Source organism: Miniopterus natalensis, chromosome 2, assembly GCF_054644295.1.
Source record: "Miniopterus natalensis isolate mMinNat1 chromosome 2, mMinNat1.hap1, whole genome shotgun sequence".
NCBI classification, from domain to species: domain Eukaryota; kingdom Metazoa; phylum Chordata; class Mammalia; order Chiroptera; family Miniopteridae; genus Miniopterus; species Miniopterus natalensis.
The window spans coordinates 19,764,742-19,831,925 of record NC_142082.1 but is presented as its reverse complement, the minus strand read 5'-3'; the positions used below and the strand labels follow the sequence as shown (position 1 = coordinate 19,831,925).

General features: G+C 48.1%; 1 long non-coding RNA gene across 1 annotated transcript; it reads left to right on the top strand.

Moving 5' to 3' along the window:
- Positions 1-16,743: 16,743 nt before the first annotated feature.
- Positions 16,744-51,341, top strand: LOC107535519 (uncharacterized). The gene is made up of 4 exons (XR_001603037.2): positions 16,744-16,805; positions 25,216-25,300; positions 25,549-25,603; positions 51,298-51,341. It is a non-coding gene; the product is annotated as an uncharacterized LOC107535519 (long non-coding RNA).
- The last annotated feature ends 15,843 nt before the right edge of the window (positions 51,342-67,184 follow it).

Here is a 67,184-nt window from a genome sequence, read left to right as displayed (position 1 = left end):
GGGGACCGGCTGCAGGGGAGGCCGGTCTGTGACAGTGGGGACGTGGAGAGTAAGGCGGCAGAGTAGGAGGCACCCTGTTCGTTACTCCCCCAGGGCCCAGGGAGGCGGCAGGGGCAGGGGGTGCCCGCTGGGCGGCTGAGCCAGGGCAACCATCAGCCTCCACCGCGAGGAAGCGAGGCTGCTGGAGCTTCCCCTGCGGCTTAGGCTGTGTGTGCGCCTTTGGTTGGTGTCCCTTGGTTCACCCATGAGTCACAGCCTTTCTCTTCTCCTTCCTCATCACCATCCTTCCCTCCGGCCACAGCTCTCCCTCCCAAGCACAGCTTGGTGGGGCAGCCCTAGGGGGCATGGGTGGAAGGGGTGGAGATGATTCATACCTGTGTGTGTGTGTGTGTGTGTGTGTGTGTGTGTGTGTGTGTGTGTGTGTGTATGAGCCTGCTTGCGGGGGTGGTGTGGGACCCCCAGGAGTTGCCCTGAGGCCCTGGAGAGGTTCGGAGGAAACTCTGTTTTTTTCTGTTGCAGTATCAAAGTGGGGAGGAGAATGGGACAGCAGTGACAGGGGCTGACCGGCCTGTTCCCACTGCCGTCGGAACCCACCCTGGGAGGCTGAGTGAAGGACCCGCTCCTGCCGAGCCTGGCCAGGCAGGGCTGCTGGGAGAGTGTGCCTAGCAGAATCGCCTGGGAGTGCTCGCCCCAAACAAGTCCTGAAGCCCTCTCTGCGCCGTCCGAGAACCCTTAGGAGAGATGCTGGTCTCCTGTAATTGAGCTGAAGGCTGCACTGCAGAGAAAGCAGCTGCAGGACAGAAGGTGCTAGAAGCTGGGAAGGCCTAGTATTGTGAAGCCCCCAGAGTGGCTGAGTGGTGAGGAGTGGGTTTACTGGTTTAGTCAGCAGTGTGCTTGCCATGTGCTGTGTGCTGGGTACCAGGGACCGAGGTCACCACCACACACTTCAGTGCCTACACACAGAGGGCGCAAGGTGCTACGCAGACATTAGGTAAGCGGATAAGTTACCAACTTTTGTGCCAAATGCTGTGCCACAGGCCCTGTAGGGTGCTTGAGCATGTGGAGGGAGAATCCTCATGGATTGGGATCCCGTGCAGAGGACTCTGTCCCTTCCCATTGTGGGTCCCTTGTCCGGAAACTGTCCCTTCCCTGTACATTTTATGACCTACTTTTAAAATCAACAATGTATCACAAACATTTTTCTATGTTCACCCAACTTCATCTCCATCACCATTTTTTAAGTTAAGACTATTCTAATGGGCAATTCTAGAGACCTCTAAAAGGGTGAGAAGGGGCAGGGTTCTCTGGGAACCCTGTGTGCATGCACTCAAACACATACACACACCCACACACAAAGGTACATACTTCTAAAATGTATGTACTTTATGGCTCGGTAGATACTGTTTAAAAACATTTACTTTGGACATTTTCAAACATGCACAAAATTAGAAAGAAGAGCGTAGTGAATTCTCATGTACTCATCTCCCAACATCTACAATTATCAATGTTTTGCTAATTTTGTTTCATCCATCTCGCCAGCGTATTACAAAAACCAGTCATGATCCCCTGTATTTCATCAGTGCTTCAGAATGCATAGCTCACTGCATCCTTACAGTAACCTGTGGAAGTAAGCAGAGTGGTTATTATTATCTTCATTTTATAAAGAAAACCAAGGCTCAGAGAGGTTAAGGAACATTTCCAAAGTCACACAGCTACTGAGTGGCAGAGCCAGACAACCCAGGCTTTCTGATGCCGAATCAGACTCTCTTTCACCAAACCATTCCAACTGCATTTTAGGGTGCAGGAAGGGGAGGGGGGGGGCACAGCTCAGTTGGGGGTCCCTGTGACTCCCAGCACACTAGGTTGCCCACTCTAAGGCCTTCCTTTTAACTCCTTTGCTTGTCCCACCCTGCCGCCCTGCTGGTTGGAGGGGCTGGGGCAGGAGAGGGCAAATTAAGCTCTCGTAGGTTTTTCATCAGTGGTTTCCTTGGATCGTGGCTGCAGGATGTTTATAAAACTCTGAATCAATTTGAGGCACAGAGATTTTCAATCAGGGAGGCAGATTGCGCTGATAGGGTCAAAAGGCCTGTCGCCAGCGAGGATCATAGCATCTGACATATTAATTTGAGCTGTCAGAACCAATATGTGTAACACAGGCTTGAAGGAACAGGCCCTGTTTCTGCAGAAGAGTGGGGAAAAGAAAAAAAGGGGGGGAAATACCACCCTACGAGGAACTAACATTTCACAGATTCCTGTAGAAGCAATCCCGCCAGCATGGTACCATGGTGCCCTCCATTCGTGGGGAGGCCGAAGGGGGCTGGAAGACTGGAGCCTTCTCCATGGGGATGCTGGATGCATCACAGCGCCTGGAAGCCACAAATCCAGCTCTCTGCCTCTTTTCCTGACTCTACACCATTTGAGTTCTAAGGCTCCCTTGCTGGCAAAGGTGGTGATCCGAAGCTCGGCAGGAAGTGCATTTGTTATTGAGAACCCTTCATATCTAGCATGGGAACCAGCTGCTCTGGAGCCAGGCTTCTGGCAGGAAATCACCATGACTCCTGCCTCCCCCAAGGCTCGCACATAATACCCTCCCCATCTCTTCTGTGCACTCTCTCTGCCATTTCTCCTTGTGTCCCTCCCAACCCCTGCTACCCTCCTCCTGTGCCTTCCAGACTGCTGTGGACAATCTTGCCATCCCCTCAAGACCCCCTTCCTTCCCTTGCTGAGATCTGGATGCCGATGTTCTTAAATTAGCCTGCACGAATACACACCGTATCTGGTCAATGCAGGGCAAGCAGGGTGCCCATCCTGTCCCCAGGGACTCTATCTTATTAGGTTCCACATGTAAGGCAGGGTGGACCCAGGAAAGCCCAGTAGTATCCATGCTTCTTATACCAAGTGATCATGAAAATATGGGAAATGTAACATCATGGCCCAGACATAGTAGAGGCTTCATTCCTGGGAGCCCCGGGGTGTCCCTGGGCCATGACTAGGTTGGTGATGATATCATGTAAAGGAAGAATTAAACCCATCCAGCAGAAACAACAACTTATAAAATTGGGTACAGTGCGAGCTTTCCTAGAGATACAGCAATCTTGAGAGGTGACAATATCCTCATAGTAACACTTGAGCAAATGAAGACACAGCAGTCCGAGTAACTGGCGCCACTGAAGTCCCCAGTCAGGGGCAGTTGTGGGGTTTAGACTTCTGTCTGTGGAGCTGCACAGCTCATAGCTGCCTGGGTCAGTCTCTGTACAGCCAGGCCCCTCAGTGTTGAAAAATGATGGGGGTTTTTCTGGGCAGTGGTGCTGAGGGGGGGTGGGGGGTGGGCAGGGGGCTCCCTTGGGAACAGAGAAGTTACCCTCTAGCTCTCTTCCCAGACTGGCAATCTGATTTCTTCATGACCACTTCCTTCCTCAAGACATTCTCTGCACCATCCTAAGGCCAGTGTAGAACCCGGTTTTCAATATTCAAGTGTTTTTCTTCTCAAAATTTTTTGTGCTGTACAAAGGATACAGTTCTTTGAAGAAAATAGCTTCTGAAACATACCTTGCTTGAGTTGCATGGAAGAACTCCGGATGCCCTTTCTTTGAGGGGAGACCTGAGGTTTCAAGAAAGTAAATGGGAGGCAGCAGTTACCAGGCGCCAGCTTCTCTCTGTCCGGTCTCGGGGGCCCGCATCTGTCTGTGTGTCTGGGAAAGGAAGGCCTGAATGGAGATGTGGCAACTGCTCCTTTGTCTTCTCATTTGACAAGCTCCCCCAGTCTGTTATAAAGGATGGCTTTTCAGCCAGTTTTTCTCTTGGGGTGGAAAAAGGTGGGTGAGACTTACAAGAAGAGCTGCATTTCTTCTCATCAGTATTTCCCTCCACCTGCAATGTACAAGTTGAACCAAATGAGAGAGAGAGAGAGAGAGAGAAAGAGATTTTTAAATTTTATCATCTCTTCTGCCCTTATTTATTGGAATTCTTCTAGAAAGAAGTGCCTTTTCTCATCAACTATTTGGCTAGCTTGATGTAGAGTTCATGCAGGAAAGGCAATGTAAACACTTGACCCCCCCCCCATTATTTATCAACTTTCGAAGTTTTTAAAAATTCTATTATACCAATCAAAATGCTAAAGTCCAAAGAATGGATAGGTCTGAGTGCTAGAAACATGATTTGTACCTAAGCTTTCCCATGGTCCAGCTTGTGGGCTTACCCACTACACCCGAGTGCCTCCCAGAAAGAAGGAAAGATGGTTGCCCGGCCAGGCGTGGCTCAGTGGTTGAGCGACCTAGGATCCAGGCGATCAGGGTTCGATTCCCGGTCAGGGCACATGCCCGGGTTGCGGGCTGCAGCCGATCAATGACTCTCTCATCACTGATGTTTCTATCTCTCTCTCTCCCTCTCCTTTCCTCTCTCTCTGAAATCAATAAAGGTATATTAAAAAAAAAAGAAAAAAAAAGGATGGTGGTGACAGAATGTTCAGTTAATCAGGCAGAATATAAAACATATCTCTAGGGATCTATGGGCATATTTGCAGATGCATAGGAAAGGATGGAGCAAAATACAGCATGATTTTTCCAGGGTTACCCATGAAAAGTTTAAGAACAAAAAGCATCCCGAACACATGGGTTCCTCTGTTTCTGGTCTTTCCTTAAAGGCTGCTGGGAATCTATGGAGGGTGTTGAGCTTCTCTCGTATTGAGTTTCTCTTGTGTGACCAAGCAGGGCCCGTTTCTGCCATCTTTGTCCTCGAATGCTGGCAAGTGTCAGGTGGCAGACTTGGAAGTGTTTTCCTCTAGGAGAGTGGGGTTGTGTCACCATCCCTTGCTTCAAGGCTTCCTATGTGTTTTTTTGTGGCTGCAGTGTGTGTGGTTTGGCAGGTCAGGCTGCTTGCCCTGGAGTCAGACTGTTTAGGTTTGTGTCTTTGCTTCGCTTCCTAGCTGTGTGACATTGGACAACTTACTCGACCTCTTTGTGCCTCAGTTTACTCACATTTAAAGTGAGGAGTGTCCTAGTACTGACCTCATAGGGTTTTGGAGGTCAGTTCACGCAAGGAAGATGCTGGGCTTAAAAAGTGCTCGGCGCATGTTACTTTTTCTCCTGCAGGAGAGCCTGACGGAAGCTTTGGCTCTGAGTAGTTCTGCAGTTACGAGAATGTGAGGGAGGACCTCTTCCCCAGGTGTGGGGAGGACTGCAGCCAAGCCCGGGCTCTGCCTCCCTGACACACATTTCTTTCCCCTCTCCAATTTACTTTGGCACAAAAGGATAATTCACTGGTATGTTCGCATCCTGGTCCTCAACATAAATCTTCCCTACTCGTGCATGTGGTGACAGCTTCCCAGGTCTCCTGGACTTTCTTCTCTGAGTTTCCCATTAATGTTGTCTGCACAAAGAAAGATCCTGACATGCCTGCCTTTCCCCGAAGCCATCCTTCCTCCAAGGAGAGCGGCCAGGGATCAGGGGTCGGGGGCCTGAAAGAGAGGGAGGTGGGAAAAAAGACCATCCCAGGCAGAATGTGACCTTGAGATCCAGAATTGGAGGCTTTAAGAGCAGCCTGGCCTAGAAATACACAGGTCAGCCACCTCGCAGTGAGGCTCGCCCTCCTCAGCGCTGCCCTCTCTAGTCATCAGGGGAAGGCGAGTCGAGAATGACACTGGCCCTGGCCCTGGGGAGGAGGTGCATGGTTATTTGTGAGCTAGTTCTTTGTTTGATTTTCTCCTAAAGTACCACATTTTATTTCTCCGTGAGCAAACAAGTGCACACTGCTTGGCAATTTCCAACAACTCGCAGCCCTAATAATTCATCAGATTGACTCACACAAATAATTCTCTCTTTTGGGTCCTGCCGGAGTCCAGATTCTCAGTTGAGATCCCCAGGAGTGAGGAAGATTATTCTATTTATTTCACAAATGTTTGGACTTTGGGTCAGAAGCCACCGTGGAAAGGGGAAAAAGAGAAAACAATTCTTAATAAAATATTCTTTATTTTTGGACGCCACTCAAGGTATATTAGGACTGTAAGTAAAGTTTTCCCATTCTCTCATTTCACTCACTTATTTATTCATTCCTTGGAGAAATATTCATTATTTCTTTTAAATAGTGCTTTTTAAACATTTTTGTAGTAGCAGAACCCCTGTCTATTTAATAAAGTCTTCATGAAACCCAATATACAAGGGTCTGAGCTGAAGTTCAGACTCAGTGACTTGCCCGAGGCATCTAAGCTGGTTAATGGGGGTGCTGGGTGGTATCCAGTTATTCTCATTTCTAACCCTTAGGTCAAATATGGCCTGGTGACTTGGAGCATTTATAGAGAAACACAGGCAGTCCTAAACTTACAAATGAGTTCTGTTCCAAAAGTTCATCTGAAAGTCAGTTGTCTGGAACTTGGAATATATTTTCTTATTGAAACAGAAGTATGGATGGTGGCTAGGTTCCCAGACCAGCCCACAAAAGCCCATTTAATCCACAATGTGTTGGAATAATGGAACTAACGGTTCTCTATTAGCTTTGTGCTACTAACAGGACTATGGAACTCGTGCTGATTGAACAATGAGACCTCACGTGTGGGGAGCTCGTCTGTCTATCAATCCCGCCCATGAGCAACGCAGTGAGGAACTGGCCAGTGAGCAAGAATGGCCTTTGGGTAGAATAGATGCCACCAATTTCCTTTGGTCCTAATAGGATGTCAACTCCACCAAGGAAGGAATTTTTGTTTATTTCATTTCCTTCTGTATCCCCAGCACATAGTGGCCCATTTTAAGTGCTTGACAAATCACTGTGGAATGAATAAAGTTTCAAGCCTGCTCTGTTTAGAAATAGCCAAGTAAAGGCTGATAAGAGATCACATTGACAGCAGGGAGAAGTGACCAACATCAAGGGTGGAGACAGAAAAACTGTAGAAAGCAGACACAGGGACTCCGAAAGCACAAAGCCTGGGATCATTTAACTCAGGAACCCTGTGAGTCATTATTGCAAAATAAACATTAATTAATACTCCAAAATTTATCACCGCTACTTAAGGATGTAGGAAAGTTTGTGTGGAAATTGTAGAAAGCTTAATAAAAAGTTATGATTTTTGAAAAAACTTTTACATTTTTTATAACAGTTGACATACAATATTATATTAGTTTCGGGTACAACATAGTGATTAGATGTTTATGTACCTTACAAAGTGACCATCCTAAAAAGTTATGATTCTTAAAGAAACAAATGCCTCTGTTATCTGGAAAACCATTCTAGACTACAGAGTGAGGACTCTTTAAGTTCTGAGTACTTGAGTGTTCTAGTCTGTAATATTAGAAAACTGTGGATATTATGCTTCAGTTACTATAGTGTCCATTTTGGGATTTTTCTGAGCCCTCAGCCTTTTCTTACTGAAAATATAATTGGAAAGCAAATGACAAATTTTGCCTTTCAAACAAAACAAAACAAAACAAACAACAAAAAACTAAAAGTAGCATCTTAGCTGCTGTGGACAGCAGTGCATTGCAGGTGGCCCAGGGTGGGCTTCCAGGAGCCCAGGTAGGGGGAGAAGGTGGAGAGTAGTTATCTCTGGAGAAGGTATATGGTTGGGGAAATTTTGTTTGGAGACATGGCATGGGCTTCAGAGTAAGTCAGACCTGTACTCAAATGTAGGCTCTTCCATTTATTGGCTGTTACCTTGGACAAGTCATTAACCACTCTGAGCTTTAGTTTTCTCTGCCTCCAAAAGGTAATGCCTTCTTTATAAAGTTGTTGTGAGGTTTAACTAAAATAGAGTATTTTAAGGGCTCAGTATGGTGTTGTTACATAAAAGATATTCAACAAATATAATTCCTCTTATTATTTGTGAGAGATAACCCTCATTTCTCTTGTTGAATTTAAATGTAGGGGTGTGTGTGTTTGTGTGCATCTGTGAGTATGGCTTACGCACTCAACAACTCTTCTCTCCAGCAATTCTCCTCATTTTCTGCCCTGCTCCATGTCTGGATAGGCTTTTGGGCAAGTTAGCATAGTCTAAGAAAGCACTGCAAATTTTTGGTAAATATTTGGCCACTCTGGTTTAGGTGGTGACTTGAGGTAATATAGCATCATTTCCATGGGCAAATGTGCTTGACATGGAAAGATGAAAGTGAAACATACCCCTCCCCTTTCCTATGACTATCATGTTCTTCGGTGACTGTCATATCCATGAGGGTGGTGGCCTACATGGATCAAGAGAGTCTGTGAACAAATCTCTCCTTGTTCCAGTGTCATAGGTTGCTTGGGAGTGCAGGCCAAAAGGTTTTTAAATGTTCATAATTTTGTGAGTTTGGGGGTTGTGGTGAAATGTTATTGTGAACTGTCTAAACCCTCCTTGGGGACAAAAGCTTTCATTTCCCCAGTTGATGGCACTTCACTATGTCCCGAGATGTCCCTCAACTGAATGGAGCTGCCTCACCCAAGGTTGTGTCCTCTCTCCAGGGGCTGCCCACATCCAGTGACTGGGCAATGTGGTGTATAAAGACCAACTCCTCTTTTCTCAATGTGGGACATATCTGAAGACCATCTCAGCTCCAGAGCTCTCTGTGGCTTTGGCTAAGACCTCTTGCAGCAGCATCACAAGTGAACTTCAACTTCTGCCCAATCCTGCTTCCTTCACTCCCTCTCAAGGACACCTCTCAATACATCACCTGCAGGCAAATCCCCATCTCAAAGTCTGTTTCTGGGGGAGATGGACCTAGAACATGCTAGGAAACACATGTTAAAATGCGATCTGGGAGCTGGCTTATCTGCCAGCCCACTGGTAGTGAGGACACTGTCTCTGGTGGTAGCAGAGGTACTAATTGAACCTGGCATGCTGTAGCAGTTTAGTTGTTACACCTATCACTGGTGGTGAGCTCAGATGGGGTATTGATGGAAGGTATGACATCTCAGGTGTTTTAGAGGTTAGGTGGCAGTGGTAATTATAAAGACTAAGGAAACATAGCTGTATTGATGCATTGGAGAAGACAGTGAAAGGCTGAGGGTAATTAATCATCAACTTAACACTAAGGACCCCCTTGGAGGCTTAAAAAAAGAATTGTATTGCCTGAAGCCAGAAGGGAGAAAAAGGTAAGGATTGACCTAGGACTTACAATGCTAGCAGAGCCTGGGAGAAGACTGAATTCTCAACCCCAGGTAGTCTACCATGCCAAAATCTGGTACCTAAGACTCGGGGTGGGAAAATCTGGGTGGATAGACTAAAAAAATATTGAATCTCCAGATTCTCCTGACCCTTCTGGACCTGCAGATGCAGCCCACTCCTTCCTGTTAAAGCCTAACTCCTCCTCCCCTCTTGACAACAGTGCAGAGGCCTCTGCCTTGCAAGACCACACGCGCCCCCTAGATTCAGCCTTTCCTCCTCTCCTGGCCACCAGCTTAATAACTAGGGAAAAGTCCTGACATAATCTGGTCAGAAAAGGGCTGGGCTTGCTAAGGAAGTCAGGGCCTATACCCCAAAGGAGCCGTAGTCATAGCCAACTGTAGACTTAGCTTAGACTTCCAGGAGCTGGGAGAGTTGCTTTGGAGCTGCCTTCTGAAGGTGTTGGGTCAAGAGTGGCAAAATGTAAGGGAATGAGAAAGGTTTCTTGGTTTTTGTTTTCTTTTCATGGGAGCATTTTCCTCTTATTCAGGATTTAACCACATGACAAGGGCCCTGGAATACAGTGCCAGCATGTTGCTGGGGCAACTCTTGGAAGCTTGCAACAAGTGAAGGCCCACACTCAGAGGAGTAGACATCCCAGAACTGCCATGGTAGACAGGGGAAGAGTGGACCGAGTGCCTTAAAAAAGTGGGCATGCTAGAGCAGAGCCACTGTGTGAGGCTGGAAAACCCACCACTGACTATTCTCTGAGAGGGCCAAAGGATGACCCCCAGCCCACCCCCCATTTATGAACATGGTAAGGATGGTATCATTATCACCAGTGCTGCTGAGAAGCTCATCAGTGGCTGTCCTCTGTAGGCTAGGGCTGATCATAGGAGATTCTGTTAATAATTTCCCTCCCTTATAGTAAATGTGGGTGATAGGGTCCCCAAGTGAGACAGGCAAGCTGGTGTCAATCATCAGAAGCAAGGTAGGCACAGTTATTATGAGGATTGCTTCTAGGTATTGGCCTGACTGTTCTTTGAAGACTTGCTCTCAGAGGTTAAACTACTACCTGTCATGATCTGATAACTGGATAATAGTTTTAACACCCAGGCCTTCCAGGTTAAATTCTCTCCCTTCCCACTTCTGCAGGACCTTTTACAACTCTATGCCTTTGCCAGGTCAGGGACCCCCACCTGCAGCACTGTTAACTCCTGGCTGTGAACGGATGGCTCTTCTTGAAGATCCAGCTTAGAAATCACCTTCTAGTGTTCCTGAGCCCTTACACACCCTTGGATCACAGCATTTATTATACTACACTGTGATGCAAAGAACTGCTTGCCTGTGTGTCTTCTTCTTTGGGGGTCAACATGGTGTTTATTCACGAGGATATAAATGCCATAAGAAAAGAAGGTCTGTGGGGTCAGGGATTCTTTTTCACTGCTCTGTCCCTGGGGCCTAGGACAGTGCTTGGACCACAGTGGATGCTTGGTTAGCATTTGTTGAATGAACATCCTTTGTAACCTTTCTCTCCTGGCGCAGTGCCTGGCATGGGGCAGGCACTCAGCTGTTGAAGGACGATATTTGCAAGGTCAGGAGTGTTTGTGATCTTAAGTAATCCTTGCTAGTGTGGAGTTTCAGTTGCTGTATGTGAGGAATAGTTTTGATTCTGGGAAGTCCTTCTAAGGTCTTGCTGAATTATCCTACCTAGACACACATGCACATGCACGCACATTCCTTTATTCCCAGGCCCTTCCTGCAAATCCTTTTTGAAGATGGAGACCCAAGGAAACTAGTTCTTGTAAAACTAGTTCTTGTAAAGCCGTTTCCTTACTTTTCTACCCTAAGAGGATAAACCCTGTTGGGATGAGCCCTTGGAGTCTGTGCCTTCCATCTCACCCACACCCATCCCTGGGCCCCCACCTCCAGGGCTGGCTCATCATCAGACAGGATTGCTCCCACAAAGGCACAGAACTTGAGACTTAAATTGGATTTGCCCGTGGCTTTGTGCTTTTTGCATCCCCCTGCCTTTGTTTTGGATTTATCGTTTTATTCCGTTGTAGTCAATCATTCCCTCTCTGTCTTGCTCACCATAAACACAACCCCTTGCCAACAAAATTATGACTGTATTAAATGATTTTATTAAAGTAAACTGCAGATTGTACAGTGTAAACACAGGTGCTGTTCAAACTCCACACCCTCCAGCTCTGCCCAGACCAGCGCAGTGGCCGGTGGCCGCGGAGAGGGGGAGGCTTCTGGGCCATGAGAAAGGGAGCTGCCTCTGGGAGTCTGAGGAGAGGAGGTCATTTGGTTCAAATCTTCACCACAGAGATAAAGAAACAGAGGTCTGGGAGGTGGAGCCACTGGTCTCAGGTCACACACAGATGCCTAACGACAGAGCCAGAATCAGATCTGGGGTCATTTGATATCTGAGATCCCTTCCATGAGGCCTCTCCTCTCTCCTTTCCATTCTCAGGGTCATTTTAGGCACATTTCACTGTAGTACAAACATTAGTGGAGCAAATGGGAGAATCTGAATAGTGTAATTTGTCCGAGGCTATAGATACACCATGGGTCTTAATCTTTTTGTCTCATGGGTGGGGTAATTGTGGAAAGCAGAACGAAGGGCAGGTAGGCCTTCCTGCCTCCCATCCTGGCATGGGAGAGGTGGAGAGTTCCTATTGTCTAGGCTTTAGGTGTTGTTCTGGAAACAGGAATGGGGGAGTTCCTGGGAGGCAGACACAACAAAAGGAGACCTTTGCTGGAATGAGGCCTCGGGGAAGCTGCCCAGCTCAGTGCCTGCCACTCAGGGAGGAGAACTTGCTCCTGCCATGGCCTGGCCATTCTGGAAGGCTTGGGACCCTGTGTTTCCAAAGTGACTTGTACAAGAGCCGACAGAGCCATGCAGTTAGGTTTCTTTTGGTGTAGGTACAGGGTTAAAAAGAGTAAGACACACTTTGGGGGTAATTTCACCAGGACAACTACCCCAAATATTTTTTTATCACTAACTATGAGAAGGCATTTTTCAAAAGGGTGATTTATCAGGTGGAGAGGGACTCTTAGAAGAATGGATTCTAGTGATAGGACTATTTGGGACCACAATCCATTGATGTCACTTCCCCACTGGGACAGTTCTTTTTCTCTCAATAGTGCTAGCTTTTATAATTGTCCATGTATTCACTTTAATAGAGATATTTATTTCTCCATAAGGCTTTGAGTTACTGTCCAGTATCCTTTCTTTCCAAACTGAAGAACTCCCTTCATGGAGGGCAGGTCTACTGGTAAAGAACTCTCTTGGCTTTGGTTTATCTCAGAATGTCTTAATTTTTCCCTCATTTTTGAAGGACAGTTTTGCCAGATATAAGATTCTTGGTTGACAGCTTTTCTCCTTCAATGCTTTGAATATACCAACCCATTGCCTTCTGCTGTCCAAGGTTTCTGATGAGAAATCTGCTCATAATCTCACTGGCAAAAATATAAGGAATGCTATCTTCCTCTTGGCTTTATAGATGTTAATAATGAACCTTCCCATGTCTTACATGACAGACCATTTTCTTATAGTATCATGATATCAGTTAAGTTTTAGCATCATTTTAAAATCAATCAGAGTTCAAGGAAAAGGAATTAAATGTTTCAATGGTAGACACTATAAGGTTTTTAAAAGACAAAAATTATTACAGATTTTCAAATTATAAATGAAAAGGCTACTGAAGCATGCTACAGATATTAATTTCTAATAAAGTAAATATCAATTTTTAATATCCCACATGAACAAAAAGCTCTTTAAGATCCTTTTTTTTTTTTTTTTTTCCCAGAGTAAAGGAGTCTTGAGACTAAAAAATGAGAAAAACACTGTGGTTTATCCCCAGCTGTGATTGGTCCATTTCTTGCTCTGACCTCATAAAGCACCACTGTAATGGAATTACAAACAACTTCTATACAAGGCCCTGGCTGGGCTGTTCTTACAGTGCAGGAAGCTGATTTGTAGTGACCTGTTGGGCTTGGACCTCTTAGCTTGTTTTCCCCTTTATTTTATTTTTTCTCTTTTCTTTACTCTTATTTTCTTCTTCTCATTTTTAAAATTAAATTTATTGGGGTGACATTGGTTTGCAAAACCATACAGGTTTCAAGTGTACAACTCAATAAAACATCATCTGCACACTGCATCATGTGCCCATCACCCCAAGCAAAGTCTCTATCCATCCCCAGTCCCCATTCCCCTGCCCCCTTTGCCCACCTTCACCCCCTTTCCCTCTGGCTGTCAGCACACTGTGTCTGTGTCTATGTGTTATGCATATATATATTTTTTGTTAATCCCTTCACCTTTCTTTTTTTTAATTTTATTTTTGTTAATCCTCACCTGAAGATATTTTTCCTATTGATTTTTTTAAAAAGAAATATCTTTATTGATTTCAGAGAGAGGAAGGGAGAGGGAGAGACAGAGATAGAAACATCAGTGATGAGAGAGTCACTGATCAGCTGCAGCCCTCAACCTGGGCATGTGCCCTGACCGGGAATCGATCCCCGATCTCCTGGATCCTAGGTCGATGCTCAAGTGCTGAGCCACACCCGGCCGGGCCCCATTGATTTTTAGAGAGTGTAGAACATCGACTGGTTGCCTCCCATACTTGCCTTGACCAGGGATCGAACCTGCAACCTAGGTATGTGCCCTGACCCAGGAATCAAACCTGCAACCTTTTGGTGTGTGGGACCACACTCCAGCCGACTGAGCCACCCAGCCAGGCCTTTCGTCTTCTCTCACCCAGCCCTAGCCCCCGCCCCTCTGAGATCTGTCCGTCTGCTTCAGGTACCCCTGCCTCTGCTGCTCTCTTTTCCTCATTATTTTTTTCAGTTCTTTTTCTTTTTCTTATTTTTCCTTGCTCTGTTTCCCATTTCTATTTATTCTTTTTGTCCTTTTGTTTTAAATGTCTCAATTTTTTGTTTTCTCATTTTTTTCTTTATTTTTTATTATTTTCTTTGTTTTCCCCCCATTTTTTTTCTTTAACATTTTTAGTTAGTATTTTTAGTTAGCATTATTAATAGTTAGTATATAGTTAGTATCATTGTATAGTTAGTAGAGTTAGCATAGTTAATATAGTTATTGTCTATTAGCATAATTAGTAAACATTAATATTAGTTAGCATAGTTAAGAGATGATGAATCTGGGGTTTGAGTGGGATCGGATCCAGGACTCATTAAGAAGCAAGAGGTTCAGCAGTGTGATGGCCATGCACCTCATCCTAAGCACCAAGAAACCCAAAGTGGAGTGCCAGGCCATTGTGGTAAGGCCCTTCTGTCCCCCTGACCCCAATAGCTGTAGTCCCTCCCCAACTTAGGAGGTTCAGCCAGAGTTCTCCAGGTTCATCCAGGCAGATCAGCAGCCTGAGGACCAGGAGGCAGGGCAGAAGACCAAAGAGACTGCCAGATCCCAGCCAGCCTGGAGTCCAGGACTGCCACCCCTAGCCCAGCCCTCATTGTGGCCCTGGGCACTCCACCTCACCCACAGCACCGGCAGTGGAACCCCAGAGGGAACCAGCCAGGGCTGGCAGGGGCTGGCTAGGAGGTTCTTGGACTTTATTTTGAAAAGGCTCTGCCTTAGGCCATCCAAGAAGGGGCATTGTAAATGGAAAAAGGTAGAGCTTATTTACTTATTTATTAAATATATCTTTATTGATTTCAGAGAGAGGAAGGGAGAGGGAGGGAGAGAGATAGAAACATCAATGATGAGAGAGTCATTGATGGCTGCAACCCGCAACCTGGGCATGTGCCCTGACAGGGAATCGAACCCCGATCTCCTGGATCCTAGGTCAATGCTCAGCCGCTGAGCCATGCCTAGCTGGGCAAGTAGAGCTGATTTAAATTGTGGACAACCAGTGCAGGGCTACAACCAAAGACTCCAGGGAAGTCAAACCAGGCTCCTTGCATTTTTAATGCTGAACTCGAAGATTTTGAGCTCCAGGAAGCCCGGCCATGTGGCACAGGGAGATAGGTCAGAGGCGGGAGATAGGCCAGGTGGCAGTGCAAGAAGTACACACTGTGTATGCAAGGACCCCTTGCACACGAGTGAGAGAACTTGGTCCAGCAGACGATGGAGGCGTGCAAATTGCTATGGCATTCTCTGCACAGGATTCACATCAGGAGGGTACCTGGCATCTCTGTGGCCTTCAGAAGCATTGTACCCAAAACACATAGTGATCTGGAGTATGGCCTGGAGCCCCGAGGGGGCAAGAGGAGAGACAGCCCTACTGCAGGCCCATCACTTGGCCCCCACCTGGGTGAAACTTCAGAGACTAGACTGCTTTCCCTGGGGCCCTTCTCCCCTCCCCTGCTCTTCTTTGATTACATGCTTGTGGAAGAGGGATGGTTTTTATTCAAGTACTTGGTTCTTCCACATCTTGTAGTAAACTGGATGCTTCAGAAAGATGTTTCCTGCGTACTCTTGCTTTACATCTTCCCCGCACAGAATTGGGGCTGTGCATCCCCCAGTCTGAGAAGAGTGTAGAGATGTAGTACTTGGACTTAATCAGACCAACTGGGTGCCCAGTGACGTCAGCTGGTATCATCTCTCTTGATCTCTTGGCTTTGCTCACTTCCCTCCGTGCTGGTGTCATTCTCAGGTGAGCCTTCCCTTCATGAAAGGCCACTGGGACATTTCTTAGCCTCAGCTTTCCAGCTCTTAGGGAATCAGCACATGCATGCACTTGCCATGTGCTCACACACACACGCACACTGTGTGTGTAAGTATAATATATATTCATATATCGTTTAGTCTTAACATTAGCTCCTTCCTGTTTGCTTCTTGGCGCATCTGGGCCTCTGTTGTAAACAGATCCAATATTTACCAGGTGGCTCCAAAGGTGACATTTGCTTCCAAAAGTTTTGATTCCTCCTTCGTTTGGGTAAGTTTCAGTTCACAAGAGAAGCTGTTTTTGCTGAGCTGGGGCTGCACGAGAGAGGCAGGAACACAGGCCCATCTGTTGGAGATTGGAACATAAATAGCCCCCTTTAAAAATAAATCTCTGCTTTTAACTCTGCAGATAAAAATATCTGAATAAAGGACAATTCTTAATCTCCACATTCTTCCTGCTCGACTCGAGCGTTTCTAAGTGGAGTTTTTTCCCTGCTCCTTTTACAGGTTTCATTTTGGCTTTGATTCTAGCGAGTTTACTGACAGATTACTTCATTTTAACTATATGGCTTTTCTGTCTAGTGGGAGGCATATTTCTAAGTATCATATTTATCAAAAGAGCTCTGCAAAACAAGGGCCAGAATTACTCTTTTGATGGTTCCCTCTCTAACTACAACCACAATAAATTTTGTGAGAAAGAATGCTCAACTGGGGACCTTTTATGTTAAAGCCGAGAACCGGGGTTCAGACATTGTCACTTGCAAACCTCCACCAGTTGGGCTGTTTTTCCCCCCTCCTTCCCCTTCCCTGGGCAGAAAGCTCACATCTGGTCTCACTTGCAAGGCTGGTCCTGGGCTCCCAGGGGCTCCATATTTCCCCCCCTATAACTTTAAATCAGAGGAGCATTTCAGTAAATCACAGGGAACACTTATTTATTGGACATAGTTTTGGGTCTCTTAAAGCATGGAAAATAAATTTAATGGAGCATTCAGAGCATTTCTCCAATCTTTTGAGGGATTACTTGGGGAATTTGTCAACTGCGCCAAGCCCAGCAGCCTGATCCAGAGAGATGGGAAGGAAATGATGGGAGAATCCTCACAGAGCGCCCAGGTGGGTCCTAAATCACCCCAGGAAAGATTAATACAAGGGACCCAGTTGCCAGCCAGGTTGATTGGCAGCTACACCGTTTATTTAATAAACTATCATTTCAGCTGGAGGGTGACTTTAATCTGAATTACATTTTGTTTTTGTCATCCACTCTTGCCAAGTAATTTATGGAATACCGTAGATGCTTCTTAACCTCAAACGGCAAGGCAGGGAGGTAGAGATGGGGGCTGGGGAAAGGAACAAAGAAAAACCTCAAGAGAGCCGAGGGAAGGGAGCAGCTCGGGGGGATATTTATATATTGTTTAGTCTAACATTAGCTCCTTAATATTAGCTCCTGTCCCATTGGTGACAACTTTGAGGTGAATGGGAGCAGGTCAGAGCAGGACAGGTGGAGAGAGGTAAGGATCCTTGGCACTCCACCTCAGACTGGGCAAGGTACATACCTATTGGGGTGCCACCTTCCCAGGGCATGGTGTGGTTTAGGGCTGTTGGGCATCACGCTGGTAATGGCCTCATCTGGGGAAACCTAAAGGAGTTGATTGTTCATAATCAAGGGAGAGGCCTGGATTATGAAGTTTGAATTTCCTGGAGTGGATTGGACTGATGAATGCGTGGAGAAAGGTCTCCACGGGAAAGGCAGTCTTCCCTGTTGGGTGGACAAGCTTCATTTTTGGTGCTCTTGAGTGTGAAATGAGGGGGGGGTGGGCTGGTCCCTCTTCCCTGAGGGAAGTCAGTGGGGAGGAGGATCTGGGGCCTTAGGAACCTGGGGCCTTGATGTTCCAAGTAGGAGAGTGTTTCTTTAGGCGAGGAAGACGGTAGGCTGGCTGCTGATGGCACCTTCAGGAGGATGTGTGTCCCCTTCAGATGGGAGCTGCTGGAAGAACAAAGGGCTGTTCATGAGGGCAGATAGGTTCTGTTTCTGGAGGCAGGGTAACAATGACATTATTGTGGCAGTTATTAGTTTTAGCTGCAACAGCAACCACACCCTTCCCCTGAGGCCTTGTGGGCCTTTACCTTCTGACTTGCCCTCATCTCAGTCTCTCATAAGAAGGAAGAGGTCAGGCATTCTTGTTTTGAGGTTAAGATGGGTGAAGTGAGGCGCGATTGGACTGGAAAAAGGAGCAAAGGTGGATGGAGATGCTTAGGCCCCAGGGGTGCAGCAGGAAGGCAGGGACGCAGCAGGGGGAGGGTCCCCTTTCCAGCTTTCATGCCCTTAGGATGCCCAAGGGCTAGAGAAAATTCTGCTCCAGATGCCAGTTTTCTTGGAGTTTCTGTGATGTCTTGGGGAGAGAAGTTTTCTATTTCCCATCTTCAGATATGAGCTCTTACTACTTTGAGACAGCCTCCCCCCCTCACTTCTTCATTCTTTGCCTTTTCAGCCTGTGCATACCAGTCCTTGCCTGGGACCTACTGGTAGTCATGGATGAAGGGCTGAGAGTGGGGGAACTCTCAGGGATAGCTGAGGGGGTGGCTGCAGGGACAGGGAGGGTTGATGGGGAGGCAGGGTGACCTGAATAGCAGGTGAATGCTGCACCCATTACCACTCTCTCCAGTCTCAAAGTATAGCCCAGTTGGGATCTCTGTCTGCCCCCGACTATCAGTGGGGTAAATTCAGATGGGTTGTTAGGTGTGGCTATGGAGTTTAGAAAATTACAGGGATAGGGCTTCACTGGTCAGCGAGGGCCTAAACCTTGACCTTCATATGACTTCTCACTGCCTTAGCGTGCACTTCTCCTGACAGCTTAAGACCCTCCATGATCTGGCTCCAGCCAAGTTTCAGCCTTCACTCTTGATCCCCATGTCTAAACCCTGGCGCCTCACGGTGTGTCCTGGAAACACACCGGGCTCAGGTTGGCCTTCTCCCTTTTGCTCTTAGTGGACCTTCGATTCCTGTCCATCCTTCCAGTTCTGCACATGATTCAAGGTTGAGATCAAGTTTTATTTTCTCCTAGAGCATGTCCCTGACCACTCTGCTTTCTCTGACCAGCTTCCAGTCCTTGTTACTGTGTAATTAAATACTGCCTCATATTCCCCCTGTTGATTTGCCGTTTCTCTGGACTGTCCCATCTCCTCACTGGTAAGTGAGGGGTGTAGATGGATGACTTCTAAGGTCCTCTGCAGATATAACAACAGTCTAGGACTTTGTGTCTGTTTGTCTTACCTCCCCATTTGGGCTGTCAACTCCTCAAAAGCAGGGACGATATCTTTCCCTCCAGTGACTCCCTCGATATTCCAGCCCAGCGCTTGACCTTGAGTGGGAGTTTCATAAGTACTTTTGTTTCTTCACCTTTTTTGTCTTTTTTCCTACTGTAAATGGGAGAAGTAAGGAGTGCCTTCAGTGCCTTGGAAGGCTCATCCTGTAGTCTGGCCTCAAGAGAAATTGTTTTGCAATTTGTGGATATGGTAAAAACTACCATGATGTCCCAACTCTCCATGTTTCCTGTTGCAGGGGTTTACACTGGGGAGCTCTGCCCAGCGTAGGGAAATGGCTTGTTAAAGGGGGCTGGGGAGGCCCCCCCCCCCACAGCATATACATTTTGTGGCAAAGTAGGAAAAAGTGCTCAGCTTGGTTCACACCTTGGTTTGGCCACTCACTCCCCACAAGACTCAGGCAAGTCACGTGGCCTGCGTGAGTCTGGTTTGCACAACTCTAATATGGCAGTTGCAATACCCGCCCTGCTTATCTCAAAGGGTTGTTGTGGGAATAAAAACATGCGACATGTGAAAATGCTGGGGAGGTGTGAAATGCGGTTACTTAACATCTCCACATAAAAAAAAAAAAATCAAAAAAATAAAACATAAAAACAAAACATAAAAAGGGAGTTTCAAAGGATTTCTCTCCCCCTCTTATTACTGGACAAAGAACCACTTCTTGTTTCTGATGATATTCTGTAGAGACCCCCCCCACCCCATCCCCACCAAAAAAAAAAAAAAAAAAAAGTTAAAAGAAAGTTCAAGAGTAAGAGGGAACATCCTGGTATATTCTGAAAGTTGACTCTGGGAAGAGAGGAAAACATGAGCAAACAAAAGCTGTCTCTCACTGGCAAGCGACTTCCTCTGGGGAATAATCTCTGTGAAGGAAAACTAAAGATCTGAATGTTGCCTGGAGCAGGCGCAGAGGCATGGCTGTGGCTGGTAAAACAGGGCCTCTGGGATGAAGCCTTCCTGCCCATCGATGGGGATTTAGCAGCTCTGAGGGGCCATGCTCCTGCTGCCCCTTGAGTGGGCACCGTCTCCCCGTTCCTCAGAGTCCCAGCAGCTCTTGTGAACAGGCATGAATGGACCTGTAAGGTTCTGCCAGGCCCCGTGCCCCAGTCCCACTCTAACCTCTCTCATACACTCATGCCTTGCTTCCCCTTATCCTGTCCCAACTTCCCTTCGCTTCCCTTGTCCATGCCTGTCAATTTTCACGCCATGAATCAGAAGTCAGAGGCCTCCTCCGCCCCCAAAACTGGCAACTGGGCCTCCAGCCTTCTAGAAACTTATTTGTGTGCAAACAGACAAAAGACTCCCCCCAACCCCTCCCTGCACACCATCACAACTTTCCAAGATGATTGAGTTTTTCCCCTGTTCTGCTTGATATTTCTGCCAAAGCAAGAAAAATCCTCGTTGAAGTCTAGCAGGAAATCCAATAAAAATTCTTCAAAAGATGGGCTTGACATTGAAAAACAGCAAAATTATAAAATAGGCCTTAGAAAAGAGAGAGGAGAGTTATTATATCTGGCACCAAGCAAAAGCCCCGAGACCCCGTCCAAATGAGCCATCACAGATTGAAAGTGTTTAGCTTCCCGTTGATTAAATATGGAGAAGGACCCAGGGCCTGCCAAGCCTCGGGGATCCAAAGTTTGTTTTCAGTCAGAATGTGTTTTCAGTCAATGGAAAAAATGGTCGGCCTGCACTGGGCTATGTAACCGAGAAGCCCCAGGTTTGGGGTGAGTAATGGCTGTGAAGCAGAAAACCATGAGGGCTGTTAATCACCCCTCCCAGGCCCCTGTAATTTAACTCAGAGACTCGGTCGACTTGGAAAGCTCCCCCATCTCCTTTCTTCTCCCTCAGTTCACTTCGCTCCAGGGGAACAGATGAGTCCTTCTGACGCTTGTCTTTATATTTCAGTTGTTAAAACTCTTCACCCCAGGACACCCCTCTCCCAGTCACGCCCCCATTGCCCGCTGCTCTGAACACCCCCGGATACAAGAACAGAGGGAGGAACCGTGTTCACACCGGCGGGATTCTTCCAGGGAAATCTGTCCCGTGAGCTCCCTGGGATGGGGGCCTGGGCAGGATCTCTCTCCTTCGCCAGTGCCTTTCCAGGCAGCCTGGTTTTCAGAGGTATTCACCGCCATTCTCTGAACTGGTTACCTTGGTCCAGCCTTACTGTTTGCTTTGTCCTGGGCTCTCATCTGCCCCACCACATGCCTTTACAATGAGGAGCATAGGAAGTCTCCTTCTGGATGTCATTAAAGTGCCCAGGAGTGAGGTTGGGGGGGTTGGGGAGAGAGAGGAGAATGTATGGCTGGTGGAGCTGGAGCTCTGAGGTAAGCAGAACCTCCTTTCCTGTCACATGCAAACACCTCCAAGTTTCACACCCTGTGATAGCTCAGGGGAGCAGGAGCAGGTGCTGGTGTACTTGGGATGCCTTCCTTGCGCTCCCCCTGGCTGCCCCTGGTTCCCCGGTATGGGCACCGAGCCTTCATTGGCACTGTGGGTCTCATCAGCTCAGCCTCGACACGGTCACCTTTCTGGATAACTGCTCTTCATGGTCCCACTGTGCGGAACTCTGTGGGAAAGTGCAGAGGAGAGGCGGGCGGGGCCTCCTCTGGGTCTCCCTGGGGTCCAGGATGGCGGTGGGCCTGAGCCGCAGCGTAGCTCAGCGTCCAGGCGGCTTCACCCAAATTTGGTTACAGAAAGTCACTCCGACAAAAGTTGTTTTGAGCACTAGGCTAAAGACAATGAGTACATAAATGCTTTAAAATGATGACATGTAAGTTGCTCAGTGGTTTAGTGGAAACAGATTCTTCTGTATGCACGGCGAGTCTTGGCAGTTCAGTTGTGGAAGACACGAGCCCAGTCAGACACCCACGTGACCGATGGTGAGGGAGCAAGAGGGAGACGCTTCAGGGGCTTAGGTTGTCCTAAACAGCAGCTAAGGGAGTCTGGGCGGGGGGGAAATGGAACAAAAAGCTGTGGATAAGATGTAGCTCGTGCGTGCGCACGTGTGTGTGTGTGTGTGTGTGTGTGTGTGTGCATAAGGAAACAGAGATACCTAGGATGTCACCGTTCTTGGGAGGGAGATCAAGGAGGCTATTATAAGGGGAAGGAGGGCAGAACAGAGTCAAAGCTGGTCCTCAGGTACCTCCAGAGGTGCAACCCTCTGCCTTCACATTCTTATAATCCTCCACCTCCTCACCGGCTACCATTTGTTGAGTGACTACCATGTGCCAGCGTTGTGCCCAAAGCTTTCTGTGCTCTCTAATGTAGGCCTTCCAGCAACTCCCTGGGACATGCCGCATCTTCCGCCTTCACAGTAAGGGAGCCGAGATTCAGGATTCAAAAGAGCACAGAGCTCGAAAGTGGCAGAGATAGGATTTGAACCCAGGTCTTTCTTGCTTCCTGCTCTGAACCCAAAAAGGCAATCTGGTGGGCAGTGTGTTGTGGACAGTTTTTCCAGGGCCCAGACATTTGGAGAGAACCCAGTAAGGTCCACATCAAAGATTCCACTTCACAAAGAGAAGAAAACCAGCAGCCCCATCAGGTGGGGAGTCTGCATTTCAAACAGCCATAGGGGCTGCTGAGTGCCTCATGGGCAGCAGCAGGCCCAGGTTGAAAGGGTCAGTGGCAGGTCACTGTCACCATCAATCACCCACAAGCCTTTTGTCTGTAGGGGTGAGCAGGATGGGGCTGGGCTGGGCACCAAGCAGAGAGGGTGAACCAACAGAATGTAAGGAATTCTGTTGGTGGCAGGAGGTGGGAAGGGGCCTTTGGAACTTTAAGGGGTATTATCATGGTTTGGGGAGTACCCTGGTTTGGAGAAAATGTGCTGGCCCTGGGTCCTGGGGCTGGGCTGGTGAACAGCATTCTGGTGATAAGCTGGTTCATCCTGATGCTGAGTTCCCCCAAGACTAGACTTATTATATATCCACCCATCCAGTTTTGAGTGCCACATCACCACAGTTCCAGAAGTTACCAAGATACCTGTTATTATATTTATTTTCAGAGAAACTTACAGTTGGGAGAAATATATACATGAAACATAATATATACTAGTAGGGGCAGTGCCATGTGGGCAGGAAGCTCTGGGGAGAGGGTAGATTGGGTGTGATGAGGGGCGAGGGCTTTCGTGAGCAGAGGTCGGGGGTGAGACTGATCCTGGGCTGGGCTGGGGAGAGAGAATGAGTCTGACTATGGGGCGAGGTGGTCATCAGGGAGCAGTAAGAATGCAGCCTGTGGGCAGGTGGGCCTTGAATTTGGCCCATTCCGTCTTAGGAGGTGTGGTCCCTGGGTGGGGATTTGGAGCTTAGACCTTGTATGGCATAAAGAACAAAGTACAAGGGACCCAATTCCAGGCCCAGCTCTGCTTTTGGGCATCTTACTCAAGGTCGCTCAGCTAATCCATCAGCCTGGATTCCAGCTATCTCATTTTTTAAGTACAAGGATTAGGCTAGATGAACCCCTCTGGCTATAAAGTCTGTGGTTAAACCCACAGGGTTTTTGAGGAGGATTGGGTAGAAGAAACTGGAGGCAGTGAAAACTCAGCGGGAGAGAATGCAGAGCTAGAAAGGATCTTAGAGACCTCCTCCCTGCTCTGTTTTACAAGTGGGGAAGTAGAGGCACAGAAAGGGTAAGTGTTTTTCTCAAGCCGCACAGCTCATTACTGGCTTTGACACCTTGGTCTGCCAGCACCTGCCCCCCTTCAGGCTGGAGCTGTGAGGAGCTCAGCTGGAGCAGGGACGGAAAGGTAGGGCAGGGAGGCTCAGCCTGAGTGCTATGGGCCTTTCTTCCTGCCCATTCTGTCAGCACTGGCTAGGCAACTGTCCCCAAAGGAGCACAGAGCAAACAGAGCTCCCCGCCCTGGGTTCCAGGCCTCTCTCTGCCATGGCAAGACCCCGGCAGTTTGGGGATAGTCTTACACACTCATCTGTAAGATGGCAGGGCAGTGCCGGCTCTCGGCTCTGAGCTGAGGCCGTAATGTGCAAGAGCCACCGGCAAGGGAGACTGAAGCCTGAGGTGGGACCCAAGCCAGCGCCCGGTGGAGGCAACCCCCCAGGGCCTGGGCTCAGAGCCCTGTTTCTCTCACCTCCTATGGTGGGGTGAAGGGGTGGTGTTCTGGCCTGAGCTGCAGGGCAGGGTACAGGAGGTGAGGCTGTGGAGAGCTGTGCTGAGCCCCTGACACTTGAATGAACCTCCCTCCCAGGTTCTTATTAACACTCCATGTCAAAGGAGTCTGGTAAAAGTTAACAGGCCTCCCTGCCTCGAGGAGATCAGAGGGACAACTGGAGCTTACTGGGGTCAGGGAGAGGTCATTGAAACCTGCTTCATTGGGCAGTCACTGGGGCTGACCCTGGTCTAGGGGCCTGTCCTGCCCCCTCCCCTATATCCAGAACCCAGGGTTCCTGCCAGCATGGCTGACCGGAGCCCTCCTTTTTCTGAAAGCCCCTTGGAAAGTGTCCTAGGCCTTCCTGAGGGGGCCCCCTCTCTGCTGGCCCTACACCTTCCCTAGCTCTGGGCACAAGTGAGTGTATGGAGGGAAGGAGATGCAGTGGCCATGAGCAGGGTGGCTCTGTGGAAGAGATGCTGGCTGGTCTGGGCCTGGGCTGGGTCTGGCCAGGTGTGACCCTGGTCTCTGACCCCTGATGGCCCAGAGGGGGAGAAGATGCGGGTTGGGGTTGGAAGGAGGCTGTTGGCTAACATTTACCAGGACCTTTGAAGATGTAAATGTTTCCCCAGGCCCTGCTGGGATTGATGGGGTCAGAGTTCACAGGCATGGTTGCCTGCTTCTCCAAGTGGGTTGGAAATCTTACAGACAGATGGGTTAGGGTACCCTGTGATGGGACTTTCCCCAGAGGCAGAGGGCTCATGGGAAATGCTATTTTTTGTGTTCTCCTGGATCAAGTCCAGTGACTTGGAGTGTCTGACAGAGCTGCCTTTTTCAAATGCTCACATTGCTCTTGGGTATGGTTTCCAGGGTATATTTGGTCCCACTATCACTGGAAGGTCTGGGAGATAACCTCCATGTCCTGCCTCATTCTGATTTGTACTTTTTATTCTACAAATGCTAGATTGCTTGAGGTTTCCTGTTCATACCATGATCATCATGGCTGGTGTCCTTCCTGTGGTAGTTGTTCTGCAGGCGTGCCCTTCTGCACCTTCTCAGCATGGCTAACTCCTGTTCACCCCTCTGCATCATCTCTTCCAGGAAGCCTTCTGGGAATGGAATTTGCCTCTCTACCTGGTTCTCCTGTAGCATTCAGGGACTCATTCAATCAACTAATATTTATGTGGTATGTACCAAACCAAAATCCTTCCCTCAGGGAATTTAAATTCTAGAGGGCATCGATAGTGACCAATTACATACACGATTTTAAATGCTGTACATGTGTTAAATTTAATCCTCAGAGCATTCCTATGAGTTAGATCAATTATTACCTACATTTCACATGAGATTACACAGCTGATAAGGGACATATTTAATTTTATTTAATCCTTACAACAACCCTATGAGATAGATGTTATTTTCCTCATTTTACAGATGAGAAGACCAAGACTTAGAAGGGTTCAGAGACTAGTCCAAGGTGATTCATCCAGTAAGTAGTAGTACCAAGCATTATAATGTTTAGTGTGTCTCCTTAAAACACTACTCTGTGTTTCTGTATTGAAGCAGTTTCTCTCTCTGTTAAAATGATCTGCTCACCTTCTCCATCATCCCAAGAGCTCCCCCAAAGCAGTGACCTTGGCTTCTTTATGTGTATCCTTTGAACTCCCATTGTGATGGGCACTTAATTGGCTTCCAACAAATACTTGTTGATTGATTGATTGACAGCTGTATGTGGGAGGCGATGAGAATAAGGCAGCTAATATTTGTGGCACACACTCTATGCCGAGCAGTGCATTGGTCTTTGCTCAGCATGATCTCTTCTAGTCCTTACAACAGTCAAATGAATTAGCTGTCACTATTCGGAGGCTGGCAGCTAGTATGTGCTAAAGATGGGACTTGAATCACAGGTTTCTCTGACTCCAAAGCTCCATGTCCTGTCTTCTATGCCACAGGAGGCTGATCAAAGGGAAGGTGACCACTCTGAAGACATTTGAACCCCAGCCTCTGGGTTCTTGCTGTTCCGGCCCCCACAGGGCTAGGAGGCCTTGGGGAATGCAGAAGGGCAGGCCTGCAGTGCAAGGGGCTGTGGCCACGGCAGGCTGAAAGACATCTGGAGAAGTGGAGGCTTTGGTGCCAGGATTATTCCCACCCATTAAGAAGTTTGAAGTAGTTAAAGGGAGTGCTCGGGCCTAAGGAAGGTGTCCAGTGAGTTTTTACAGACTGTTGTGGAACAGTTCTCTGTCCCAGGGAAACAGCCGGATTCAGACGAACCCTGCAGATAGCACTGGCATTTGCCATGGAAGGAGGAGGGTTATGGCAGAACAGACTTCAGCCTTCAGGCCTGGAGCAGAAATGGGAGAGTTCCTGCTCTGTGTATTTTGGTTCCTTTGTTCTGACATCTGTTTTTTTTTTTTTTTTCTTCCCCCTTTCTCAGTTAGGAGGGGAGAGCAGAATTGAGTCTTCTGAGTCATCTGCCCATAGGGCTTAGCAGACTGGCCAGCTGGGTATATGTAAAAGGAGAGGGGCGTGCAAGAGACGGACTCAGGGTCACACAGCTGAGCAGGGGACCAGAGCCTGCCTCTTGGGCCTCCCAGGTTCTTACTCTTGCCATCAGGTGTCATTCGCGTCTGGAGCCTTGGCTCTTACAGCAGACAGCCATGTCAGATTTCTCCCACCCCCTTTGGTTAATCCCCTATTTTGCTTGACTAAGAGTCAAAATGCAGGACTGCACCCACATGAACTAGCTCACTTAAACCACTGGCAGGTAATTTGATAGACGAGTTGGCCAGCACTCACTGCGGGGATTTAGCAAAGCCTGAACTGTGGAGACAGTGGGAAACAACCTTGAGTGACTGGTCAGCAGGTGGCCTTGTTTCACCCAGGGAAAGCCCCAGCCTGAGCTCTACAACTCAAATTGGAAGGCTGGAGTGTGCCAGGGGGATGGTTGACATTTGTCTCTCAGCCTCTTGCTCCAAAAAGCAGGACCAGCAGACCCTTGCTCCTTGCTCTCACTCACTTGGGGTTAGAGTGTCTAACTGTTGAGGAGGGAATGAGCAACTGTGTCCCACCAGCTAGGTCTTCTTTCCTCCAGCCCACCCAGGTAAGAACTCCAGCAAATGACCTCGTCAGTTGAGCTCACTTGTTTGTTGAGCTAACTCAGAGGGAACAAGGGTCTTTCAACAGATGGGAGTGGTGTTGTACAAATGGGTGTTTTATGGGCCATGTGCAGCAACTGACCGCTTGTGGAAGGCTGCACCAATTTGCAAAGGGGTCTGTCGCAGAGGAGAAACTTCTATGTCCTTTCATCATGATGGGGATTGTAGCTCTGACTTCAGATAAGCAGAACAAACAAGCCTCTGCCCAAGTGGGAACTGGTTCTACCCCCTTTCTTTGCTTTTCTAAGTCATCAAAGCCAAGTTCCTAAAGCCTGACTGTCTCACGGTGCTTTCTGATGGTTTCATTGTTTTGTTTATTGTGCTTACGACAAGTGCTAACAGACCGCTTTCAAAGTGTGTTGATATTTCGGTTGTTTTTGAATGGCCCTTCTGTTTTCCTGCATCTGGACAGCATTAGAATCTGGCCTCAGGGAACCACTGGGTTCCTATAAAAGTGTACCAGGTCCCTTTTTGCCTAAAACATTGGTCATGGCAAGATCAGACACCCCATCTGGGCAGGAACAAACACCAAAAACTAGAGCAGAATCATGAGACAGTATTCAGCAGCCAGGGCAGACAGGCTTGTGCTGGGCAGGGGCCAGTGAGCCTTGCCAGCTGGACCGTGGGTGTTCTTTCTGTCCATGGACATATTGTGATCTTCCCGTGGGAGGACTCTACCTAGCAGTGTCTGGCACAGGATGATGACACTAAAAGCTGGTCATTGACAGGTTCCCTCTGTCTTTGTCTTCTCCCAGGTTGCCTGGTCAACCACTGGCATGGTGTCCAAATAGAGGGCTCCCAGGGACTAGCCAAGGAACAAGAGCTGGAGGAGGGAGAACAGTATGGAGGCCAGGGGAGGACCAGAAGAAGCAGGGCAGCCCCAGGGAAGTCTGTTACAGCTCCTGACCTGCTTCCCTTCACAGCTCTCTTGGGAGGTCTTTTGCTACATTTCACAAAGTGTTAAAGTGGAAAAAGGTGGGGTGAAGTGTCCTCCTAAGATTCATCTTTGGTTTCCAAGGCCTCTTCCTGCTCTGTCCCAGCCCCATGCCTTGCCACATCCTGTAGTAGAACTGGCTTCTTCTAGTGTGAGAGAATCTCAGGGTAGAGACTGGGCTCAGATGGAGTGAGTTACACACACAATCTCCCTTTATAGGTTTGGCACAAACTCTAATTCATTTCTTCAAGACCTTCTCTATTTTTCTCCTTTCAAGCTGGATGAGCTGTTCTGTAGCCCATGTACTTTACCAGCTTGTAAATGGTTTTCTCTTGTTTGGTTTCAGGAATAGCAGAGCCCTTTTTTGACTGGCCTCCAGATAACACTGTGGCTCAATTTGAGCAAGCCCTTGCCTTCACCCCCAGATTTAGCGGGCCTCCTGAACTTGCTCTGAATCAAATGAGATTGAGATTGAGATTGAGGGGGCTGACAGTGAGTTTTGGTGCCTCCATATTGCAGTAGAGGGGATCTAGATAGTCCAGAGGACAGAAAGAGTTAGCTCTGTCAGTTGGTTCTCAAACAGAACCATGGGAGGCCTGTAGATCTACAGTTAGTGTGTTCTTGCATATAAACATGTTGAGGGATACATGGTCTAATTGACTAGCGATGAATCGTCTCTACTCATTAGGCCTCAAAATTTTTGACTCCTTTATGGTGACACTCCCTAGCATTTCTTTCTAGGAACACACTAACTTGTTAAAAATTCCCATTTAGAAACTTGTCCTGCTCTAGATCTTTTTCCTTAAAGTTTTAGCATCCTTAGAATTGTATAGTTACTGCACTTACTTTAGGTCACCTGGGACACCCAATAAAGCACTCAGTAGCGCATTTTGTTTTTCAGGAGGTGCATTGGCTCTTGGTTCTGGCAAGGAGACAAAGAGAGACTCTGAGGCCAGGGCCAGGTATATCCCACTGGGCTGGGCTCACCGCCCTCAGAGAAGTGGAACATGCCCTCCACAAAGGCATGAGTATTCTGTAAGGACACTTCCTGTTTCCAATGCACTTCTCTAGGTAGGCAAGATAGGGAACTGTGGTTTTCTGTCTGCCACCAAGTGTGTGCGTGTGCGTGTGTGTGTGTGTGTGTGTGAATGCTTGTCATTTTGAAAAATTTTAAACTTTACATAGCAGTTTCTTTCTCACCAGGGTCTCTGCTTGTGTGAAACTTTAATTTTATAGCTTTGGCTGTTAATTCATCATGGGCACTACCATCAATAAATATTTATTGAGCTTTCACTGAGCGCAGCATGTTGAAATAAGACCTATATATTTGACTCAAGAGGAGTCAATAGCAGATGAGGGTAGATTTGGGGAGGGGTGGGAGGAACAATCACTGAGGTCTCTTGCAACCCTGAGATTTTTATGACTCTATAACTAAAGTGATAGGGTCCACTTGATACTCATGAGGGGGTCAGCTATGAGAGATGCCATGCAGGAAGTCACACTCAGAAACCCCACTCAGTGCTGCCAGCATGCATCTTCAAGCCCTTATGTCCATTTTGGGATTCAGGGCTGCAAAGGGGTGAGTGAATCTTCTTGACCTTTCCCATGGTGCCTATAAAAGTAAATATTTGATTTTGGAATTTAAAAGGAGCATAGACCTTGGGGAAGTTTGGAGCCTGCTCATGCTTTGGCAGGAGAGGACCAAGTCCCCCTTTTTTGCAAGCATAGCAGTCCCAGCCTGGGAGGGCCCACTTGGTGGGAACCCCAAAGTGAGTGGGCTGGAAGGATGACTGCTGGAGGGGGAGCTGTGTGCCTCTCATGATCCCTAGTTAATCAGAGCACAACAGTGTGCCTGCCACAGCAGTGACTCAGGCCTCCTGGGGGGTTTTCTTCAACATTATGAAGATGAACACTGCTCTAGGAATTCCCTTCAGACCTGGGCTTCGTGCTAATTGCCACCGTATTTATGGGAAGGTGGAAAGACTATGTGGGAGCCTCTGCAGTCTGTGGGTGTGCTCCAGAGAGCCACCCAGGCTCTAGCTGGAGTTGTGAAAAGGTAGATCTGAGCTTTAAGGGGTCAAGACACTACTCTTGTCAGGCAGGCAAGCTATTATTATTAATTATTATTGCTATTACTATGATTCCCTTTGTACAAAGAGAAGCTGGAACAGAAACCAGGAGTGGTTACATGCCCAAGGTATCACCATCAGACAGGGGAATTCATGGAGTCAAGGTAGACAGGAGATGTGGAGTACAGACCAGCTGCCTCCTACTTCACAGTTTTTTCCTGCCATGGGAGGGTAGGGTGCGGTGGGGTGGGTCAGGCAACCAGATAGACCTGAGCCTCTCTCTTCCTGTAAAAGATGATGTTCAGTGTCTCATGAGCTGCTTTTCCCTTGAGATTAAAGCATTAACCTTTAATTAGTAGGTATTAAGGGCTCAAGAAGGCTGATAGAGAAGCAAGCGACTGGGAGCACTGCCTGGTTCCACATACACTGTGATTTTGGGCTATTTCCATTCTCTCTCCAAGCCTCAGTTTTCCTATCTGTAAAGTGAAGATAATAGTGGTGACTGTCTCATAGGACTGTAGTGGGCAGTGAATGAAATAATACATATATTTCATTCAGGAGATCTGCATCATGACTGGAATACAAGTGAGTGATTAATAACTGTTAGGTGCCATGATAGGGAGGTGGTTTAGTGGTTAAAGATGCAGGCTCAGAGCTGACTGCCTGATCCCAGAGAGGTTAAGTGACTTGCCAGGTCACACAGCTGGTGAGGAGCACAGTTCAGTACTATTTCCAGACTCCTCCACACTGGATCCTTTGATCCAGGGACAGAGATGGGGCTCCCCAGGTACCAGTGCTGGTCATAGGAGGTGCCTATCTTGGGGTTGGGGTGATGGGACTTCCTAGTCTCCCTGAACAACCACCTGGTGAGGGGCAACGCACTGGAAGCCCCCCAGGAGACTGCCCCTCACCTCCCTCCAGGGCCAGTTCTGGGGTAAGCCTGAGCAGCTGCCCCATCTACCCACAATCCAGTGGGGACAGTTGCCTCCAGGCAGAGCGGAAGCTGCAAGGCCCAGGCAGGGTGGGGGTGCCCCGGCGCCCTGTGGATCTCTGCGTGGCTTTCTGTCAAGCCTCTGTTGGTGCCTGGTTCCCTCACAAGGCCATTATGTACTGGGAGAATTAATCATGCCGTTAGGTAAGCATTATGGCACTTTTATGGCAGCTTTGAAGCTAATCTGTCACTAATGCCTGCTGGATTATCATGATTTCTTGCAGTTGTGATTCATTAACTCGAGGCCTAATAGTAATTCTATTAAACATCTTCCACCACCATTTGCCCCAACATGTCCGCACCCTCCGTTCTATTGTGGCACGACTGGCAGCCTGTGTGGTCTGCAAAGAGGGGCCCCAACAAGAGGGACAGGTCCCCTGGCCAGCTAAAAATGCCCAATGATATGTCCATCCTCTGCCCCAACCCAGAGCGCGTCTCCTCCTGATTCCAGCTGGGCTTTTTCGTTGACTTTCACTTTTCTCCCAGAGGCCACGGTGCCTGTCCAGGGAAGCCCATCACTGTCTTTGAGAGGCCAGACAGCACAGGCGAAGATGGACGCGGCTCAGAGGGAGACAAGCACCCCGCAGCTCCTTGGGCGACTGTCAGACCCGCGGGGCCTACCTGCGGCAGAAGTGGGCCTGGGGCAGAGAGAAACAGGAGCCCTGCTAAAGAAATCTGGTCACACACGGCCCATTCCCTTTCCCTTCTTGCTCCAAGCTAACAAAACTCCCGGCTGAGGAGGCAGGCGGAGGGGACAGGAAGCCGTGGTGGCACACCATTGACTGCTGGGCCTGCCAGCATTAATAACATTCCTTGGTGAGGTTTTTCAGAAAGAAATGGTTCTCTGAGGCTGGCTGTTCTCTGCAAAAGGTCAGCTTCGGGGCACAGCTTGACGGATGGGCTGTGAGAAGGCAAGAAAAAGGAGCTGGGGGAAAGGGGCCGCTGGGGGTGGGCTGGGAGGAAGCGGGTGGCGGGCCGGAGCACAGGCTCCGTCCTGGTGCCAGCATCTTGCCCTCCTTCTGCACCATCCATCAAGCCCAGCCCTGATATCTCAACAATTTGTAATGCCCCCCACCCCCTCCAACCTGCCCAAGTGCGCACCAGCGCTGACCCTTCTCGCCTCATTCAGGCCTCTGCTGCCACCCGTGATGGATGGCCTCTCCTCCCCCCACCCCCAGGCTTGCCTCACCACAGCTGGGGAAACATGGGCAGGTAGAGGGGGTCAAACCCGGGGCAGTCAGAGTGACCTCGTCACAGAGGCCAAGGGACCCTGTGTTCCCAGCGGCAGCAGGTGATGCTAGGGATAGAGAAATAGAACTGAGACAGGAAGCGTGGAGATAATTCCAACTATATAAGGAGGAAAGGGGGGAAAAAAGCCAAACCCAAAAAACCTCTCTGCATCCCGAGGTCTTCCAAGATGTCTAAAAACCTCCAATGTGGCGCGATGTCTCCCGAGCACAGCTACAACACTGCCTGCTCCGCTCCATCTGTGTTTTCTCACGCCTGTGCGCTTTAAGATCCACTGACATGGAAAACAAGTTAAAAAATACATAGATGTATATATAGTGAGACGGAGAAAGAGGACAGGACTCTGCAGCCTGTATTCACTTCTTTTTTTCTTTTTGCCAGTGTTTGCTGTAGAAAAAAGTGTATGAAAACAAACTTTAGGCAACTGGAGTAAATATTCTCAGCACATCAGCCGAAGGGGAAGTCAGGATCCAATGCTTCCATCCTTCCTCATTCTGGGTGGAGCTGGTAGGGAAAGAAAGGCGCTCTGCCCACTTTCCCACTTTTTGGGGGTGCCTCCTATTCCTTGTCATGGGTGAAATGGGTTCTTGCGGTGGGGGCTTGCAAACTGCAGTCAGGAGTGGACTGGCGAGCTGGCCCAGCGATGCCTGGCTGTATTGAGAAGCCCACTCTGAGAGCCTGGAGGCCTTTTCCAAACAGGAAATGAAGAGTAGCCCAGACACGGGGGTGTGTGTGTGTGTGTGTGTGTGTGTGTGTGTGTGTGTGTGTGTGTGTGTGTGTGTGTGTGTGTGTGGTGCTGGAGAGGCCTGTGTCTTATGCAAAGACGGCCAGGTGAGAATTCAGTTCAGCATTGGTGAGCTCATCCTTGGCTTCCAGAGCTGGGGAAACCCACTCTTTGACACCCCTGCAGCCTGGCCCAGACGCTCCAGACAACTTCCTCTTGGAATATTCAGACACTGAATAGGGGGGTTCAGGAGAGAGTGTCCAGGACAGGGTGTTGGGGGTCCATGGATTTTTGAATGAGTCGCACAGAGAACAGTGTAGGAGGGATGTCATGGAGGTAAAGGGGTGGGGGTTGGCGAGGCAAGAGAAAGACAGGTCAAAGCAAGGAAATGGAGGAAACAGAAATTGATAGGCAGGTGGAAGGGGAGGCAGGGAAAGAGGATTGCTGAGAGAAAGATCCAAGAGATAGATGGTCACGGGACAGGAGTCAGCAGGGAAAGAGAGAGGGAGAGGGAATTTAATGAGGGCAACTTGAAGGCCAGCTTTAAGCAACAGCTGGCAGGGGGCCGGGCTTGATCTCCTTGTGAGGCAGGCGTTTGATTAATGGAGGCCTGTGCAAGAGGATGGACACCTGGCCCTGCTGCTGAGCTCTTTGATCTCCCGATTTCTCAGGGCCCTGGGAGGGGAGCTGTGGGAGTGTGGGCACCCAGGGCCCTGGAAGGCCTTGCCAGGCTCCCTGAGAAGGGAGCCAGGCCGTCCTCAGAGAGGCTGGGAGAATCTGGAAGGCAAGGGGGAAATGCAAAGGGCAGGCAGGCCCCGGGGCTGTGCGGCCTTGAGCACCAAGCCCCTGGGAGGAAGGTCAGCTGAGGGGAAGTGGAATAGAGGAGGCCTTTGAAGGGGAAGGTTCACCTAGAATCTCGGGGGCGATTCCGTGGTGAGGGTTCCCCCACCCTCTCTCTCTATAAGGGAGTAGCTGAACTGTATGGGAGAACCAGGCCGAGGAGAGAACCATTTGCACAAAATTGTGTTGTTGTTTGTGGCTGTAGGTCTCGCTAGTTTAGTCAAGGAGCAAACTCTTCTGTGGGTGTGAGGAGAGGGAGGTGTCAGGCTCCCTGGAACTGGCTGTATTTTATGCATGTTGGATGGAAATGGATTTGAGAAAAGAAAGCGACATATTGCCAAAAAAGAAAAAAAAATAAACCTCAAGAAGAAGGAAAAAAGGAATTAAAACCCTAATGCCCTTAAAAAAAGAAAACTAGAAAAAAAAAAAGTCATATATTATGTCTTTGGACCAATTCCATTGGTGTTCTGCCAATTTCAAATAATAGTGTAACTTGATTAAGAAACTTTACAGGATTTAAAGTTGTTGGCTTTTCTGACTCCTCTCTGAGACTTCTCTGTAAGTCACTGTCTACACCAGGCTAATTTGTTCCCAGATTCCTTAATCTTCTGCGAGCTGGGGATGACGTTTATAACTTGGTAGCCATATTTGAAGTGTTCCTGATTTCTTTGACTCACAGCTCCACCCAGAATTTTGGAGTGATTTAAAATATTGCCCTGAACATATCCTGCTATTGAAATACTCTGGGTGTGTGTCTGTATGTGTGTGCCTGTGAGTGTGTGCTTGTGTGTAAACTCATCGAGTTTTACCCGCCCCTGCTCTCCTTTTGGGCTGGCAAACTCCTGCTCACGGCTGCCTTAAGTCTCAGAGAGGGACATACCTGGGGACAAGAATTCAGCTAGCACACAGGACACAGATAGTTAGGCTCTAAAGGCTCTGGTGCCCAGCAGCAAAGGCAATTCTGGAAGTGTAGCAGGGACACGTTCTCCTGGTGGGATCAGAGTTTTGCCTGAGTGACATTAGCATGATTTGGAAGGCAGCTGTGGGTCAATGTACTGCTCACCAGCCTTGCATCCCAAGGCCCAGCTCTGTGACTCAGTCACTAGCTGTGTGACCTTGGGCCTGCCACTTCATATGCCTGGAACTTCAGTTTCCTCATCTAGAAAATGGGTTAAGGAAAAATATACTTGCCTCAGAAGCTTGTTGTGAGGATTAAGTGCATTAGTAGATGCGAAAGCACCCTGCAAACGATGAAGCCTTCAATTAACAGCAGGTATTAGAGCTACTGCTCAGATTACAGAAACCCGGGTCTCCTTAAACACTCTTGTTGACAGCAGGGATGTTTTAATTTCAAACAGGGTTTGCTCATGGAGGGCACGAGAGAATGGGATGCCGTGTTCCCTGCTCCCCCCTGGGGCATCTGCTCTCCTATAATTATTATTTACTAATCAGTATGTTGTGTTCATAAATGTCCCATTAAATCCAGCTGAAATCCTTCACCCGGCTGGCCTGGCTTCTCTGGATGCGACTAGGCAGGAGCTGCTGGGAGCTCCCTCTGAGTGGCAGGGCTCTCGGCCTGGGGGCTGCCCCACCTGGCCTTCTCTGGAGGACATGGCCAGTCTGATCTGCAGTTCTCTTCTGTGTGGTGGCCGCACTCTCAAATCTGTGCTCTTCCGTCTTCAGCCTATTTTGCTTGTTAGTGAGAGGAACATTGCATTTCTTGAGCCCAGGCTTCCTGGAGCTCGTGGCTGTTTTTCCCTGCTTGTCAGTGGTCCTCAGATGTGGGGATATTGTTGCCATTGACAGGCCGAATGTGTGGTTCCTGAAGCTCAGGCTCTGACATGAGACCTATGGGGTGTGGGACAAGCCATCTCTAAGGTAGGGAGGGCAGTGCTTACCCTTTGAGGGTTGTGGTGAGGAAAAGGAAGGAGTCTGTAAAACTACTAATCAATGGCTGGTACATAGGAGGTGCTCAGTAAGTGGTTATTCTTATGGACCAGTGTTCTCAACCCTGGCTGTACATTGAAATTACTAGGGATAGTTAAAATTCTAAAGCCTGGGCCCCAACTCTACAAATTCTGATTTCATTGGCCTAGCATTAAAACTTATTGTCAATACCCAGATGATTTTAACAGGTAGCCAGGGTTAAGAAGTACTAGTGTTTCTCAAATTTAATGTTCATGCAAATCACTTGGGGAATCTCATTTAAATACAGATTCAGAGTCAGTAAGTGTGGGTCAGTGGAACTTCTGCATGGCAGTGCCTGTGCATGGACCACACTTTGGGTAGCCAGGCTCCTTCCTTTCCTAATCCTTATAGCTCAGTGTGCCTGGCCATAGCCATGGATGGGAGACCTGGGAGGCAGGTGGAGGGGTACATAGTAGAAACCTGGAAGACAACTCTAGGGGCTTGCTTAAGGGTGTTTCTGCCAGATGCCAGTCTGAAATCTGCAGTTCTCTTCAGCACACACACACCCCTTCTCCTGAATCCAATCTTGAATACCGATATAAATAGTGACCAGAAGATGTTTTCCAATATTTCACTATCTTTTCCAGTTTCCTAATTTATCCTGTGAAGACAACCAAATGAATGAATACATTTGCCACAGAACATTTAGGGTCCAGGCCAAGAGTTTAAATACCTATTTGTAACACTCCACTGGAAAAGTAATCCCTAATCTTGACTTGTAAGTAGTCAGCCCCAAGATCCTCACATGGCCAAATGAAATCCCCATAGGTGAGTATGAAAATACAGCAAATCCCAGGGAGGCTGCAAATAAACAGCTGCTAATACTGGTTCATGAACCAGGAAATGCATCTGTGAAACAGAGATGGAGCTGATCATGGAATAAGGGGCTTCTGAGTAATGGGAAAGGGTCTTCCAGAAAGCTTTCAGCCTGGAAATTTCCCCCCACTAGTGACAGGCATGTATATAAACTGCTACCTTCTCCCAACACGGCTGCAGGTGTTTGAGGAGGTAGGCACTTTTGCAGAGGACATTGACAGAGTGGGTTTTCTGTGGGGTTATATCATCTTACGCCATATTTCATGAGTTTATGGAATAATAAAGAGAAACAGGAATAACCAGAGTATTCAGCTGATGAAGACTCTTCATGAAAGAGTGGGCTTTGGACAATTGCGAGTTCTCTGCAGGTAGACTATTGGCTGAGACCCTGGAAGGGATGAGCAGAGATGGCACCTGTGTGGCATGCAAGGTTTAATCAGCAGAGGGTGAATGGTTAGGACTGCAGTGGAAGAAGAAAGCCCTGACCTGACTTGTGTTGGAGGATTTCACGAGTCCAAGGACAAGAATTTTGCCATTTGGAACAGTAGTTAAGGACAGAACTACACGGTAGCCACGCCTGCGTTTTCTGTTAGACTGTTCAACTGGGCTTAAGTTAACTGTTCAGCAAACGGTTGAGTGTATCTCTAGTTTAGGTTAGGGTCTTTTCTCAGTCCCTTTTTATTGTTTTTGTAAAGCCAGGTGTTGCTGAAGACAGCTGTCACAACAAGATGGACCTTGCTGCCAATCACTGTTGAGATCCTGATGTATTGGGCAGTCAGGTAAATAGCCCATTTACTGAAATTCCTGCGCACAGCTTATTCTTGCCTTGAGGTGTCACCATTGCTAGAAAAACCAAGGATGAGCCCCATGCAAGCTTCAGTGGGCTTGCCTGAGCACATCTGCCTCCAAGAAGTCTGGGGCCTGTTTGCATGCAGAAATTGACATGTGCCATTCCGGAAATCTTATTTTATTGCTCCTTTCCCCTCCAACTACTCTCTCCTCTGCCACCTCCTCTTTCGCTCCTCTGGAATCCTAGTCCCAGATGTGACTTTCTCTGTTTCCTTTGGCTGGGAATTTGACGTTTTCCCATAACCCAGTTGGGCTGCCTGTTAGAGAAACCAAAAAACTCCAACTTTCTGGGAAGACATCTAATTAAATTCCCAAGGAGGGAAGAGGAAAGCCCCACTGTAACAGACAGATAGAACCTCATAATACACAGTCATCCCGGCAGAGAAAGTGCTCGGGATCAGCCTAGTGAACCGGTAACGTGGTGTTCTGTTTCTTAATGTCCTCTGCAAAGAAGCTGGCCCTGGGTTTAAAATAGCCCTCTGGTAAAAGCAACTATTTAAAGAGTACTGGGGTCTGAGAAATGCAAAACAAAGTGTTGTTGATTAAAAACACATGGTTTGTTCTCGAGACTCGAGTAGCCAGCAAAATGAAATGTGACAGTGTTTTGGCTTTTTCTATCCCCCAAGACATGATGGTGATTTATTAGAGTGATGTCAGCTGTGGTTAAAAAAAGTTTGCTGTGTTGTCTTAATAAAAAGAGGCTTTACCTTGGAGCTGTCAAACTCCCTCTCTCCTCTGGCTGGAGGCAGTGCTGCTGGGCCCTTGGCCCTCCTGTGGGGCTTCTCCCTAAGGGGCAGATCTCTGCCTTGGGGAAGTTCATGAGGTCACAGGGCACAGAGGGCTTCTTGATGGCCTGGGGTGGGGGCTGCAGCCTGCTCTTGGTTTGCTCAGCGTGCGGAGAGAGCAGATGCTGTACCCAGCTTGGAGTCGGAGCATGTCCTGACCTGGATGGGTGGGTGCGGGGGGGAGGCTTTGTTTGGAGGCTGTTAGCTAAACACAAGAATTTCTTAGTTGAAGCTCTTTGGTTATAAGGAATAGAAACCCCTCAGACAAATTTAAATAAACGGGATTTATTGAAAGGACACGACAGTGCATCTCACAGGCATCTTAGAAGAGATGGGGAATGAGGTGGGCAGCCAGGACCCAAGCGGCTTCCTCTACCTTCCACCGACCCCTGCAGCCACGGACCCGCCTCTCTCTGTTTCTGTTCCTCCTGTCGGGTTTTCTGGGGGAGATTCTTTGTTCTCACTTCTTCAGGGCGTTGGCTTGCATCCGCTGGGCCCCCATGCTACAAGACCACATTTTTGTTCAAGCACCATCAGCTCCACTTTGTCTCATTGTCTCAATTCCAAGTTCCTGCGAGAGAAAATCCAGGAGGTGTCACTTGAGTCACGTCTGTCTCTGGTCCAGGGGGCAGCAGCTTGGGTGCCGGGGGAGGTGGTGTGGTTCGAGGGGAGCCACTCTGGGAGGGCGCGGCAGGGAAGCGATGTCAGGGGCTGGCTAAAGGAAGGACCTGTGCTTGTTACTAGGGCAGTTGAAGAAAGCAGTGACAGGTGTGTGTTTCTGTCATAAAGATCAGGGACCTTCTGAGAGTGGGAATGGGTACCGCTATTTCTGAATGCCCCTCTTTATTCCACAGGAAGTGTAACCATCACAGTGGGGAGATGAAATCCAAGCAGACACCTTTAAATCTCTCCTGGAGACACACCCAGGAAGTAAGAAGATGACGTTATTTTTTTAAATTAATATACGGATTTTTTTCCCTAACTATAGAAGAAACATATAAACGACTATAGAAAAGAGACAACAGAAACACACAAAGATGGAAGGAAAAAGCACCCTAATCCAAGATAACTGCTGTTAACATATTGGTGTATTTCCTTCGATTCCTTTTTCTTTAAGTGGTAGCCTGAGGCTGTGTGAGCGATCTGGGCTTCAGATCTATCTTTCGGCTCTAATTATATGTCTTCAGACGCTCTAAGACTTTCGGATCGCTTTAAATTCATTCTCATAATTTTCCTGGAGCACGTAGGGTTGGTTCCTCTTTACTCCTTTGCCTTTTCCTGTGGGTGGCAGCTAAAACAGAATCAATACTTGCTAGGACCTCTGTATTGCCACCCCACTTCTGTGTAAGCCACCACTGCAGCCCCCTCCCAAACTCCCAACCACCCAATAGCTTTTTAACCACTTTCTCTCCTGAGTCCTTCACTCCCTCTTTGGGGGGGGGGGGGTGTCTTTTTAAAGTCACAGTAAAGGTTGAAGGTCCTTTAATGGTTATGGTTTGCATTTAGGAGAGGAGAGACAAAATCTGTAACAGACCACCATTTCCAGCCACACACCACTTCTTTCTGCTCGTGGATTGTCTCAATCACATGCCTGCCCCAGGCCGTCACAAACGCTGTCCCTTGCTGTTCCTGTGTTCTGAAGAACTTCACTCTAGTACTCTGCTGCTGGCTTACACAGACTCAGCCTCCAGGTTTCCATCGATTCCTCAGAAAAGACTTTTCTGTCTGTGGCCCCATAATAGTCCCTCAACATCCCCTTTACTTTTTCTTTATTGCAGTAATCAGTTTGCAATTATACCTCTATTTGTTTGGTTATTAAATAACGTCTGTCTCCTGGATAGATATGAATGGTTCCAAGGCAGAACACATCTGTTTGGATGCATGCTGTAGTCTCACTCCTGCTGTCATCCCCAACTTGGCCACCACCCCCACCTCCCCACCCTGTGACAGTGCCTGCCATCGATTAGGTGCTCAATCAGTGCTTGTTGAACGAATGAGTGAATCCAGGGCTTGTCTGGTACACATGCATAAGTGAAGGGTCACCACACTGTAGCATATTGGATTTGGAGGTCTAAGGAGAGAACGTGGTTTTCAATAAACCCTTGGTGAGAGCAGCTCATTTGTAAGTGCCCGAGAGGTGCCCGACACGGACACACAGTGATTTGTGATCATGGTGAGAGGCCTGAGCTTGAATTGTGCCTGCTGAGATGCTGATGTGTTAGCTATCTTTCTGGCCTGGTGAGGGAGGTTGCTTTTCAGTGAAGTATCTATGTCCCACATTCTGTGGGAGGAGTGCATTCTAGAGCCTCTGACAGCCGTCAAGCCTCCGGGGATTGAACTCCTCCATGGTGCAGTGCTCTCTGCCTCTGAATCAGCCTGTAGACTGCTCTGTTACAGAGATCCTGCCTCAGTTAAAGACAGATTTGGCCTGGCCGGTGGGGCTTAGTGGTTGAGCACTGACCCATGAACCTGGAGGTCATGGTTCGATTCCTGGTCAGGGCACATGCCCAGGTTGCCAACTTGATCCTACTAGGGGGCATGCAGGAGGCAGCCGATTGATGATTCTCTCTCATCTTTGATGTTTCTATCTCTCTCTCCCTCTCCCTTCTCTGAAATCAATAAAAACATATTTTAAAAAAGAGACAGATTTAGCTTCCTTAGAACCTTTAACTATTGATGACTTCTGGAGAGGTTTCTTCTCTGGAGAAGCATCAAATTCATAAAATGGACATTTATTGAACAGCAGCATGGCATGCCAGGTAGGGATCCAGGCTCTGGGTGCAGACAGCTGAGTAAGGCACATGGACAAGCTCAGCTGGGAATTACCAATGCAATTCACAATGTACTCGCACACAATGACCTTTATTCGTCACAACAGCCCTGTGGTGTGCCTGTTATGAAGCCCATTTTATAGCTGAGGAGATGGAGGCTTCAAGAGTGTACATGACTTGTCTGAAATCTCATAGTTTGCATGTGAGAGGCTACAGCTCAATCTCAAGGTTTTGGACTACAACCCAGTGTTCATTTCACTACCCTGAGCTGAAAGTATGAACGTATTTTTGCTTCATGCAGGCTCGAGTACATTTGAGGGTAGACAACATACTCCCAGACTTATCTCTTCTCCTGGATAAACTTGATCTCCAGAAGTGGGATGATAGCCACTGGGTCTTCCTTGGGCCTGATTACATGGCGGCACCATTGCAAGTTGCAGAAGGTCCTGCCTGCTGTACAACACACTTCCAACTGCAATCAGGAGGGTCTCAGCATGGAAAACTAGCTTCTGAAAAGGAATTTGGGGTAGATATTCTCCCACGGCAGTGAAGCCGGTTGCTTAGCCTGGGACCTTTTTTCTAGTGCAACTCAGAAGGTGATTTCCCAGCAAGCATTGTACAGTGACACATGAAAGATTTGCAGATTTCCAGGGCGAGATGTCTGACACGTGGGGCACCTTTTTAATGACATTCCTGTTAGGGCACCACCAACTTAGACAGTTTATGTTCCAAGGCACTCCCGACCACCTGAGAAATTTCATCACACCTGCAGACAGATCCATTAGATTTTTGGCTAACGTATAAGGAAAAAAATTCTGTCTCTTTGTAGCTTTTACTCACTGGTCTTCTTGGGGCTGGGAAGCATGAATGCAGTGCCTCTCTCATGCGGCAGGCTCGCACACACAAAGCGTGCAGGGAGTCCCAGCTGAGTGTAGGCCCAGGCAGGCATGTCTGGGCAGGCCTGGTGAGCTGCCGGGTGGGCCTGCTCAGGGCCTATTTGTATCAGAGCCTGAGGAGCCTCCAGGGAAGGAGCTCATCTTGGAGGAAGAGGGAGCCAGGCACAAGCAGCTGACCTGGTGACTGGGCTTTGTTTGCAGCAGGGCAGGAGAGGTTCTGAGCCAGGCCTAATGTCCACCTCACAACTGGCTTTGGCTCACAACTCAGCCCCCACTGGACTTCTTTAGGAGACCTATGGAGAGCAAAATGGCTGTACATGAGACTAGAAAGAATGGTTTAAACTAACAAATGGTTGTCACTAGGGAACCAGCTTTGGGACTTGTCTTCAGAGAAAAATGTACCACGGGAAGAGAGGCTCTCTCCTCTATCACATCGTGAACCCTGCAGTTCTTTGACCTTGGGGGCCTCCAGCACCTCTGTGGTGGCAGGGGAGCAGCACCCACAGGGGGAACAGTGTCTGGCATCCTGGTAAAGGGCCCGGAACAGGCTAAGAAGAACAAAAGGGCAGGTGACCAGAAAACTGTGTGTGTCTTGAGCATGTGTGAGGCACTCCCTTAAGATTTCTAGAAACACTGAAGGTAATTATGAAGCAGGGTGCTGACATCCTGAGGGAGCCGGTGAAAGTTAAGTTATTGTTACTAATGTGATTGTATACAGTGGGCCTTAGGCCTGGGGCACTGTCATGAGCCCCTCCCATCAGCCTCTCTTGTCCTGGGTGAACATCCCAGTGTCCTCAATCATTTTTGGAACCCTCAGTTTTGGGTCTCCCCACTGTTCACATTATTCCCTTGCAACCAAAGAGCCAAACCTGTTTGCTATAAGAATTTTAAGAAATCCTAGAATCAATATGGCCTAACATTCTGTTTTCGACTAGATGAAATGACCACTCCCAGAGGCTTAAACTGACTTGTCTCAACACTATGTGCCCAGGCAGTGGGGGAGCAAGGGCCCGTCAGGTGAAGCCCCAGATGGAGGCTGGGAGGGGCCCACGTATCCAGTGGAGTTGCTTAGATGTCAGGAGTGGGATGGAAGAACAGCAGTCTATGAAACTTTGGCTTTTGCTGGCATTACACCAAAACTCTGAGATGGCCTGCAAGTACCAGTAGTTCATAGACAACCTACCTTTGCTCTAGAGTTGACTATCCGCAGTCAGGGCTAGCAAGTAGATTCTGCTTCTGGGCCAAGTCTAATGGACTCAGGGTGACTACCAGAAGTGTTGCGTTGAGAAGATCCTGAGGCTGGATCTGAGGCAGAAAGAAGTGTTGTGATCTACCAGAAATGTCTCTTGTCAACCTGCAGGGGAGGAGGTTTGAGCATCATGGAAGGCAGAGTAATGGTCCCCTCAAGGTGCCCATATCCTATTATCTGGGACCTGTGAGTAGGTTATGTTATATGGCAAAGGGGGATTAAGGTTGTAGATGGGCTGACCTTGGGATGGGAAGGTTATGCTTGATGTTAGCCCTGTGAGAACCATCTGGTACCTGTGACCTCCAGAAGTATGAAATAAATTTGTGCTATTTTAAGACACAAAATCTGTAGTATTTTGTAATAGCAGTAAAAAACAACCAACCAACCAAACAAACAAAACTGAATACAGGTCTCTTATTATTTTCTACCCATGACTCATCAGGGATGAAACCTGGAGTTTTCATTCAGTTGCTCCAGCCCTTTCTTTTGGACACCTGGAACAGGATCTCTAAGGTTGTTAAGACTCCAGAATGATCTACCTTATGCAGGCTAAAAAGCATCACCATTATGAAACCTTTCAAAGGGAATCACACAGGTTTTGTGATATTTCTATAAACTTGAAGTGGTTAGGTAAGGAGTAGGCAGGCTCAGAGCTGGGCAGCAGGCTCTTGGCTGTCACTGCCATACCATGCATCATGGTGACAGGGACAGTGTCAGACTGGGACTCCGACGGTGGCCCTCACTTTTCTCATCCATGATGTGAGCACTAGATGACCTCAGGAGGTCTGTTTGATATTCTACCATTTTAACTACTCAAAAAACAATGCTGGAGAAATGAACAACAACTGAATATCTTGTAAATACCCAGCATTTTAGTTATGTAATGTCATTTGTTTTCACAACAGCTGGTCATGTCACGTGAGACCCCATTTTACAGATGAGGACCTAAAGGCCCAGAGAGGTGAAGCTGTTTTGTAAGCCATCCAGCTGGTAAGCTGAGGAGCCAAGAATCAAGCCTTGATGTCAGAAGCCCATGCTTTTTCCATGACATCATGGCATCTCCCAGTGACAGTTTTTGCCTTGCTTTTGAGAAGGACTCTGGCCCTGGATTATGCTGACGACACAATCCAGGGGCCACAACCACAGGCCGAGTCCAGGAGTGATGCCCTGGGGGCGAAGCTCTTTGGAGTGCTGGAAGGCCCAGGGTGAAACAAGAATAGTTATTCTCTAACACAGTGCCTGCAGTTTTGTTTCTTCTCCTGGCTGGGCTGGGAACCAGTATGCGATACTGGGTAAGTCACTTTATTTCCCTGGGCCTCTATTTTCTGGCCTGTGAAATGGGAAGGATGGACTGGAATCAATGCTTTCTAACCATTTCTTTTTTGAATTCATGGCACAGGAGCTAAGGAGATTTTGTTGAGCATTAGTTGCTGCAATTTATATTACAAAAGCAATTTATTTTTTAATTTTCAAAGTAAAATCATAAAAACTACACATTCCTCTCTTCCTCTACCTCCTTCTGGGCCATTCTGCCATCTTAGACACGGTTAGCAATGCCTCTGTTGGACGGTTTAGAATTTTGCTCTGGGTGTAAGAGTATAGGAGTCAGAGGGTAGATATATATATTCTGGAAGAGAGGAGACAAGACAGCCTTTCTCCGTTGCCCATCACTCTTCCTGGAACCTCTCCCACCCCATTTTTCTCTGCTTGGACCGTTTATCTCCCTGCGTCCCCCTAGGCTGCCCCTTGACTCTCCCGTCCACAAAGCAGCAGGCGGGCCGCCCTCCCGCTCGAGCAGGCCATCTCTCAGTGCCATCGCAAGCGCGGTTATCTTTTATTTCTGGCATGTGCCGTAACACAAGAGGGATCTCGACTTTGGGGATTATCACCTCTTATGTTTTATTCTCCCTTTTCCCCTCTCCCTTTTCTTTCTGCAAGATGATAAAATTACCAGACAAGCCCTCCCTTCCTCCCGGCCTAGTCAGAGCTCAGAGATATTTACTTCTCGGGTAAACAGCTCTAATCTCCCTAACCAGACTTTATCACAGTTAAGCGAGTTAAATTCTCCTGGCCTAATCCCCTATGTGCTGTGGTGTTGCTTTTTTTTTTTGAGTATAAAGCTTTTGACATCTTTTGATATAACATGGCAATTCTGGACCACTGGATATGATTAGGCACCAGGCAAAGAGGTTTCAATTTGACCAAAGTGGACAGGAAGGACCCCCTGCGAAACAGCTTTGAGTGTGGAAAAAAGACATGGAAAAGCATACTAGGAAAGCAGGAGGAGCACATGGGTGTTTTGCAGGCTCGGGTCATACAAATCCTTGGTGAAGAGTCAGTAATGTGAGGTCAAAATTGAATTAACCCCACAGCCGTGTCCTTCTGTGTTGTCTCCAACCACGTGCCACAGCGGCCAGAAAAAGACAAGAGAAGCAAATGGCACCGTGCCTGAACTTGGAGGATCTATTTCCAGTGGGAGAAACAAGATATACTTGAACCTCTAGAAAACAATACAAGGGCAGATGAAGACCAGAGACTAAATCAGACTTGGCTCAAATTATCAAAGATTCTGGGCCATGGGAAATGGTTAGAGAAGGGAAGAGTCATACTGTTGGACAGAAAGGTGTCTGGACACATGGAAGCAGGAGCAAGGTTGGGAGGGTGGACAGGCCCTATGTGTGCACGTGGTGTTGGTGTTGGTGGGGGTCACAGAGCAACATTCCAAGTGTTGCCAGCAGCAGAAACCAAGGCTTGGGAGCCTTGTGTGTGTCACATCCAGTGAGGACCGGTTCTCTATGCCCAGAGGGCACTGTCACTGCTGTAAAAGTGCCAGAGCCATGCTCAGAAGCGAGTCTTGTTTCTACGTATATATGCTATGCTTTGGCTTTTCTTTCTTGTCGACCTTCCAGTCACTCCTGAATTCAGTTCCTATTCTCTGCCTCTCCCTGCCTGCCAGTGCCACCCTTGCTCCCAGCCAAGCAATGACATTTTCCCCAAGCACAGCCTGTGCATTTTTAAAGCCTGAGATGAGCTTTGGGGTTTGACTCCGCCTGCCACCCTCCCTGTGTGTATATGTGTGTGTGTGTTTGTGTATGTGTGTGTGTGTGTATTTTTTGCCTTGAATCCCCATTAAGAAGAAAAAGAAAGTAAATTGCCAGGGCCAAGGATTGAGAGGCAATTCACAGAGCCCGATAAACTGCCTTCCTGTCCCTACTGCAGGCTACACTTTGATGGGGGCAGATCCATCAACAAGTTAGTTCTTTCTCTGAGGGCAGCCTCAACACTTGGGTTAAGGTGCTGCTGGGGGAACTAAGGCTTCTCCCACCCATTGCCCTACTTGAGGAAAGACAGGGCCTCAGGCCACCTCTCCAAAGGTCACATCTCCCTTTCAGCTGGATAGCAACACCCTGCAGAGCCTTGGGAAGTGTTGTCACGTTTTCCCTCCCCCCTCCCAGCAGCCATGCCTGCTGGGTCTCTGCTGGGCAGGGATGTGAACAGTACCCAGTCCAAGCTGAGCCTGGTACTTGTTCCCAAGGGTCAGATGCATGTCACCAGCTGCAGGAAGATTTCCAGGCCACCCTTGGCACCTGTCCTTGATATGCTCCTTGCAGGTCCTCCACTGTCTGTCCGGGCCCTTCATTACTAGAGGCTTTCACCTTGATCCTTTAAAACAATAAAAAAACTCCATCTCCATGTTTGTCCAGCGCAGAAGTCCCTTGCTGCAATTTGTGAGAGTATGTGTGTGCATGTATATATGTATGTATGTATCTGTGTATGTATATGTGTATAACTGAATGAATGAATAAAAAATTCAAGGGTAGGGTATTTGCTTTAGATACTTGACACTGAAATTCCAGCCCCTCTGCTTTACAAAAAATGTATCTCTTCATTTCTTTTCCACATTGGTCATTTTTTGGGGGGGTGGGTGGTTAAGGCTGTGCACCTCTTTGTTCTGACTGTTTAATAAGCTATCAGGCATTAATATTCATGGTGAATTGTCATTTTCTAGGGGCAGCTGGTAGGATCTGAGTTTGATGGAACTATGGGAGAAGAAACCATTAGCAGTCTTGTTGGGGAGGCGCTCTGAGCTGCCAAGGGGGCCCCATACTGGCCTTCTAGGTGACCAAAGCAAAGCTTTGGGAGGGAAGACGTAGTGGGACTAAGGAGGAGGAGCCAGGGGACTGAAGGTGAATGTGACCCCACCGTCTACTGTGAGTGCTACCTGAATCCCTTCCTCTCTTCACAACATCCTTTTCCAGGGCAGACTCAGGCAGGGCTAGCGGGGTGAGAGGGCAATGTTTTGGGCAGGGCCCTGATCCTGCTGGGACTAGTCAAGCTGTCAGCAGGGCAGAGTCCCCTGTGTCCAGGTTGGGAGGAGCAGGTGGCTCACCGTGTCTTACTCTATGCTGTGGTTGCCTGGCCTGCTTCTGGAATTCCAGACCCTGGTTTGGAGATGCCCTGTCTCAAGCAAGTCACGACAAGATCCCTCACCCCATGCATTTGTATTAAGTATGGTGAAACAAATGTTAAGAATTTTAAGGTAGTGAATACTGAAATATTGTACATAGCCGTTGAAATGAGCAAGAAATCAAGTAGAAGGATATTCATGGAGCACCTACTGCATCCAAAGCATTAGACATAACATTGCCCAGGATGGGCCTATTAATAAAAACAACAGTAATAATATTGATAGATGTCATTCACTGAATGCCTTTTAGGTGCTAGGCATTCTCTCATATAATCCTGACAATAAACCTTTCATCTCCAACTGACAGTTAAAGAAATACTTAAAAAGGTTGAGTAACTCACCCAAGACTACATAACTAGTGAAGGGGCTAGGCTGGGATTAAGATTTAGCTCCAGTGCTAAGACCCCGGGCCAGGAAGTATGTGAACATAGGAATGGGGAAAGTCAGTAGAGGCAGATGTGGAACCGGTTGCTGAGGTTCTGTGGTTCCCACAAATCTTATAGGAGGTGGTAGAGAGAGAAGGTCCTTGGAAGCTCAAGTGGTGACAGAAATTTCTGGAAGGAGTTGAGGCTTGATCTGTATTTAAGTATGTGAAAGGGTGGGCAGAAGGCACTTCAGGATGGATTAGGGGATGGCAGTGAGCATGGGGTGTGTGAGGGTCAGTGAGGAGGTGGGTAAGGGAGAGTGAGGCTTGGTTTAGGGACTAGTGGGAGCTAAGGCAGCAGATTAGCGTGGTTTTATGCTAGAGGCCCCACCCATTCTCTGTGTGAATTTACACAAATTACTAAACCTTTCTAAGCCCCGGTTCCTCATCAGTAAAACATGGATAGTGATAGTACCGGCTTTACCTTTTTGTGGTGAGGACTGTGAGATAATTCACGCAGAGTACTTAGCACAGTGCCGGCCACATGATCCATCAGTGTCAGCTGTAGTTGAACATGCTCTTTCCTCACTCCTGGATTTTTGTGTTCTCTGAACTCTTTTCCCTTCTTTGGTGTCCTCCAGCCACTGAACCATCAAGCCCAGTTGGCTGTATGTTCATGATATCTGTCGTTTCTTCTGCCTTTCTCACTGCCCCTACCCTGCTCTAGGTCCCTGTCCTGATATGCCTAAGTCATCGTAACAGACCCTCGCTGGTTTCTGGCCTCCAGTCTTTCTCCCATTCCCCCTAACGCTAGGCTATCCCCCTAAGGCACTGCCCTCTTCGTCTTATTTCCTTGCTCAGAACCCTCCAGTGACTCACTCCTGCCTTGGAGATTAAATCCAGACTTCTTAGCTGAATCACCTACAACCAACGTTTTTATTTCTTTGCCTCTGTTTCTCAACATGGCTGCTATTATTTCCCCACAACATGCCCTTTTCTTGCCTGTCAAGGAGCCTGCATCCCTGTTTCTTCCTCCAGGAATACTGAATTCCTCTTCGTCTCCATCTAGCCAAGCACTGATCTTCCAGGCTGGCTCCTCTGAAGCCCGCTTCCTGCGGGAAGTTGTCCTTGACCGGTCCAGCTCATGAGATCTCTTTCTGCGGTCCACAACCCTTACACTCTTTGTGCCTTGCTCGTTTAGCCAAAAGCTGTCTTGCTAATGATACACACTCATGAGAAACAAAATGTTTCCCCAGATGGGCTGCAAATCCTTAAGGGAAGTCCACTTCATAATCTCTTCTGTCCCTGTGGTTATCAGTATAGGGCAGGGCTGAGCATACAGAAGGCGCTCAATGCACTTTTATTAATTTTGTTGAATAAAGGTGGTAGTGAGAATGGAAGGTGGGAGAGAAGAACCTCTTTTCCAGTAAAGAAAGGGATTCCTGTGACACAGCAGAAGCTGAGTCTGAGGTTGGCCAGTCATTTCTGTCCCTGGAAACCAGCAGTCTCTTTCTTTATGCTTCCTTTGGGCCCATCTTCACTTTCAGCCTTGCTTTCCGCCCTTAGAGGCTGCTCTCTGTCCACATCTCCTCTCTTGGGCTTCCTGGTAGAGCTCAGAGCCCTTGCAGAAGGCAAGTTGGGATGGGGTTGGCACTTTGATGTAAGCCCTGTCTCTGATGCCCAACCCCAGGCCCTGCTGGTGGTTCACAGTTGGTTGGGAGTGCTTATTTAAAGTCTGAGCAGATGAGTCCAGAGTGTATGAATGAGGAATGGCACGCTGTGGAATACAATGTAGAGTATCATATTGTTAAAGTCTTTTACAATGATGTGTCATTTGTTGTGTCCTTAATGACAATTACAGCAATAATGGAGATAACCTGAGGATGAATGATGGGTGGGGCACCAGAGAAACCCATTCTCATCCTGAGACTTGGGGTTGCAAGCCAGGCTTTCCGTGTTTTTTTTTTTTGTTTTTTTTTTGGGTTTATGTTTCATGCCCAGCTGGCAAGTTGCCTCCCTCTGATTCAAAAGGGGGAAGCAGAATCCTTCACTCGGGGATCTTGGGGACGTCAAACTGCTCCTTACGCAACAGCCTCCTAATGAGTTAAGTGTAAATGAATCAGAAGCAGATGGATTGGATTGTTCTGGAAATACACCCGAGGTTTAAAAATTAAGGGAAAAAGCATTTTGGCAAAAGGCATTTTGGGGTTTGCCAAGACCCAGAACATTTGAAAAACAGTTCAAGATTTTTTCTTTTTCTTTTCTTTTCTTTATGGTCGCAAGATCCAAAATGCTGCCTGGAGGCAGTAGAAAGAGATGGGCCTTCGTTCTCCTTTCACATTGAAGTTCCTCCTGCCGTGTGGGTAATGGACCCCAGATAGGAGGCAATGGGCTATAGAATTGCACCGGGGACTGATGGTGTCTGGGGGCAAAGCACCCTGTTTCCATTTTCAGGGAAGGCAGCCCCTTGAGCCTGCAGCTCCCAGACTGGGCTTCAGCCCTCTGGGCCTGCTTTGGGCTGGCACCTATGCCTTGAAACGTGCCTGCCTTTCATAAGACTTGACTCACCTCATTATATAAGGGAAACGGTCTCCAATTTGCTAGGCGAGAAACTTTGGAGGTTAGCAAACACTAATCCAATAAAATATAAAGTGAAATGTTTATTCTAGAAAAAACTCTTTAAACAATTTTTTTTTATTAGTCACATTTGGCATAGCTGAGCCCTTCCCTGGGGGGATCATCTTGCTGAGGGAAAAGGAAAACAGCAACTGTCTCAGAAGAAAACTCAACCCAGCAGTTTCTAAATCTGCTGCTGGCTTGCTGTGTGACCGCACACAAGACACCAAACCTCTCTGTGCTTTGCTTTCCCAATAACCATCTCTAAAGGTTTTCTCTGATTAAATGCAAATACTTGAATCAAATAAGTTGAGGGCTAATTCGTGTTAGATAATGCAAGTTGATGATACAGGAGCATTAGCTGTCTTTGGTATGTATAACACACGGTCGGCTTATCAAATTTCAGTAGAATTATCTCCCTTTCCCTCTTTTTCCCCTAGGCACCTACCTGTAAGGCTTGACTCACCTGCCTGCCTCTCTGAGTCCTGTGTCTTCTGAGCTTGGTAAGCCTGGCAATGCCTCAGGCTGTGACTGGGAGGGAGGAGCTCCGTGACCTGGGGTCCCATCACATTATGTCCCAGTTCTTATTTATGGCTCTGCCACCACACTGTCTGGGAAAAGCAATGTTGGTGCTTCCCTTTGAGTTGCTGTTACTGTTCTCACCTCCTCGGGCTGGTCTGCCAGCCTTGCCTGCATCTAACCAGGAAGGGTGAGGCCCCAGAGCTTAGGGCCGTGACAGGTTGGGGAAGGTAACTCAGGCTGTGGGTGCTGTGGGCAGAGGGGAGCAGAGTGTGACTAAATCCCGTCTCTCCTGGGAGGCCCCGCTTCTTTCTTTCTTTGCTTGTTCATTTATTCCTTCATCAGCTGTGTTCCTGCTGGATCATGGCCTGATCCCTCTGTGAGGACAGGCCTGTTTGCCCAGCCCCCAGTGACAACTGCCACCAGAAGGTGTCTAACAGTGTACAGCATATAAAGAGCTTTCACAGAGATAATATCCTGATGCCTCTTCTCAAACACCTCCAGAAAATGCAGGGACCTCCACATCATCTGGTCATTGTCTCCTTTTACAGAGGGGACGTTCTTACAGGTGCACAGCCAGTCAGTGGCGGGGCTGGGGCTGGGGCTGGTGCCTCCATCACATCCCACACTTCCTTTTTGTACTTGAACTCACTGTGTTCCGGATCAGGATCTATTATGTTCTGTGTCTTCTTGTTTACATCACCCTAAGTGGACTGTGAACTCCTGTGGGACAAGCTCATGTTTTGTGCTTCTCTGTAACTCACATGGTATAGAGCGGAACACCTTGTACGTGGACTCTGCTAAAGAAACAGCTAATCGACAGGGAAAAATATTGAACTGGGCAGAACATGGGGCAACCCCAGTTTATGCCACACCAGGGTCTCTAGGCTCACCCCAAATTGTCACATCCCCAATTGCCCCCCCACCCATCTTGATCCAGCCTCACTGTTCTCAGTTTAGCATCATTAGCTATATTATCGCCACTCTCACACATCAAGCTCCTAGAAATATAAAGGAAGGTGTTAGCTTGTAGATAGTATCCCAGCCATATCAATAGTGTCCCAGCCACATCAATACTAAGCAGAAGGTAGGGAACTGGAGGGACAAAGCAGTCCATCTATGGAGGTGGGGAAGGACCACCTGGGCTACTAGCTGGGCCCTGGCCCCACCCTAAAGTGCTGGATCTGGTCTCCGACTTGCTGGGTGACCTCAGCCCCCTCTCTAGCCGATCATGAGAACAATGTTACGCTCTCTGTCCTGCCCACTTGCTTCTTAAGCATATGAGCCAGAAGGCCAAGGAGATCCCATTTTGAACTCCCAGGAGGAAAGGCACTAGTAATAACGATTATATGGAAGCTATGGCTGGTGGAGGCTGCCATTGAGCAGAAAACAACTCAGCTCTCAGGGCAACTGGAAGCCACTTGTAGGAGCAGGGAGCAGTTCATTCTCCTTTCTGACTTTGGGGGTTGGTGAAGGTCAGGGAAGGACAGAGCACACAACAGCAGTTCTGTTTCAGCCTCTTACTGGTCTTGGATCTCCTAGCTGTATGGGAATCCCTAGGAGGCTGCCCCTTCCCCTGATTTCTTTCTCTGATCTGTGAATTCTGGCTTCTCCATTGCTAACATGATGATGCAAGGCAGGAGTGAAAGTGTCAGAGGCAGGCAGGAAGGAGAAGATAGAATTGACATAAAAAAGTAGCCACACTTAAAAGGTTTCTTTCACCTTAGTGCCCTCTCCTGCCCCAACATTGACCTCCTTAAAACAAAAATCCCACAGCAGAGCTCAGAATGGGGGCCAGAACTCAGGCTCCAGGTCAAGGTGGGGGCAGCAGGGGAAGTGATTCAGCTCCAGGAGCAGAGCACCCAGAGGCCTGAGCAGGAGGCAGGGCTGTGGGCTGTGGTCCTGCATCAGCCCTGCCTGCTGCGCTCGGCCCCATTCACCCTGGAGCAGGGGCACCGCTGTGTGATTGATGGGCTCCAGCTTGAATGGAAAGTCCAGATTCCAGCGAGACAGCCTAAGAGGTAGGAGGAGAGACACTTCTCACATCTGCAGCAACATTAGCAATTAAATACATCAAATTTGTTAGTTTACAAATAGAACTGTTACTTGTTACTCGGGGTATTAACAATCTCCTTTTTCGATTAAAAAAATTTTTTTAATTAAACATTTTTTTTTCCGGTAACGCCCGTGAAAGACGTTTGTTTCAGTTGCCAACGTTTCTGCAGAACTAATGTGGGTGGATTGTGACAGATATAATTTCTCCATCCTACAGTTTCATCAACTTGAGTTCTGTTAAACTATACCCGCTGGGCTTAGCTCCTTTTAAAGTTTCCGCTTTGACAGGTAGATTTATTAGTCTTGAAATTTGTACAAATCAGATGTCACTCGTGGCAACTTGTCAAAATGTCAGTCTGGCGAGGCGGCATGAAAGGCTTTCTGGAGAGAGACAGACGCGGGGCCGGCTTTAAAGAACTCCAGAGCGGCGCTAGGAGGGCCGGGAGGAATGGCTGCCTCTTGATCCTGAGGGCTTTACTTTATTAAATATCTTGGGGATGGCCGTTGGATCTCATGTCTCTAAGACATCAAGTCTGACAGCTTCCAAACGATGGCTCCTGTCGGTTCCAGTGTCACATTTCTTTGCTTGTTATGTTCACTTAAAGAGAGAAGGCAAGGGGTGCTTGCGTGGAGAAGGAGAGTTAAAGCCACAACTTTTGGTTTCAAAAAATGCTGGGTGGGTCTGCGGAGTCAGATGAATGCTCCAGGTGGGCTCTCTCGGCCAGGACTAGGGGGATGCCTTCTGGCTCATCAGTGCCAACTCTAGTTCCAAAAGGGGAACAGAAGGGAGCCAGAGACACCGCCTTGCTCCCAGGTACAGACAATGGACATGGGCCTGCTCTCCCCTCACAGAGCTCCACAGGAGGTGGCGGCCCCACAGCAGTCCCTGGAGATCCAATGGCTCACTTTCCAGTGGGCAGGCTTCCCAAACTCCCCAGACTTCCCTGGTCCAGGTCTGCTAATCAAGGATCTGTGATTTGGTAAGCTCCATAAAGAGCAAATGTTATTAATAGTCAGAAAATTATCTGAAAGTTTCTCCCTGGGGGAGTGGGTGGGAGCTAGAGAAAGAGCCCAGTGAGGGTCCTGGGTACAGTTTTCTCCAATGGCAGACTGTGGGAGTCTCAGTGGACAGGGGCCATTCAGTGCTGTGAGCAGGTGCCTTCTGGGGAGGGTGGAGCCGGTGCTGATGCGGTGGAGAGAGAATTCACGTAGGGGAAGAGCTTGCTGGATTATTGTACTCTTTGCCTATCTGTCTGTCTGTCTATTCCAGGAAGCTGGAGGACACCAAGGAAAACTGTAGTCCTCAGAACCCCCATATCTTCTCTCTCCAGTCCCCAAGAATTCTGGTGGGCTCAATACTGTCCTTTTCAGAGAGGAGGGCAAGGATTCTGGAAGGTGGTGGCAAGCTCTCTCCCCTAGGTAAGTGCTGAGACCCACCCTGCCTCAAGAGGGGAACTGGGAGCTACCAGGCTGACCCATTCGTCCACCTGCCTCTGAGATGCGCTGATTTGGCATCAGGAGAGGACATGCTTTGACCCCACTCCCCTTCCTCCCTTTCACTTTTTTGAAAGGACTTTTCCTTCATAAGTTCCCAGACACTCCTTGCTGAAAGCAAGGAAGTGTTTTGTGCAAAGGAAGCGGGGCCAGGATCAGGGAAGGGGGAGCATGGGGGTCCATGGGGACCTGCCCCACTTAATATATATATTTAATATATCTTTATTGATTTCAGAGAGAGGAAGGAAGAGGGAGAGAGAGACAGAAACATCAATGATGAGAGAGTCACCGATCAGCCACCTCCCGCACGCCCCCGACCGGGGATCGAGCCCACAACCCAGGCATGTGCCCTGACTGGGAACCGAACCTCGATCGCCTGGATCCTAGGCCAACTCTCAACCACTGAGCCATGCTCGGCCTGGCCCCACTTGATATTTTGGAGTCCCACCTGCTTGATGCAGCCTTGCTCTGTCCCCAGAGCAGTGAGCAAGGCTTTTAAAAGAGAAATTGGAAGGCTGGGTATGGGAGAGGACAGCAGGGACTGTCCCCAGGCCTCTCACCTGCCTCACTCTCTAGTGAGGGAAGGGAACTTCCACTTGGCCCTCTGTCCCCTCACAGCACAAGTGCTGGTGTTGGTAGGTGGCTGGGTCCTCTTCTGCCAGCAGCATGGAGTCTGAGGCATCCAGTGGGGGATTTTCTGCTCTCTGGGCCCAGGAGGGAGCTCTGTTGATATTCTTTCTGGGAAGGAGAAGGAGTGAGTACACTGTTGATGTTTCTGGTTGGAGCCTGGCATGGTGAGGACCTCTACGGACCTGGCAAGTAAATGAGATTACCCCAGGTGAAGAATCTCAGGCACTAAGAGGCATGGTAATGAGAATGAATGGCCATGATGATATAATAATAGTGGTAATTATCCTAATCATCCCTTAGCATGTATAGCATGTCTTTGAAAGCGCTGAGAGCACTTTCATATTTGTGATCTCACATAACTGCAACCTACTTCTGGTGGAGGATTGGATAGAACAGGCTGCCATGTCTACATGGGGAAACTGAGGCACCCAGCTCATGCCTTCACTCTGGTCTCTCATTTAGTTACACCCAATTATTCTGTGTTGCCACCCTGTCCCTGAGAGTGAAGCGTACACACAGAGACACACAGAGATGCGCACACACACACACACACACACACACACACACACATCTGTGGCTTTTAACCCTCAAATGCGCCATTTCTGAAAAGCACTTTGGATTAGAGAGCTGAGACTTAATCGCCAGCCTCCCCCTACCCTCAGCCCCCTGTCCCGCCCCAGCTCTCATTTCTCCTGGGCTGTGCCCTGGTTTGCTCATGAAAAGGGAACAGGGAGGAGGCAGATCTGAGAAGCACTTCACAGGGGAAGACTCTTTAAAAGAAATCACTTTGTGTCATAGTGCAGGGTGACTTACTTTCATGTGGCAAATGCATTCTGGCAGCTCCCTGCTCCATATTAGATAGATCATTAAAGTAAGGGCAGGCGGGGGGTGGATTTCCCAGCCCCTCCTCCCGGGACAGCTCCGTCAGTCACAGCCAGGCGCGCTGAGGTCATGTTCAAAGGGAGAGCGTGGGGTCCTGAAAGGCTAGCAAGTGGAGAACAGAGAAAAGGCAGTGGGTGCCCACTGCTAGCTGGAGTCCTGCGATTCCATTTGCTAAATGTGTCTCTGCTTAGTAATTTCAGGGCAGCCAGCAGGGAGGGAGAAGCCAGGGTGGGGGAGCAGAGGGGGGTGGAAGGCGGGGAAGGAGAAGCCGAAGAAAAAAACCCCACCAGCCTGTCTGGCATTAGTTCAGAAAGCTCTCCAACTCACACATCTGGTTCTTATATTTCAAAGTTAATTAGTCATATTGAGGCTGTCTGAAGATAAATTTATCATCCAGAAAAAACACAAACAGTTTGAAAAATGAAAGGAAGTGAGGTGACATGGCTTGACGTTTAAATAAATCATTTTAACATGATTAAAAAACTTGTCCTGTCTGACACCCAGCACTTGGGTACTTTGTAAAGACTTTTTGACAAAGACAAGTCCTTGTTTGGTATACAAAAGCCCTTGCCATTCAATTACTCAGGAAAATCTTTGGCCAAGTACTCTTCTGAGTGACTACTGGGGAATATGGTCCAGAGCTGGGCCCCACTCTCTGGGGAGGTAGCAGGGAGCTTGGGGTAGGCAGTGACTATCCCCGTGAAAAAAACAACTCAGATGCTAAGAGATCTGGGTAGCTGGAGGCTTTTTCTGAGAGCAGTGAGCATACAGTGAATTCTTAATTCGTCTCTCTGGATGACTGCTGAGTTTGAGCAGGAAATCTTTCCATGTTCCACAGAGGAAAGACCCTCTTCACATGCCCGGGTGGATACTTCCAAGCATCACATGTGCCCCGTCCCTTACGCTTCTCAGGGCTTAGGTGACAGTTTGAATCCTGTGACTAATGGGATGAAGAATCAGGGCTCTCTCTGGACTAGCTATAGTGGGCAGTAGCTGGATGGGTATATTAAAAACGTAATGAACGGGGAGCTCTGATGAGCTTGGTGTGTTCTAGGAGGCGATGGGCATGAGCTGGAATCCAGCACTCTCCAGACTCAGACATATCACCATGCATTTATCTCCCCCCGCACTGGTCATGCCAGTGTACCTTATGTGCTTTGTAAAGGTCCCTGGTTCCTGTCCTACGTAACGACATACAGTCCTTCCCAGCCCAGCTCGGCATTGGGAACAGATGTTTGGAGTGGTGATGGTAGGGGACCTGGTGGCATAGGTGGGCGGTTCTAGATGGGATGGAAGAGGGGTGGCGTTCTAGGGCTTTCCCTAATTCTGTGTAAGGCAAATGGCTTCAGGGAGATGTCCATGTGCCTCCTAGTTTGCCCTTTGGTAGCTTTCTCCATGCAGGACCAGAGTGACATAATACAACATGAACGTTTTCTCCTATTAGCAATTTGGTCTCATCAGTTTTGTTAATGGGATAACAAGAGGTGCTGGTTATGGTGCAAAAGTCTCATCATGTTGGTAATTTTCACTGTAACATGTTAGCAATCTGTCACTATTTGTTTCCAGCAATACTGGCAAGAGTCTGCTTACCTCAGGGGCTCTAATTTCCTCTCCACACCACCAGACTGTTCTGTCTTTCTCTGGTGATTTCACTTCCCCTGCTTTGATCTGTCTCTGTCCATCTCCCTGTGCCTTTGCTTCTATCTTCCCAGGTTTCTCTTTCTGACACCTCTCGCCCCTCTGATAACCTATTGCAATGTTTGTATTGGAGGGAAATGCCTTACCAGACAGCCTGCAATGATAGAATTCCAGAGCCGGAAGCCCCAAGTTATCATTACCCCCACCCTCTTGTTTGTTGGGTGGAGAAATTGAGGCCCAAGGAGGTGAAGTGATTTTCCCAAGATATTACAGTTAGTTTAGGTGCAAGGTCAGGCCTAGGACCCTACTTTCATGATTTCAAATCCACGGTCCTTTTCCTACATGGTGAACAGTGGCATATGAGAAAATCAGTTGGGCCCTGGCCCGTGTGGCTCAGTTGGTTGGGCATTGCTCTGTGCACCGAAAGGTTGCCAGTTCGATTACAGGTCAGGTAAGGACAGGTGCCCTGGTTTCAGCCTCATTCCCTGGTAGGGGACATGCAGGAGTCAGCTGATCCATGGTTTTCTCTCTCCTTCCCCCTCTCCCTTCTTCTCTCTCTAAAAATCAATAAAAATATTTTAAAATAAGAAAAGAAAAAATCAGTTGGCCGCAGAAACCATCTTTTTTTGCACTTGGGTAACTCATCCTGGTGACGTTAAGGTCACAGAGAGAAAAGCGTCTCCTTCATCGACATAATGGGGCCTTTCTCAGCTTAATCAGGATGGGCCCTCAAACCAGGTGGTTTTCTGAGGCAAGTCATCCTACCAGCTGTGATGCTCAGTCTCAGGGTCCCCGCTCTGAATGCTCTCCTTGGCAGACCTTTGGCCAGCAATGGGGTGGAGACAGCTTCCCACCCCATCTTGGTCACCAGCTGTCCAGCACAGAAGCCCTGGCCATAAATAGCCTTTCCTATAGCAGGAGAGACAGGGCTGCCTGCCTCCAGGCCCTGCGCCCCTGCTGCAGCTCCAGGAGCCCTTCACCTTGCCCTTGTGCATTTGCTGGGCTGGCCAAGATGCACTCCTGCTGGAAGTGTTGCTTTCCACAGCTGGTGCCTGAGGTCAGAGGCTGAGAAAAGCCAGAAGCACCACCCCGTCATTAGAAGGTACCAGATTTTGCGTCAGATGGACTAGAGTTTGAGTCTAAGCTCTGCCACTTAGTGGCGGTGTGACCTTCCTAGATACAGAAACTGTCAGTCTCAGTTTCCTTACTTGTAAAGTGGACATTTCTAATATTTTATTCATCCGTTTGTAGTGGGGAGTAGAGAAAATGTGTGTCAAGACCCAGGATGCTCCAAGGCACTTTGACCATCTTTTGAACTCTCTCGCAGCCACGGTCAGGCTCGCAGTTCAGGGGGAGGACGACCATGGCGTCCTGGATGTGTCAAGTTAAAGGGCACGGACTGTGGGGAAGTGTTCTATTTCCAGGGTCAAGGAGAATTTCCAAGGGATTTAGAGCATGAATAAAGCATCTGTTGAGTGGAGGGAGAGAGCAGCTGACCGCTGAGTCACCAGAGGTGTTGATGTTCAGGGGAAAGAATGAATATTCAAGTTTCCGTGGCAGGGAAAAAAGAAAGAAAAGGCTCTGGCTTGGGTGCTAGTGAGAGCGACCTGGCTTGTGCACATTCACTCTGTCAAAACCTTTCCACTAATTGTCCAAAGCTTCCCTGATTGCCTCTAATGAAACCGCCAGCCGACTTTGAAATCTCAGAACAGTCTCATCGTGCCTCCTTGAATAATAAACAGTGTTCACGGGTAGTGACTTGGTCAGGTGGTCCTGGGAGGGGTGGTGCTCCCCAGAGAGGCACCTGCCAGGCCTGCAGGAGAGCAGAACCTGGGACCTACCTTCAGATGTCCTTGAGGAGCTCCGGCTATGTGTCCTGCCTGCCTGCCTAGAGTTAACAGACTGTGGTGTGTGTGTATGTGTGTGTGTGTGGTAGTGTGTGTGTGTATGTGTGGTGTATATGTGTGTGGTGTATATTTAGGTGTGTGTGTGTCTGTGGTGTATATGTATGTGGTGTATGTAGTGTATATGTGTGTGTATGTGGTATGTGTGTGTGTGTGTGTGTGTGTGGTGTATGTTTATGTATGTGTGTGTATGTGCACACACACATTTGCCTTTTCTAAGATCCAGGTCTTTACTTAGAAAATGGGAGGGGAGGGGGATTCACAGAGGGAATCAGTTTAACAAAAGGGAGGTCTGGGCAGCTAGGAAGGCCTGCCACACTCTGCCTGTGGGATACAGGGCCAGTTATTTAGTCTCCCTGGTTCCCATTTTCTCTCTGTAGCTCTTCACATGACTGGATCATGCGCATTCGGAATGTCGCAGCCTGCCTGTCCCCTTCTTGGGGAGATTTCCTGCAGCACAAGGTCTAAGGTGCCTTCCTGTCGTTACTCTGCTTTTCATGTTCCTTCTTAACATTTATCAGAATGGTAACTGTCTGTTATTGACATGTGTCCTATCTGGAGAGTGCAGGATGGCGTGGGCAGGGCCTGTCCCATACCAGTCACCTCTGTCTTCCAGGCCCCAGGCCTCAGCGCTGAGGCCACAGGTGCTCAGGTGTACCTGCTGACCGAGAGAGAACCTGCACAGAGTGGCCGTTAATGACTTCCTCTACATGCCTCGGAGGATTTTTGTGAGGGTCAAATGACGGTAGCTGTGAAAGTAATTTGAAAAAGTGAAGAGAAATAGGCCAAGTGTTAGCTATTAACATGACTCTCCTGTGGGAGGCAGAGGACATTCCTTTGCCAAAATCTCTCAGTAGCCTTGAGGTGAGCCTGGCAGAAACTGGACAGCATCCAAGTGCCTCACTCCCCCCTGCCCGGGGTCCTTATAGCAAGACCTCAGACTGCAGAACAAATCAACTCAGTTTCACTCACATTCGCAGAGTGCTTGCTGTGGTGTGATGGGTGCTAGGAGGCAGGAGTGCAGGATGTCACAATTCTGCCTCTGTCCTTAGGGAGCTCACAGCCTAGGGGGCGAGGCCAACTTACACACTGATACATTTTTAACTTCTCCCCATCTTTCTCACCCCAAACTTTCACGACAGTCTTTCTTGATCACCCCCCAAATGAGATTTTCATACCACAGATATGCAGTATATCTATTTATGTACTGTGACCCTCAGAGGGCCACAAACCACTGGAAAATCTTAGATTTTTTTGCCCTCCCCCCCGGACTAATTTTTGCCTTCTTGGGAAGATATTAACCCTGTTGGGAATGCATGCTATAACCACATGCCTTCCTGCCCTTCCATCCAATTCTGCTGACCACAGGCATCTTCTCCTACCTGTCCTGGTGGCTTCATGTCCTTCTCTTCTATTGACTGACACTGACCAGGGGGCTTCCCAGGAGCCCAGAGGCTGGTCTCTAGGTTTTAAGAGTGCTCCTGGCCTCTAGCCTTCCTTTCCTGCGAGGGAATTTGGGAAGCTCTGCCCAGCATCACCTTTGCTGCCTTCCCAGGATCCTTTGGTGTGGGCCTGACAAACACTTTCACTTTCACCAAACCAGTGTGGCTCCCACTCCCAGCATGACCTATAGAGTTAGGACTCCATCACCTCTTCCTGAGCTGCTGTCTTCCAGTTGCCATCACTCATCTTTTCATTTCAGCAGCACTTTGCAGCCCATGCCACCAGCTGGGCACTGATGGGCCCTGGACTGACGCCATGCTGGGCCACGTGCTTCCTGTGCATGGCTCTGGTCCCTAGACTGTCAGCCTCTGGAGGGCAGGGGCTGCATCTGGTTCTTCTTTTCAGTTCCTCCCTCTGCCTAACGTAGCACTCGATAAACACTTATTGGTTGACTGGCATAGTTTTGTTCTTTCCCAGGGTGACTAAGGAAAGCAGGAATTGTTCCTTTTATAAATCTCCTCATTGGATACGGGGCACAGGGTAGGGGCTTACACAATGCTAGTTGAAGGAATTGAATCAGAGAGTGTTTTCGTTTCTCTTTGCACCATTTGGACAACGTAATGCACTTGGGTCCAGGCATTCTGGAGCTTCTCTTTGAGAGTCGTGTGTCTCCCAAGGCTTGAATTCATCGCTGGCCAACCGAGTACACAGCTTCTGAGGAGCTAAGTAAGACACCTGCCAGGGTCACATTCTATCACGAGGTTGGTTTACTCTGGGACGGAGAGCCATTGCTGGCAGCCTGAAATTTTAGCTCCATTGGAAACCAATTGCAGTCACAAAGCTGTGCCTTCCAGATTCTGCCTGGGCTGCTCTAAACAACACTTATTTTGGGGGCCGTTCCTTAGAGAAGCCTCTGGTTGGGTTGGATTAGCAGAGACACTTCAACATTGTGCTCTGTAAATTACTGGAGAAATTATATCCCTGTCATATTTGAACACTCTGAAATAGGAAAGAATTACTTTATTGGGTGCTCCCCCTCCCTTCTCCTAAATGTTCGAAGCTCACAAAATGTTTTCAAGCAATTTCTTGCCACTAGATTTGGCGAAACTAACTTCAAGTGTCTTTCCAGAACCTTTCATAGGAAAGTAATTGTGTAATTAGCTATAAATTAGTAAAAATTATGCTAATTACTTCCAGGTGTGACATATTTTGTGCTTAAAAACAAGTAAGCGAAATAAAGGGGCTGTCACTGTGGTTCCCCAGTGAAGGTTGGCCCAGGCGGCTTGACAAGCTGATGTGCACATTTACTTAATATTATTTTTTTTAATTATGTAATTTCTGAATAAGTACAAACAGACCTGAGAACAAAAGTACAACAGACAAAACCCAGGGGTGGTTCTTTGTGTGTGTATGCTTAATTAAAGGGAGCCTAAGCAGGAGCTTTTCCAGTACTTTTCTTTTCAAACTTGTAATAGGGGGATCTGGAGGAGGTGGGATGGGGGATGCTGGTGCTGGAGGTGGAGGTTGCTGGGATTCATGGGGTCTGGAAGCCAGGAGAAGTCCAATGCTCCCCCCCCCCGGGCTTCTGGCCTCTCTTCACACTCCCTTCACCCTTTCAGTTCTTGTTATTGAGGTGATGTGGACCATAGCCAAGAAACAGCAGCTGTCAAGTGCTAATGGCATTGTCTTCATTTGCATACAGCTTTTTATGTGGCAGAGTGCATTGTCATACTGGTCTTTCCTGAATCTTCCTCCCCAGAGTTCTGTGCGTGTTGTAGGACAGGTACTGTGGCCTTCACAGTGCACATGGAAGCCAGCCAGACCACATTCCCCTGGAGGGGGCAGAGGGAGAGAGAAGGTGGTCTCCTTTCCTCTTTTTCTTCCTTCCCTTCTCCACCACCTCCTCCACTTGTACTGCCTGTTCCTTGTTTTAAAATTTATTCCACAATGATCGGTACTACAATGCGGCCACTAGTCCTGGCGGCGAGGTCTGCACCAATCAGTTCATCTGTCAAGCACTTGGGCCCTGTGGTAGGTGCTGGGCCTCCAAAGACCAATATCCCGTTCCAACTCCTTTCAAGGCCTTGCCTGCAGGCCTTTTACCCTATGTGAGCTTTTTGCACTCTTACCTGCATTAAACAGTGTGACTTAACTATCTGGGCATGGCATTTTTGGAGGGCAAGGGGCTAAACCTGTCTCAACCTTCCCTTTTTTAACACCCTCAAGATTAGCCTTTTAGGCTTTGCTCATAGCGTGGGGAGAACATTGAGCTCACTGACAGAAATCTCCCTTCAAGAGTCTTCTTCTCACATGAATGATGTTGGAGAAAGAGCTTAGCTTCTTGGAACTTTGTTTCTCTTCATTGGACGCCTTCTGGGCCTGTTGAGATGATCACATTAGGTAACAGGTGGAAGCTGTAACGGAATGGTGGTTTGATAATACCTACCTACATTTGTAGCTTATATTTGCATATTGGCAGCTTTTCTACTCATCTTTTAGCAACTGCTCGGATAGTTCCATAACCAACCCCAATTTACGGAGGAACTGAGGTTTGGTTATCCAAGATTACGTAGCTAATAAGTGGTGGAGTTAGAATTCAGACTCAGGTTTTCTTTTTCCAAAGTCTATATTCTTATTATTATCATCATTTTTTAATGTAATTTTGTCAGCCTATTAAGTTAATGATTATTTTCTCCAGCCCAGGGGTGCTCTTAAGGGAGTGAATTTCTGTAGATGTAGGGAGGGTGACTCATGGTGGGTATATGGAAGCAGTAGAAGGAAAATTGAATGGGGAAAAAAAAAGGGAGAGGGTGTAAGTGAAAGACTAAGTTTAGGAATCACGTGAGGCTCATTGTGGAAGGATTCCTGGGTGAGTTCGCTGCTGTTTCAGCGCCTTGGGTCTCTGGGTGGCCATCAGATTCTCCATCGGTGATTTTAATCAACAAGCCAATGAACCGATATTTACTTGGGGATTTAGAGGCTCACGCAGAAGACTCATTGTTGGAGGGTCCTTTGCACTGGCCACATAATCCCAGACCACCAGACCCCGAGTTTGGAATTGGAGAGGTGAGTGATGTTTTCAGTTGTGAGCACCTGGTGACTTTCATCACTTTGTGGTGTCAATGCAAAAGGAGAGAGGGTGGTGGTGTCTGAGTTGGAGGGAGACCATCTTCCACTGATGACTCAGCCTCCCCAGTGTGGGCACCAGTCACGGATGACTTCATTTCCTTTTGTCAGTTTCCAACCTGGTTTTAAAAAAGTGCTTTGACATTCTTTGTTCTAATGAACCTGCCCCCAGCAATCCTAGGTGGTGGGTTCTAGCACCACCCCACTTTATAGATGAGAACACTTGGGTTCAAAGAGAACCTGTGATCCGCCCAATGCCATAAAGCCAGGTTTCGATCGAAGTCTTCTAACGTCAGAGCCCGCCACAATCTTTCTACTTTTCTTCGGGTGTGTCAGCTCTTGAATAAAGGATCAGGTAAGAGTGAGATGTGACTTACCCAGGCAGTCATGTATTGCCACGGGCTCCTACAGAGGACCTCAATCCTGAGACTCTCTGCTACTTGGGGGCAAGTCTGTGCTGAAGCTTTTGCTTTCCTGTTGTCAGTTCTCTAAGGATTGCTTTCTAACAGGTTTAACATGGTCACCTGCATAAGTATTACTGAAAACTTCAAAATGAGATCTGTAGAAGTAAACCAAATAATTTAAGTCTCCTGGTCCCCACCCCACTTTAGCGGTAGCTATTGTTGGTAGTTTCATGTCTTCCAGGCATTTTAAACATGGGTGTGCTGTAAATGTATTTGTGTGTTATATATAAAATACTGTGAAGCATAAGCAGGATCATATTATGCATATAATACTGCAATATTGCCTTTTTTATTGAAGAATGTTTTGTGGACACGCGTTCATGTTAGTAACCCAGTCCTACCTCATGCTTCTCAATGCATGTACAGTATTAATATTTCATTTTATGGGTGAACCAGTTTATTTAACCTATTACCCAGTGATGGACACTTACGTGGATTCCAGCTTTTTCCTATTACCAACAGTGCTTCAGTGAGCATCCTTGTACAGTTGGATAAATTCACATAAATGAAATTTCTGGCATGCAGGATTTGTGCATTTAAAATTTTGATCGATATCGCCACATCGCTCTCCAAAGAGGTTGTCCCATTTACACCATCAATCTAAACATTGTTTTTCGCATGTGTTCGGTAAATGCTGTGGAAATTGGCCCTGACAGTTTATTCAATTATTATTGTGATTCAACTCTCCACTCTACTCGGGTGATTCCATCACATTCTGGGGTGTGTGATTTAAATCCTCTCTCTGCCCTGGCTGGCTGGATGATTGTGGGAAGTTTGGCTGACTTCTCTGGGCCATAATTTCCTTGTGGAGATAACAATACCTCTCTTGAGGTATAAAGTTAGGGACATGATGAGGATTTGTCAAACATGTTGCTCAGTGCCTGGCAAAGAGTAGGTGCTCAGTCAGTGCATGAGCATTGCACGGTGTTATCAGCCCCCACAAGAGTGGTTGGCTCCTGCCATCCGGCCCTACTGAGTGAGGATTGCATGGTTTGCCAAAGAACTCAGAGTAGCAACTGAAGTGTGGTTTGGAAATAGCTGTTCTGAGTTTCCAGGGGCAGAATAAACTCTTAATTTAGGAGACTCTAAGTCTCTTCAAGGCAGCGACTTTATTTTTTACTTCTTTATACTCTCATAGACGCAGAGTGCAGTGCCTGGGACCCAGCAGGTGCAGTTAGATGTTTGGGGTGGAAGGTGAGCCGGGCTTTGCCTGGGGAATGTGCGAACCAGGAGGACCTCATGGAGGCAGAGGGTCACGTTTTAGAATCCACGTCCACAGGAGACATAACTATGTTTCTCACTTTTTTCTATCTAGAGAATTCCAGAAAGAAGCCTCAATGTAAGTTGAGAGAAGGGGAAAAAAACCCCAACACTAGACTAGGCCCAGAAATCCCCTTTTAGAAACTGCCTGTGGGACTTGGTTGTGAAACTGAGAGGAGGGAATCTGGATGCTGTTTGGGCCGGTGGAGGGGGCGCTTGTTGACCTGAGTGGCACCCTGGCCTCACTGGATATGATATTTTTGAACCCCTTCTCTCCCACTGGGCTGGTGCTCAGAGCAGCAGTGTTGCCTTACTCTCCCTGTGACTTTCCGCCTACTCTTCTGGTCATTTCTCACTCTATTTTTGGAAAGGGCCTTGTCCTTCATTCCCCCCAACAGTCATCCTCCCCACCCTGCCTGCCCACCCCAAAGGCATCTGGTGTCAAGAACTCTATCTGAAAGGCTTGATCCTTGAAGTCTAGGGCTGTCAATCATACCCCAGGGCTGGCTGGCCCAGACAGGTGGGGGAGGGGAGGAAGCAGGGCCGTGCCCTGGGGCATGGGAGTGAGTCCAGGAGAGGGGACAGGTGGCTCAAGTTATAACCAGGGTTTGACCACTGACTTCTCACTGTATCACATCTCTCTTGGTGCCTCAGGCTTCTCTTCTGTTAAATGCAGTTATACCTGCCCTTGCCTCATCATGAGAGAGCTGCAAGGACAGCTCAGATGCTTGATACCAAAGCAAGAAAAATCACAGGGAGTAAATTCCTCTGCCAGTAATTGAAGAAGGTGTGGTTGCACTCATGTTGCTCATGGGTCCTCCAAGACTGAGAAGATGTGCCAAGCTAATGATATTCCACACACAGATTGGAGCCTCCTGCCTGTCTGTGTCTAGTTTATTCACAGAGGGCTAA